At 38.7% G+C, this 55,584-nt stretch overlaps 9 protein-coding genes and 1 long non-coding RNA gene across 11 annotated transcripts; 4 read left to right on the top strand and 6 right to left on the bottom strand.

Moving 5' to 3' along the window:
- Nucleotides 1-408: 408 nt before the first annotated feature.
- LOC131324490 (xyloglucan 6-xylosyltransferase 2-like) lies at nucleotides 409-2,524 on the bottom strand. The gene has a single exon (XM_058356469.1). It carries the CDS (start codon nucleotides 1,979-1,981, stop codon nucleotides 641-643), a length of 1,341 nt encoding a protein of 446 aa, XP_058212452.1. The 5' UTR covers nucleotides 1,982-2,524; the 3' UTR covers nucleotides 409-640.
- A 917-nt stretch (nucleotides 2,525-3,441) lies between these two features.
- LOC131324489 (xyloglucan 6-xylosyltransferase 2-like) lies at nucleotides 3,442-5,612 on the bottom strand. Its single transcript, XM_058356468.1, has one exon. The coding sequence runs from the start codon at nucleotides 5,100-5,102 to the stop codon at nucleotides 3,717-3,719; it is 1,386 nt and encodes a 461-aa protein (XP_058212451.1). The 5' UTR covers nucleotides 5,103-5,612; the 3' UTR covers nucleotides 3,442-3,716.
- A 6,390-nt stretch (nucleotides 5,613-12,002) lies between these two features.
- Nucleotides 12,003-12,802, bottom strand: LOC131324497 (translocator protein homolog). Its single transcript, XM_058356475.1, has one exon. It carries the CDS (start codon nucleotides 12,603-12,605, stop codon nucleotides 12,135-12,137), a length of 471 nt encoding a protein of 156 aa, XP_058212458.1. The 5' UTR covers nucleotides 12,606-12,802; the 3' UTR covers nucleotides 12,003-12,134.
- A 1,955-nt stretch (nucleotides 12,803-14,757) lies between these two features.
- Nucleotides 14,758-18,805, top strand: LOC131324495 (heat shock factor-binding protein-like). Its single transcript, XM_058356473.1, has 5 exons — nucleotides 14,758-14,861; nucleotides 16,983-17,036; nucleotides 17,757-17,780; nucleotides 17,873-17,915; nucleotides 18,462-18,805. Exons 1-5 carry the CDS (start codon nucleotides 14,859-14,861, stop codon nucleotides 18,602-18,604), a joined length of 267 nt encoding a protein of 88 aa, XP_058212456.1. The 5' UTR covers nucleotides 14,758-14,858; the 3' UTR covers nucleotides 18,605-18,805.
- Nucleotides 18,806-20,052: 1,247 nt separating this feature from the next.
- On the top strand, nucleotides 20,053-23,189 carry LOC131324496 (small ribosomal subunit protein eS21-like). Its single transcript, XM_058356474.1, has 4 exons — nucleotides 20,053-20,134; nucleotides 20,951-21,025; nucleotides 21,128-21,260; nucleotides 22,870-23,189. Exons 2-4 carry the CDS (start codon nucleotides 20,976-20,978, stop codon nucleotides 22,933-22,935), a joined length of 249 nt encoding a protein of 82 aa, XP_058212457.1. The 5' UTR covers nucleotides 20,053-20,134; nucleotides 20,951-20,975; the 3' UTR covers nucleotides 22,936-23,189.
- A 2,991-nt stretch (nucleotides 23,190-26,180) lies between these two features.
- LOC131324498 (uncharacterized) lies at nucleotides 26,181-27,667 on the bottom strand. 2 transcript variants are annotated; one of them, XR_009199370.1, is made up of 2 exons: nucleotides 27,558-27,667; nucleotides 26,181-26,387 (listed from the first exon to the last, which is right to left on the bottom strand). It is a non-coding gene; the product is annotated as an uncharacterized LOC131324498 (long non-coding RNA). The 2 variants fall into 2 exon arrangements; XR_009199369.1 differs by having other exon boundaries at nucleotides 26,181-26,379; nucleotides 27,558-27,664.
- LOC131324488 (probable protein phosphatase 2C 40) lies at nucleotides 26,254-30,435 on the top strand. The gene is made up of 4 exons (XM_058356467.1): nucleotides 26,254-26,401; nucleotides 27,560-28,722; nucleotides 29,351-29,615; nucleotides 30,137-30,435. The coding sequence occupies exons 2-4, from the start codon at nucleotides 27,562-27,564 to the stop codon at nucleotides 30,262-30,264; spliced, it is 1,554 nt and encodes a 517-aa protein (XP_058212450.1). The 5' UTR covers nucleotides 26,254-26,401; nucleotides 27,560-27,561; the 3' UTR covers nucleotides 30,265-30,435.
- A 2,712-nt stretch (nucleotides 30,436-33,147) lies between these two features.
- On the bottom strand, nucleotides 33,148-35,900 carry LOC131324491 (heavy metal-associated isoprenylated plant protein 35-like). The gene is made up of 3 exons (XM_058356470.1): nucleotides 35,418-35,900; nucleotides 35,226-35,301; nucleotides 33,148-34,316 (listed from the first exon to the last, which is right to left on the bottom strand). Exons 1-3 carry the CDS (start codon nucleotides 35,466-35,468, stop codon nucleotides 33,577-33,579), a joined length of 867 nt encoding a protein of 288 aa, XP_058212453.1. The 5' UTR covers nucleotides 35,469-35,900; the 3' UTR covers nucleotides 33,148-33,576.
- Nucleotides 35,901-38,347: 2,447 nt separating this feature from the next.
- On the bottom strand, nucleotides 38,348-41,778 carry LOC131324493 (uncharacterized). Its single transcript, XM_058356472.1, has 7 exons — nucleotides 41,388-41,778; nucleotides 40,787-40,825; nucleotides 40,634-40,687; nucleotides 40,455-40,508; nucleotides 39,014-39,067; nucleotides 38,858-38,929; nucleotides 38,348-38,755 (listed from the first exon to the last, which is right to left on the bottom strand). Exons 1-7 carry the CDS (start codon nucleotides 41,439-41,441, stop codon nucleotides 38,639-38,641), a joined length of 444 nt encoding a protein of 147 aa, XP_058212455.1. The 5' UTR covers nucleotides 41,442-41,778; the 3' UTR covers nucleotides 38,348-38,638.
- A 2,843-nt stretch (nucleotides 41,779-44,621) lies between these two features.
- On the top strand, nucleotides 44,622-50,309 carry LOC131324492 (vesicle-associated membrane protein 724). The gene is made up of 5 exons (XM_058356471.1): nucleotides 44,622-45,032; nucleotides 47,804-47,945; nucleotides 48,056-48,176; nucleotides 49,676-49,738; nucleotides 49,835-50,309. Exons 1-5 carry the CDS (start codon nucleotides 44,843-44,845, stop codon nucleotides 49,982-49,984), a joined length of 666 nt encoding a protein of 221 aa, XP_058212454.1. The 5' UTR covers nucleotides 44,622-44,842; the 3' UTR covers nucleotides 49,985-50,309.
- Nucleotides 50,310-55,584: the final 5,275 nt, after the last annotated feature.

The following is a 55,584-nucleotide window of genomic DNA, read 5'->3' as shown; positions in this document are numbered from 1 at the left end:
TAAATTGTAGATATGATCTTTTATGCGCTGTTAATTCTCGTCGTTTGACCCAAACTGAGAATTTTGTTACCTTCCCAAATTCAACATGAACATTCTAAACTCATTTAAAGTTCTTCCTTCTTTGTCACACTGAGCACATTCAAACTCATTTAAGCAAGCTGACAGTTTGCTAATTAAAGGATCAAGGAATTAAAGCATCCTTCAAACCATGGAGCTTCATTTGTCACACAAGCAATGGAGCATTTGGTCTAGTTATGAACAAGACTGTTAAGTTTACACCAAGACAATCGCCCACAAAAGAAAGCTACCTGAGTCACGACCATGATAAAAAGAAAGGCTAATATGAGTATGAAGGACTTTGCCATAGAAAACTGTATCACTAGTCAATAAGGTGCACTTTGGAGAACATAGCACAAATTAGACTTTGCTTTCTATTCAAAATCAATGTAATTTAAAGACTGGTAAGTAGCAACACCATAGGGATCGAGATAAACGAGTAATACAGCAACCAGACGTACCACAAGTTTCAAATATCACCAAAATACAAAAGAAAATGCATACAACTCAGAAAGCGAACAAAGAATCGTAATAGTGTAAAGGCACCTCCATCTTGATTTAGACATACCACCTCCATTTGCCCTCAAGAGGACGCAACTTTAACAGCTTTAAATGCAGGGTGAAGCAAACCAAGCTCATCCTTAACCTCAAGAGGGTTGCTCGTCTCATTTCTGGTTCTCTTCACCCTCCTACTAGCAAGCGACTTGTGCGTAAACCCATACATTTGCAAAATCTGATTGTCCCCAAAGTTGAAAGCACGATCCATCTGCTTCAAACACCTCTCCACCGGATAATCACCAAACTTCCCACACGGCTTGCACCCGACAAAGTGAGTCACAAGCGGCCACCTATGATCCCCAAGACCTGGATGGTAAGTCTCAATCATCTCTTCGTACCTATCGACCAAAATACCCCAATAACCGTGCAAATAATAAGCACTCTCAAGATAAACCTTTTTCCCCCACATTTCCCTCTGGGTTGCGAGTATATAAACCATAGCAGACTGATCATCAGCTTCAAAAACCGGCCTATCTTTAAGTTCCTTAGTGAGTAACTTTCCAGCCTCTTCTCTAACTTTCCCTTTGGGACCCATCGGAGCCCAAACATCAAGAATGTCCAAAGACCACTGACAATTCCTCAGCAAGAAGCTACCCGTGTTCAACCCGATCCAATTCTTCTGATCGTAAACCATCTCATTCCACCCGTGCAACACAAAATTGTGATCCTTGTACCTCTGCCACGGGACCTCAAACGCCATATCGGTGAACATGGCGTCACTATCCATCCACCACAAAAACTCGACCTCCGGGTGAGACAACAAGAGCTTCCGGATCAATGGGAGCTTAGCCCAAAACCCAGCCATCTCCGCATCGAACAAAGCGAAGTTATAAAACACCTCAATCCCATGTACCCTACAGTAATCAATCTTGTTCTTAATCGACTTCAACAGGTAATGATCGCCAACCGGGTTTTCACACGGTTTCGGCGACGACCCGGTAACTAGCAAAACCCTAGGCTTATTGGGCCCCACGAAGTTAGGGAAACTAGGGTTTTTCGCGAGCCATTCAGCTCTTTGCTCGTCCCAATCAGATATCTTGGGACCCAAGCTATAAGGCTTGTTTGGATCACGTTTCTTTTCGTCCTCACCTTCGTCGACCAAGATCTTGGCCATGTCGAACGTGGCGTAGTTGTTCTCCGTCACGGCTTCCTCGAGGACGCGGCGGGGTTCGGAGCGGCGGCCGCCGGAGTAGAAGTGCTGGCGGATCTCGATGAGGTCCTGCTGAGGCGTGCCGAATTTTCCGGCGCCGAGGTTGCCGCGGATGACGATCACCGTCAGGACCAGGCAGAGGAGCGTTAACTTCCCGTTACGGAGGAGTCGCTTGATCTTCCACAGCTTGCGCGAGCCTAAGCACCGGTCTAGCATTTTGGGAGCTGAATCAAAGGTGTTGAGCTCGTAAACGGAAAAAAAATATCGAAACTCGGACTAGGGTTTGGGTTCAATTGCGTCAGATTGATGATACCCAGCTGAAAATCGAAGCAATTGGGGATAGGGAGTTAGGGTTTGGGGTGGGAAATTGGTGGGAAATTGGCATTGGGGAATAGGGAAACAGCTGGGAGACGGGAATTTGGAATATTGGTTTCTAAAAATTGATCAATGATTTGGGGGAAAGTCTACGCTTTGCCAGTTTGCTGTGGAGAATTTTTTTGTGTCAGTTGGGAATTCTCTCTCATGAGCGTCGGTGGAGAGAGAGAGAGTGATGGGTGTATTTGTTCCGACACGAAATTATTTTATTTATTTTCTTATTGAAAATACACGAGTAATAGTATAATCTCCAGTGTCCCTCTCGATAATTCTGGACTAAATAATCAATCAAAAAATTGGTTAAGGGGTTATTATCAATAGGCTTTGAAAAAATGGATGGCACTTTAGGCCAGCAGTAATCAAAAAGAATGTGACAACCATGATGAAATAAAACATCGTATATGAGAGGCATGACATCATAGCAAAAAACAAAAACTTGGTTAATGACAACTTTGCCCATTTGTATTGGTGGCAGTGGGTTAAAAAGAGAAGTGAATCATTTTCGGTCTATGTTTTGGATTGGAGAAGATAGTCATAATTTGAGCGGTCCAATATTGCAACCAATGGTTCGGATCTAGTCAAAGACTCTTCGCTGCAGGAAGAATTGAATTTTTCATGCAAAGAGTTTTTAGCAGATTTAAACTATTGATTTTTCTAATTGATGATATAGATTTGGATTGTTTCCTCCGGTCCAAGTCCAAAATATGGACCGGAAATGATTTGAATCCAAAAAGGATTATTCACACACACATATATAGATATATATAGATACGTGTGTGTCAATGGGAGTCTATGACACACACGTAAAATTGAATATGTACATGCATTTTGCATATTTTGAATAACTTTGAATTCATGATATTCGAAAGTTTAAGAACATATCTTTAAAACACAACTCCGGACATAATCGTATCGGCAACCGTTAGATGCATGTTAATCTTCGTACATCTAACGGTTTTCGACACGATTGTGTTCGGATTTATGTTTTAAATGTGCGTTCTATGTGCACAAACGGTCACTCGTATGTTATTTCTCAGTAGTTCATAGTAATAAAATTTTAATGAAGTTTAGCACCCACATCATGGACTTGGTTTATGATTATTTTCTATGTGCACCACCTGTTAGAATATTACTATCGTAGTAACGAACACATATCAATGAGCATGAGCAGTACCACGTGTGTAAAGCCATGAATCCATGTCGATGGTATAATCAAAATAGAAAGATGAAATCTGAGCCGTTCATTGTCGAAATGGACGGTCTAGATATCAGAGTTCAAAAAAAGAGCAGCAATAAGGACATCAAAAATTGAAAGAACAACTTGATTTCCGAAATCTATCCATATCGAATGCTCTAATTTTAACGATTTCTAAACATTAGAATTTGCTTTCCATTCAAAATCAAAGTAAATTTTAAAGACTGATCAAAGGGAATGATATAAACGAGTAATACAAATAGTACCAAAGTACTACAAAAGAACATGCATACAACTCAAAAAACTGAGAACAAAGAATTGGGATATAGTGTAAAGGCACCTCTATGTTGATTTCGATGTAGCAATACCTCCATTTTTCCTTCAAGGAGTCGACACCCTAGTAGCTTTGAATTCCGAGTGAAGCAAACCAAGCTCATCCTTGATCTCGAGAGGGTTGGTTGTCTCGTTTCTGGTTCTCTTCACCCTCCTACTCGCGAGCGTCTTGTGCGTAAACCCGTACATCTGCAGGATCTGATTGTCCCCAAAGTTGAAAGCGCGGTCCATCTGCTTCAAACACCTCTCCACCGAATACTCCCCGAACTTTCCGCACGGCTTGCACCCGACAAAGTGAGTCACAAGCGGCCACCTATCGTCTCCGAGACCAGGGTGGTAAGTGTCGATCATCTCTTCGTACCTGTCGACCAGAACGCCCCAGTAGCCGTGCAAATGGTACTCGCTTTCGATATACACCTTGTCACCCCACTTCTCCTTCTGCGTCGCGAGTATATAAACCATGGCGGACTGATCATCGGCTTCGAAAACTGGCCGATCTTTAAGCTCCCGCGTGAGCAACCTCCCGGCCTCTTCCCGAACCGCCTTGGGACCCATGGGAGCCCAAACGTCGAGAATGTCCAACGACCACTGACAGTTCCTCAGCAAAAAACTACCCGTGTTCAACCCGACCCAGCTATGCCAGTCGTACACCATCACCTCCCATCCGTGCAACACGAAGTTGTGATCCTCGTACCTCTCCCACGGGATCTCGAACGCCATATCGGTAAACATGGCATCGCTATCCATCCACCACAGGAACTCTACCTCCGGGTGAGCCAGCAAGAGCTTCCGGATCAACGGGAGCTTAGCCCAAAACCCCGTCATTTCCGCGTCGAACAAAGCGAAGTTGTAGAACACCTCGATCCCGTGAACCCTGGCGTAATCCATCTTGTTCTTGATCGACTTCACCAGGTAATGATCGCCGATCGGGTTTTCGCACGGTTTCGGGGACGACCCGGTAACCAACAAGACCCGAGGCTTGTTGGGTCCCACGAAGTTGGGAAAATCAGGATTTTTTTCCAGCCACTCGGCTCTCTGATCGTCCCAGTCAAGTATCTGGGGTCCCAGGGTGTAAGCCTCGCTGTAACTCTTGGGTTTTTCGTCCTCGCCTTCGTCCGCCCAAATCTTCGTCATGTCGGCGTTGGCGTAGCTGTACTCAGACGCCGCATCGGTGGCGTTGGCGGTGTCGGCGGCAGCGGCAGCAGCGGCATTGCTTGTTGTTGCGGCCTCCTCGAGGACGCGGCGGCTGGAGGAGTGGAAGAAGTGCTCGCGGAACTCTTCGAGGTCTTGCTCCGGGGTCCCGAACCTCCCGGCACCGATGTTGGCGCGGATGACGAGGATCGTTAGCACCAGGCAGATGAGCGTTACTTTCCCGTTACGGAGGACTCGCTTGATGTGCCATAGCTGCCGAGGCCCGAAGCACCGCTCTAGCATTTTCGGGTCTATGTAGCTAGGTTGATAAATCCCGACCCAGAGCTGTAGCTCACGCGGCCGCGAGCGAGCACTTTACTTCTCAGGGCGTCGAGCTTCAGGTTCAAGTTGATGAAACAACGTTGTTGGTCTGCTGTAATTATCTAACTCTCTGACTCTCTGCTGGAGCGTATTCTATCGTCTTGCCGAGCTGAATCGGAAATGGTGGGAGTTTAGAGGGAAAATGAAAATGGGGAAGAGAGCAACAGGCTGTTGCTCGAAGATGCGGATCGAAACCATGTGTTTCGAATTGATTATATATCTTGGATTTCGAAACAAGTGAAAGTCTACGCTTCTCTCTCTCTCTCTCTCTCTCTCTCTCCACATTGGATACGGGGAAGGTTGATTTGAATATGGGGAGAGTTGAGAAAGAGAGGGCATACGGGGGAGGTTGACTGACTGAGTGCATGAAAATTTATTTCTTTAATTTTCACACTGCTAAGTTTTCGGGAGTTTCTTCGCTGCGCTGTCGGTCATCCCGCAGATCAGATCGAGGTTCCGAATACTGTACCGGTTGTTGAGATATCGTAGACCATTTTCGGGTTAAAGTGTTCTTTTTCTACATTAGAAAATTGAGCATGGAATTGAACATAGATCTATTTCTTAGAAGGAAATTTAGATTAACAATAGATATATTTATCGAAAGTTTATTTATTAGTCATTAGTAACCGGAATTTGAGGCGAAATGAAATAATTACTTCTTTAGAGTATCGGATTCGATTAAAATGGTACATACCGGCCGATACGATACGAAGATTCCGAATTCCAAATTGTATAAACTTTGATATAAATAATCCAAATTATCTGAGTGAACTTTTTTGCTAGTTTACAAAAATTTAAAATTTCATTTGTCATACTATATGAACTAGAAGTCTAGAATGAGATGTTGTTATCATCATGAATATGTTGCACTCATAAAATATATAACTAATAAATTTACAAATAAGATTTAATAACTACGAAACGTTTTCCTTTCTCAGTATCTATTTATAAACCTAAAACATCCTCACATTTTCTACACAGAACATTTTTTTTTTTTTGCCCAACTATTTTTGAAAACATCCAAGATAAACCCCAAAAAGGTTGAATAATGACAAAACGAAAAAAGTCCAAAAATCCCTTAGCGGTAATTGGAATTGGTCCAATCAAAGTTACGACGCAGTTGCAATTTAATTAGATCTCATGATTTGGTATAGAATTACAGCCTAATGTTAGAACACGTGATGGAGTTTAGTAGAGTTTGTAGGGTTTGAAATCCTGTAATTTTGAAGCATCCTTGAATCTGCTACCTGCATGGCTGCATGTTAATTAGGTACTTTTCAATGGTTTCTTATGAAAAAATCCCAGAAATCATGGGATTCCTTTTGGCCAGTAGAATTTTATTGGCTCTAGTAACCAAGATTTAAGTATGTGGTTAGGTTAGTCACTAATATAGTTTTTGAAAATACTTTAAAAATTCAAGGATTTTTAGTTGATGAAACGTGTTTAAGATCATTAAGGTCATTAAGGAGATCCTCATGAAAAGAACCCCTACGTACAACACGATATAGCATAGATATAGATTTTAAACCGAGCTTAAACATGTTTAAGATCATTAAGGTTTCAGACCCCGTTCGGCTTTATTAAAAGTCATTTCAAATCAAATAAACAAGCTAATCTTTAACCTATTTTTGAAACTTGACAAGTTTTGAAACCAAACTTCAACACTCAACTGGTTAGCCTGGTTATCAAACCTATATACTTTGGCAAACAGAATTTGAAAATGATGGATACAAATCGGATTAGCTCTCCCTCATCTTTCCACTCTCCTCCAATTTACCATTTTGTGAGTCTTATCTCGGGCTCACAATAAGAACTCTTATCACTCATCTCGTTGCTCTCGTACGTAGTTAAGAACATCGCCGATACAAAAAAATCGAACATTGTCTGTAATAAAATCATACTACTAGTATTTTCTTCCATAAAATGAACAGTAAAAACATAGGGGGGTCAGAATGGAAAATGGAAGTGGGAAATGGGAATTGGGATGATTAAAAATTTAAAACAGGTCCAAGATGGGGGATCGGAATATGGGTTTAGATTTTATTAATTAATCGGGATTTGGAATATTTTGCAAAGATGGGAAAGTCTACGATTTGCTTTGGGAGTGGAAAATTTATTTAGTACACCCATGTGCCCCAGACCCATTCTTTCACCCTATATTGTTCACTCCAGAGGCACCGTACGGCAATGACCGAAGGCATTGGATAATCTCTCGTCTATCTCTCTCTCTCTCTCTCTCTCTCTCTCTCTCTGTGTTAGTGATTCTCCCTTATCAACGTCGATGGAGAGAGAGGGGGGTATTCGGACACCCAGTAGTGCAAGAGTATACTAAAGAAGTGTAGTGTGCGATCGAGTCGTCCATTTTAATTTACAAATCGTGTGCTACATGCATCTCTATAGTGCACCCCTCATTACAGGTGTAGGTTGAGGTTCCGCGAAAGTGTGTTTACGTGTGAGCTGGAGAGGTGCGATTGGTTGATGATTCGTGGGGAGAAATGAGGAGCAATCTTGTGGGGTGAGAGAAGGAGCAAGAGGTACAAAAGAGACAAAGGCACCGTGTCCTTTGTTTCTTCCACGGAGGCAGTAATTGGCTTTTTCTAGATTAACCGGATGAGATCACATTTTCTTTGGGGAAGAATGTTCTCATTCCTTAAATTCAGTGCTCACCACTTTCGCTCCATGAAAAGTCAGCTATAGCAAATCAGGGGGAATGACAGGGGTATTTATAGGGCACCTGGACCTAGGTCAGGCCCATGATGGCGTTCCTATAAAATCCCGACACGTGTCCCTTATGTACCTCTAGGTCTTGGGGAAAAACACTATCTCTCCCGGGTTCTTCCCGTGGGAGAGCCTAATCCCCACGACGCATCCTCCTTCCCAAGCCACCAAGCCACAAGAATCTCCCCCATTCCTGCTGGAGCAAGATCACGACCTGCTGCGATCGTTCTCTTGTCGCGGAGCCCTTTCGGACCCTGCCTTATGGCCCGAATGAAACTCCAAAGATTCTTTAGCTAAGTTCTCTCTTATAATTCTGAAATCGCAGCGACTCGCGGGACTTTATCCACAGTCTTTTGCTGCGTTGGCCGCCCTAGTAACGGGGCCTCGTCTTCCTTCCGCGAGCTTTGGCGAATTTCCACGGTTTAAGATTCTGTCCCGCGAAGGCTGCTCCCCGCGAACATCTTCCTCGGATACTTCTCCAAACTTTGTACACGTGTGCTTTCGTAATTGGATGATCAACCGTTTTTTCTAAGTCAAGATTTGACCAAAGTCTCTTTATCGCGCGGGCCTTGTTGCCACGTTCCCCAAGCCAATTAACGAGTCAAAAGGTCTTCTTAAATCAAAAGTTTGACAATTTTAACCGCACCTACCTACAACAGACTACCCGATTACGATACTGGTATACATGATGGTGAGAAAACAGAGGAAGGGAAAATTTTACTACTCCCATTTTTTTTTTTTATGGGCGTCATTGTTCATGTCGTGGAGTAATTTTTATTGTTCGCTTTGATTACTACTCACTATGTACTATATAGGTGCTCTAGGACATTTATATAGGACGTCGTAAACTAATAATAACGATTTGCTGTCTTCTGCAGCATGATGCAAGGAAATTGACCGCAAAGACATGCGGGTTTACGCCGAACTTGTCATTTTTTATAAGTGTAAGAATAATAATAATTTTATCGATCCCCCCACTCACTCACACCCGGCCAAAATTAAAAAACGACAAAACGTACTGCGGATCCGCGTTACGCGTTAAGTACATTTCAAAATCACAAATATTTTTTATTTTTATTTTTGATCATATTCAAAATCACAATTTGGGATGTGGAATATCTCGCGTTAGGAGAGCCGCCTGGATTTATTCAAAATGCTGGGATGAACCCGCAACCTCAAAAAGTGACCGGGACAAAAAAACAAAAACCCTACACTAATGGTAGGATTCCAATATTAGTCCCTCAAAAAGTGACCGGGACAAAAAAACAAAAACCCTACACTAATGGTAGGATTCCAATATTAGTCCCTTGTTGGAGCTAAATATATTCACAATTCTATTCGCACCTGGTGGAATTGGCTTCGGTTCCGACGTAGATGCGATGAATCTCCTATCGATAGTGCTATTTTATGACAGGGTAATATTACCTGACGAAGCTGACGGGGTACCATACTTGCACTTTTCATGATATACAACAAAAACTAAAGGGGATAACTGATTCGGTTTTGGGTTTTGAGGGAGGTTTTGAAGTGTAATGAGTGGAGAGAGATAAAGAAAATTTATTGAAGACCGTGCATTGGAGTTTTGTGTATCCCAAACGAACAAGAGTGAGTGATCCTTTTTTTAAATCCTTCTGTTAAAAACCTAGGGGCAACTCCAAATATTTTTCTAGTGAATTGTATAGATGTTTCATAAGTTACAATGAAAATCAAGGCAGCCTGTATTGGTAATCATGTAACAAATTAATAAGGAAGCTCGGTATCTTTAGGTAATATTCTTCATTTATATATCTCAATTCTCAACCCTTTGTTTCGATATGTATCTAACGATTAAGGGTGTATTTTACTAATTAAAATAAATATTTATTTTTAAACAAAGTACTTATTTTTTGAATTAAAAATTATATATTATGAAAGAATGATTTATCTTATAAAATAAAAATAAGTACTTAAAAAATAAATAAGAACCCTAAAATCTCAAAAAAAATCATACAGCTGCATAGCCTGCATGTTTCTCTTTCCACATCCAGAAAAGGACTCCTAGATTGAAAAGGAAGGTCGGTCGTTATCCCACCAACAGAGCAATCTCTCTCTCTCTCTCTCTCTCTCTCTCTCTCTCTCTCTCTCTCTCTCTCTCTCTCTCTCTCTCTCTCTCTCTCTCATTTTCTTTGAATTCATTTGTTGAAATTGGTTAGATGGACCGCAAAGTGTGAAGTCTCTCTCTCTCTCTCATTTTCTTTGAATTCATTTGTTGAAATTGGTTAGATGGACCGCAAAGTGTGAAGTCTACTCGAATAAAATAAATTCTTAGGGTGCGTTGTTGTAAACTTGTAAGTCTAAAATTTATTTTGGTATTTTTTATTTTTTGTACCTTTTGTTTAGTTTTTCGTATTTAATTGCTTATCTTGACGAGACGAATCAAAAAAATATAAAAATATAGACTAATGTTGAAAAAATTCATATAATACTACACTTTAAAAAAATAAGACTACTATTTGATACTTTTTTTCGTCTTTAGTAAACTTTTTTTCCTACTTTTGATCATAATTTTTTTCTTTTTAAACTTCTCTTGTCGATACGGATGATTAATCCAAAAACTATTACACAAATTTAACAAAAAAATCATAAAAGACAAACAAGAAAAATGAGTTTGCAAGAATGGAGCCTGAGATAGTAGAGTTTGTTTGTGAGAATGAATAGTTTTCAAGGGCGTCGGATAATAATTTTTCAGTAGGAGAATCATTCTTTGCTGTTGGGCCCCAAGCCCCTTCTTCATCACACATTACGGTGAGATTCACACACTTTGTCTTGAGGCACAACGAGATTCGGGGATCCTGTACGGCGGCCGATCCAACCATCCATTTCGGCAATAGAGAATTCGAGCGGTCATAGTCAAAATGAACGGTTGGATCGGCCGCCCTACAGCCCCTATAGTGCGGTCGTAATGCAGACTGCACTACAGCACTACAGGATTTCCAAATTCAGAACAACGTGTGAAAGAGAAGGGACATGATGCACCATGTGACATTTTAATGAGTTTTCAGTAGCGAGGTGCAATTTAGGATTCTCTGAGTCTTCTGCGTGTTCATACTGGTAATAGCAAAATTAGGTGGAATGTACAATTTCATATTTATTGGGACATCATAATCGATCTCTTAATTAAAAGTATTTAGCTCTAGTTGTGCTGTCAAAACTTGGAAAACAACACACTCAACAGCACTAAACTCGTATTTAGTTGTTTTCTTTAGAAGAAAACATCCGTTTAATGTGTACTCCTAGGGGAAAAAAAAAGAAAGAAAATTGGAGCCAGTTAACCAAACAGCTTTACCAAAAATGTAAATGTTTATTTTCGGACGGATGGTGTAAGAAAATTGGTCAAAACGAGAGCAAGTAAGGCCTTAGAGCATCTCCAATCCATGCTCTATTCCTCCATTTGAGAGTATGAAACTCTTCCAATCCATCCTCTCAAGCCTCCTCTATTTGAGAAGATGAGATTTTGATCCTTCATATTTAGAGGATGAGAGAAAATATAGAGGATCTCCTCTAAAATTACTTTATGAATAAATAGAGGGTTTGTGGTTGGAGAAAATAGGAATAGTGATTTCCTCTAAAATCACTTTATGAATAAAATAGAGTATTTTAATACTCTCAAATAGAGTATTGGATTGGAGATGCTCTTACACGCCGATCTATGCTTGTAACTTCGGTCAACACAGCTATCAAAAACTTTGAGACTATTAAAGATTTGTCCGGTCATTGATTTCTAAACCTCAAGATGGGCGTAGTTTGTTACTTTGTTCCACTCAATTATCACACATGTAAAATAAAATTAAGAAAGGTACTAAGGGCTATTTTGGAGAAATATTATAATCTTTTTTTTTATTTAAATTTTTTCGCATTTGTAAATTTTGCAACTATTTTCTGTGAATTATTGCTTCGTCGTGACGAGAGAAATCTAAAAAATAAAAAATTACAATCGAATAATGACTTATTAAAAAAAATATCAATTTCGATGATAATTTTTTATTTTTTAGATTCCTCTCGTCATGATGAAACAATAACCCAATAAAAAAACACAAAAATTAACAAATGCGAAAAAAATATAAATAAAAACAAAAAAAATAATTCATTTGAATTATTTCGCCAAAATAGCCCCTAAGCACACGTCAAAAGAGAATCCTATAACAATCTAGTGATCAACAAACAATGCGACCACTGGCCTCCCAAAAACTGATAATCTCAAATCAAAACAAGCTTGAAATTAACAAAGGTAAGGAATGCCACCCATGCCAAACAAAGCGTGACGAGAGCTCCGGCGACCAGATTCGCTCGCCGGAATCTCTCGTAACACCCCACCGTCGTACCAAAAAACAAGAGACAGAAAACCAACCCCAGATAAGCCGCTCCGATCCTAAGCACGAGCGGGTGGAAAACCAGGCTCAAGGAGACTTGAGCAATGTACAGGGGCAGTGCGTCGGATGGGCCGCGGAATCCGCCCTCGGCCCACGCGAGCCAGGCCGAGAAGCCCATAAGGAAACTCGAGCCCATTGAGCCCAGGTGGATGGCTCGCAGCGGCGGGAGCCCAACAGTCTGGGCCAAGGCCCTGTATTTCTGACCCGACCCGAAAAGGAAAATCGTGGCCGTGGTGAGGGATAGGGGTACGAGGAGTAGAAATAGTAATGACCGGAGAGCCTGATTGGCTGCTGCCATTGCGTTTTCTTTTTTGTTGGGTTTCGACGGCGGCGGACGGCGGGGGTGTGGTGGGTTTGGGATGTTGGGAATTCTGAGAGATTTGACAGGAGGGAGGAGAGAGAGGCCAGAAGAGAGAGAGAGATGAATGAGGCAGAAAATGAGGATTTGGGGGTGTGAGATTTTGCATGGATCTTGTGTAGGATTCTCTGGCCTTTGGAGTCAAGGCGTTACCTTTTTTGTTTGTGACTATAGCCATTCCATATGTGGCAGAACTTCCAAAAATTTCAATGGAAATCAAGAAAAGGGATTCTCTCCATTTTGAATCTTTGATCAATTTTGTTCACCCACCACCTAAAATGTGGGTGAACAATTCTCACTTTTTTTGTTGGTCACTCCTAATCTTCTATTATTTACCGCTTTTAAAGGAAGAAAAAAGGAAAAAAAGTTGACCGCACTTTTAACTTCTATCGAAAGCCTCCATAGAGAAAAATTAGGAGAGTTAATCGTAACTCGTTGGAGTTGTAATTACACACGAATGCATATATCCGTATTTAATCATTCACACGTCGGTATATATATATACACACTTTCGTATGCCGAAATCAATTTTTTCCTTCTCATTTCAAAATGATGGATTTTTTGGTCTTTCGGTACTCCATGTGTGTGTTAATTATACCTTTCCTGATCATGGTATGTCTACTTGCTTTCTTCCATCTTTCCTTGACCAAATAGGTTACTCTCTTTCCTTTTATAGAGTTTTGGTTAACAGTGGTTAAAAACTAATGGAAAGGTGTATTGCGGTGGCCCGAACCTATAAGTAGGTAGGTTATTTTCGAGTGATTATTCAGTAATCTGGGAGAACTGTCACCTGGTACTTTGGACTACTTCAGAACCATACATTTATGTGGGGTTCATACACTTAATTGTGGATATCATGTGATTGTGAGGTTGTAAAGTGGTCCGAAGTACCGCACAGCGGTACTCCCAAACTATTGTATCGTTTCACATATTTTTTCATGTGAGTGAACGAAATTTGCACCCGGTGAATTGGAGTCACCTTGGCCCAATTTGGACAATGGCTGTGATGCCCTCAAGCGGTTTTGGGAGCATGATGCTCCAAATTGTTCCGACCGGATTGGCGAGAACACTCTCCAATTTCGGCTCGGAAAAAACTTTTTCAATCACACTTCAATGATCAGGACCATTCATAATTTTCAATTCCCTAAGAGCATCAAGCATATCAAAAATCAGTTTGATAAATTATTGTTTGATATGATTTCGAAACAGATTTATAATTTTATATTGCAAAAAATTTAGAAAGAGATTTTGTTCGACCGTTGCAATATTATATTTTGAAAGATAATGTGTTCCAAAATCATATCCAAAGATGTCCAATAAACTTGATTTTTAGCATACTTCATGTTCTCAACGAGCAAAATAAAATGAACTATTTCGATCATTGACGTAAAATCGTAAGAAATTTTTACGGGCTAGAATTGGAGGGGGGTCAGACTTGATACTGTCACTCCACTTTTTGATAAACTCTATTATTTACTACTATCTTTTAATGTTCAAAATACACATAACACACAAATACTAAAAGATAAATATTGAAGTGTGATTATGAAAATATGGAGTGTCAAAATAAATTTTCCTACTAAAAATAAGCTAGTTGAAAATTTACATGAAGTGAATCCAAGCTTGTCAAGTTCGTCGTTTCATTTTTTCTCCACAGTGGTAGCCTGAGTGTGAGTGCCGTGCCACGGGAAGCAGGTTTGATGTACACTATATGAAATCAGAAATGATTCGTGCACATACTGCTGTGCACAGCAGCCTTTTTTTTCTGCCTCGGGTCGCACAAAGATGATCGGAGCCGCTCATTTTGTTCAAAATATATCGTTTAAGGTCTCTGTAAAAAATGAGCTTCGTTCGATATCGTTTGAGGCGTTAACAAAACACCCAAAATCACTTCAGAATTTAAGCCATTTTGAACAAAATGAGCGGCTCCGATCATCTTTGTGCGACCCGAGGCGGAAAAAAAAGGCTGCTGTGCACAGCAGTCTGTGCACGTAGCACAGCCCATATGAAATAAAAGAAAAAGAAAATTTATATGAGAAGAGGTGGGTGTACCGAGAAGAACTCGCGTGCCTATAGGACCTCCCCCCGTTTCCATCGTCTTTTTAGCATCGGCTCTCTGTATTTAGCTCACGCTCGCATCTCTCCTTTTTTAGAATTCGAATTTCAAAGGCCATTACCACCAGAAACTCGAACATGGTAATCTCTCTCTCTCTCTCTAGAATGTCTGATCACGCAAATTTCTAACACGCATGAACTGATCGATCGACCTCAATCCATCCGATTTCCGTTAGCGCTTTGTAATTTGTTTGCATTTCGCTAGGGCATAAAGTGAAATTGCTCAAACTCTATTCTAAGATTCTAATCAATCTAATCCACTGATCTGAGATTCCACGTTACGTACGCGAATTCCACTATTTTCTGTTCCGTTTGTTTGCCGAGAAAACTTAGGAAAAACTAACACGCTAGATCTCGAGACCGTATTGTTCAATAAACTCGGACTGTTCGTGTTCGTTGATTTTTTGTTTTTTAAATTGGTGCTAGCCGAGGAACTTGGTGTAGAATTGATGTGGAAAAATATGTTTTTTTGTTTTTCGTAACTAATGTGGAAAAATATGTTGTTTCACTGTATATGGTTTTTTTCCGATGGAGTTGCGGTTTAAAATGTTTACCGTGATGTACGGGCCACAGGGGTTGGCCTAGTGGTCAAGACTTGGAACTTAGGGATTTGCTTCCTCCTAAGGTCTTGGATTGAAACCTCTTAGGTGTTGTTAACCTCTTTGGGGACGATCTGTACAGAGTAAAGCTTTGCTCTTGCTTTAATTGGGACCCACGCAAGTAGGCAGTGGGATTGGTCCTGGATAATTGGAGGTGCGCGAAAGGTGACCCGGACACCTGAGTTATCAAAAATTAAAACAACTTAAATGGTAGATAGTAAAATATAGGATTGTTTCTTGTATAACATTAGTTGCTTTAAATGGAGGGGGAGAAACTAAGGAAGTGGTTTCAGTATTTCCTCTTGTCGTTCACTTGTCCATATAGTATGTGTTCCTAATGTCGGTTCGGCAGGTATGTGCGGTGGAACGTTTTCTGTTGTGCATTTACTTGATCAAGGACCTTTTTTGGATGTGAATCTAAAGTTATTTCTCGTAGTCTATCGATATTATTTGCTTTGCTTTAGATGAACATGGAGAAACGAAGGAAGTGGTATTGTTTTACTTTTATCTAGTCTATGTTCACTGTCCATTTGGGGTACATGATGTTGGTTATGTATGTATTGTCATGTTTTCTGTTTTGTGTTTAGTTGATCAGCGAGGATATTTTTCAAAAATGTGCTGGGAATAGAGAGGTTCTAAAATAGCTTAGACTTTGAAAAACCTAGTTTGCCTGACAGCCTTGGGATCAAAATGAAACCTAAGGATGATGGGATGTTAGGAGCAAAATGAAACCTTTCGTAGCTGTAATTGGATGATAGGATGTTAGGAGCAAAATGCAATGAAAAGCCAGTTATGGGTATCACATGAGATTTTCGGCCCCTCGTAAGATTGATTCCATGGCGAGAATGATGACGATGTTGTGACATGTGATAAGGATGGTATGATTCGCTTGTAGTTTGGTGATGAGGTTGAGGTGAGATTGTCACCTCTTAGCTTGTTTGGTCATTGTTGAGGCTCAAGAAGAAAATAGAGTCAAGTTTCTCCATTTTCCCGATTGCGGTGCGAGCTCAAGTTGTAAGAAACTTGCCTTGGATTCCCTTGCGGATCTTTTTAGGAGGTATGGGGAAGATTGACTTGCCAAAGGCCATGCCTAAAGACTTTGATTCTGCTCGCCTAGTTGTAGGAGTATGTGACTGATTCGCTAAATTTTTTTGTGCATACCCATGTTGAAGTGGTTAGTATAGCAGTCTTTTAACTTCCAAAATGAACTATGTACAGCTTTTCCTTTCTCATGGATATGATGGTCCAAAAAATGTGCTGTTCCTATTGGAATGGGTTACAAAGCCACTTTGCCCGCCACTGTTCTTAAATCAATAAATCACCATTCTAGACTCTTCATTTGCTGCTCTAGTGTTGGGTTGGACAGTGTGTCTCTTTGTAGTTGCTTGATGCTGAGTGGGTGGAGCAAGGTGCATACAAGTAGTTCTACTTTTATCTGATTTATGTCTTCCAGTATCAATCATAGGTTTTCCAATTGAGCATTAATGGATGCCCTTGTTATTGTTTAGTTTTATGTGATGTATATGAGTATCGTGTGCTTTACTGTTTGGTGCATTGCTAATGTTAACATTTTTGCTGAGTACTGACTCACTTTTGTTGGCAGGATGGGCGAGATACAGATGATCAGAAACAGAGCCCTGCTGATATGACAGTATTTGTAAGCTCCACAACTATGACGAATGGCTAAGTTTATGTTTATTGTCATCTTTTCCTCACAATAAGGAAAAGAGTTCTTGAGTGCCTCACAATGGCTATAAGAATGGTGTAGTGATGCCATTGCTCCTTGATGTCCGTCCTAGACCAGTTACTGGATAATGAGCCAGGGTTGGTTATATTTTGGGAGAACTATATTTTCTTTCCACTTTTATGATAGTCATGTATTTTAAGCTTCAACCTTATTTCCAAAGAACAACAGAAAAAGAGTAGCTTCCACCTTCTTTGAAATTGTTTGCCTGGCATCTCCAATCCACCTCCATTCCTCCAAAATAGAGGATGGATGTGACACATTGAGGGAAAATTTTGTAATTTATTCTTTTTTTTCTTCACTTTTTGTACTTTTGGGGAGAATCTTTAAGGGATCCACCGTCCTTTTTAGAGTTTGGTCCTCTAAAAGTAAATTTTGTACTCTAAGAATAGAGGACCAAAAGTAAATTTGGAGCACAAAATCCCTCCAAACTCTAAAAAGGACGATTGGTCCCTCAAAAATTCTCCCAAAAAGTATAAAAAAGTGGAGAAAAAAGAGAATAAATTACAAAATCTTCCCTCAATGTGTCACATTCATCCTCTATTTTGGAGAAATAGAGGTGAATTGGAGATGCCTATGAATGAAATAAATTAGCCTTTTCACTTACTGAAATTTTGTACTACTTTTTTTCAGGTGCAGAATCTTCTACAGCAAATGGTGAGTCTATTCTCAAGTTTTAGGCTTTTGCATCTGGAAATGCTTTTGTTTTGGGAACTGAGTTTGTTTGTTGATAATCTTGAGTTTTGCAGCAATCTAGGTTCCAGACGATGTCAGACTCCATCATTTCAAAGAATATCCTTCCATTTATCTCACTGTTAATTGCATTATAGCACTGAAATTTGCTCAGTCCTTTTGTGTTTCTATGCATTCAATACAGATTATGTTCCTTCGTAGATTTTAACTCAATTGCTTTAGTAGATTCGTAAGATCATTCCCTCTCGTTTTCCAGTTTCTGTGGGCAACTTAGGGATACCTCAGTAGGCATGACTCCAGTTTTATCCAAAGTAAATGGATGACTATTTTTCTTGCAATAAAGTGTCTTTTTTGTTGGTATCCATAGCAGTATAGGAACATCAGTGCGATGTCGTTTACCTGAGAAGTCTTGCCTGTGCTCTCTCTCTCTCTCTCTCTGAGGGGGAGGGTATCTTTTTTTTTTTTTTTTTTTAATCTCTAGACAATGGGTTTATGCTGGCAAATTCTACAGAAAGCTATCTCTATCTTTCCAATGAGATTTTTCACTGTTCATGCCAAATTGCCCATTTTTGCCCTTTTTCGGTGCTCAATTGTCACTGCTGATTTGGGTGGAGTTTTTTGTTTGTTTCTTTAACTACAATGCACTTGATGAGATGGGGAGCCGGATAGACGAGTTGGAGCAGAGCATCAATGAACTGAGGACCGAGATGGGGCAAGAGGGGTCTCCTTCTCCTTCTGCTGCTCTGAAGCCGAAAGAAGAACCAAGGACAGCTGATGATTCGGCCTAAGACCATTCGCCATTTGATTTTTTAATGCGTATGATTTGTCTTGCCGATTGTGTTTTTTTGTCTGGGATTTCAAACCAGTTGTTCTAGTCTGAGATCATATTGATGTGTAACTGAGGCATCTTTTGGTGCCTCATTTCATTGGTAACTTCTTGTAGGTGTGGGCCGTGACTGCCACGAAAATACAATCCATTCTTTACAGAACTGAGATGCGGAAGGCGTGACATTTAGCCTTGGTCTTTTTTCGACGTAGAATGGTTGTTTTTTGTTAATTTTTTTCTGCTTTAGTTTTTTGGTTGGACAAATGCACAGAAAAATGTTTTGCGTCCATAAGGGGAGAATGATTTATGATTGAAAAGTCGGTTTTTTTTTTTTTTTGGGGTAAGTTAAAAAAAAAAAGTCGGTAAATTGTTCTTGGCATTTGAACATTTGTTCATTCAAGGCGCATCTCAAGTCACAATCAAATCTTTGACAAAACCATAGGAAAAAAATTGTTTTATTCAATAGCCACAACATTAACATAATGTTATGGCTCAGAGATCAAGTCCAATGCACGTGGTTATTAGAGTTTTTTTAGGTTCCGTTTCTCTAAGGTTTTTATTTTTTACTAAGTACTTATTTTTCGCTTTGTGAGATATGTTATTCTCTCACAATATATCACCTTTTAATTTAAATAATGGATACTTATTTTCTTTAGAAAAACGGGACTTGCACTTTTACTCTAAAGTGAAAATGCTAGTAATATGTGGCCCAATGATAATCCCATTGTCTCACTACAAATCTCTCCCTCAACTTTATTCGAATGATTATTCGTCATTGATAACGTCTGGTATCTTGGGTTAGCTAGCTCGTGCCAAATTATGTCCGGATTCCCCAAACGTTTGGAATGCTCTTTTTGGGAGTTCTTGAGTGGCAAAGAGTTTTAGCTCGCGATGAGAGTTGAAAGCCCAAAATGGTGAGTCATTTAGGCCCGTTTCGCTAAGGTTTTTATTTTTTAAATATTTATTTTCCGCTTTACGAGACATGCTGTTCTCTCACAATACATTACCTTTAATTCGACAAATAAGTACTTATTTCCTTTAGCGGAATGAGGCCTATCAATGTGGTTTTTAATGAATATTTTATGGCATCATAATAGGAATCCATTCTAATTAATTTTACTTTTTTACTCCTAATATTAGATTACAATAAAACATGAATTTTTGAAATGAAATTGAGAAATATACTAGAAAAATAAAGAAGAAAACACTACGAAAAATTTACAAACCTAGAATCTGAATTTACCTATGCCCAACCAAGCCCAAGATGGCTCAAATATGGGCCGCAGTTGAACCATGGGCCAGCCCAACAACTCAAATATGTTGATGTCTCATCAGCCGTAATCTGTTAGCGTTGGCCCTTCCAACCAACGGTCGAGATTGAAATCTCATATGGGCCAGGAATTAGGGTTTTGAACCTTTAAAAAGGGACCTCTGCATCCTCCTCGATTCTCACCGCAATCTCTCTCTCCACGAGCTCCGAGGGGCGCTTCCGGTATACCCTTCTCTCTCTCTCTCTCTCTCTCTCTCTCTCTCTCCATATATTCCATGTATAGCTGCCTATATAACTCTATTGTGTAATTTTGGTTGAGTTTATTCCATGTATGGGTCCTTTCATGTTTGTTTTATTTTCGAAGAAAACGATAACCTAGAACACCTATCTCGTCTGCACAGTTGAATTCAGTTGTAGGGTCTAATATAATTTGGCCTTGCTAAAGTTGGTTAGCAATCAATTTTCTATGTGATATGCTGTTTATTTTTATTTTTGAGGAATAGAAAAAATTTCGAGGAATAGAAATCTACATCATATGATATTTGTTAGTAGTGGGGTTAGGAGAGTTGCTCGTAAGACTTGATGAACTTGGAACAAACACGCAGTGGCGGACGCAGGATTCTTGATGTGAGGGACCAAATCACATGTATTCTTTTGTTGACAACAAAATAATAATAACACAATTTTTAGGGGAGACCTTTCTTCACAAATTTTCTAAACAAAACCTAAAATATGGTAGAATAATTGGGGGGTGTGCCAGGCCCGGGCCCCCTTGGTCGACCTCTGTGAACACTCATCCACTCGGGCCATCTTGCAAGATCGATATGCATTTGATTTGACATTGCTTGTCATTTTATTTAGAGGACCTCATAAGGTAGATTTGCATGACTGTTACTTCTATAGTTCCATTTAGTGCTTTCTGTTTACGATGTTAGAGTATGCATAGTTATTGTTTCTTTGCTGTTATCACACTGTAAACTGCATGAGAAGATACATCATATTCACTGTTGGATTTTGTGGATTTTGCAAACTTCCTAGTAAAAACATCCACCAAGGATTCAAGATGCAGAATGAAGAGGGTCAGAACATGGATCTTTATATTCCCAGAAAATGGTATTCTTTCGTTTCATTTCCATTCATGAAGTAGTTTTTTTGGTGGGGTTTGTGAGTTTTGGTTGTTTTTGTTGTTTACTGAACTATGTTGTTTGATTACAGTTCCGCAACAAATAGGCTAATTACTGCCAAGGACCATGCCTCGGTCCAGGTTAACCTTGGGCATTTGGATGAGAGGGGTATTTTTACCGGCACCTTCTCTACTTTTGCTCTTTGCGGTTACATCCGTGCTCAGGTTGTCTTTCTGCTACCTTTCACGCGACCTTAAGCATTTGTGGTGGAATTTTTGGACACTAGTTTTCAGTTTGTCGGATAGTAATTGAACTCCTGTGTTTGGTTTCTTAGACCTGTTGGAATTGGCGTAGAAGTTGGTTGGGATTTTGTTTAACCTTGGGGTTTGTTTTTCTGTTAGAATGGTCGTGTATGTTTATTATTTAGGGACGTGTGGTTGGGTGTGGGAAGGAGGAAAACAAACTTTAGTAGCTGCTTGATGTGTATGCCTCGCTTGTCTTGAATCTGGAAGGAGGAAGTTGCCTAAGGGAGCATGTAATGTAGTTTCTTTGGATTGCCTTCGAGAGAACTGAGCGTGCTTACTACTCCATGCTGCTTGTGTTCCGTTGCGGGCATAAATTAAATTAGACCCCTTCCATCTCAGTGAATGGGATTTCTCTCTAATCTCTTTCACACAAGAGGGGTCAACAGGTTTCAGGGTCGTGGGGAAAAAGGTAGGTAGATGGGTGGTCGGGTGTTGGAAGGAGGAAAACAAACTTTAGTAGTTGTTTGATTTGTATGCCGCACATGTCTTGAATCTGGAAAGAGGAAGTTGCCTAAGAGAGCATGTAATGTCAATAATGTAGGTTCTTTGGATTGCCTTTGAGAGAACTGAGCATGCTTACTACTCCTTGCTGCTTGTGTTCCGTTGCGGGCACATAGTAAATTAGACACCTTTCATCTGTGTGAATGGGATGTCTTTGTAACCTCTTTCAAGCAAGAGGGGTCTAACATTCTACTATTCCATTTCTCTTTTCCTTTCTTTTACTCATCTGAAAGAGTGGCAGTTGAGTTATTTTTTCTTTCTTATTTGCTAATTTTTACTGCAAATAATGCTGTTACTTTTTTGAGGCAGTTGAGTTATTTTTTCTTTCTTATTTGCTAATTTCTACTGCAAATGCTGTTACTTTTTTGAGGCCGATCCAAATGAGTTCTGAAATACAAATGGTGTGGCAACTCAATTTCACCCGGCCTAGATGAAATTCGTGGGGCAGTCTCAAGTGTTTTACATGTTCTCTCATGTTTAAATTAAGGAACTGTCCCACATACATTTTTGTGCTCATCTATTTGATATGTGAAAATGATGTATATATTCCCGATAATGTTGTGGGTATTACCGTATTATTGATAGAACTTTCAAAAGCGTGAAAAGATGTGGCTGTTGATAGTCAATACCACACCCCTGAAAGTATGCGACTGACTATCATAGTCCGAGTGGTTCAAGGCGTAACTGCTTTTATGACACAAATTCAGCTGATTCCTAGTTTGGTCAATTTCCTTCGGTTTTTATTACAAAGGTCCTTGCTTTTATAACTTTGCATTGAATAATTTTCCTCCAAATTTGGTTCTCGGTAATGCCTATACGATATCTGTTGTGATGGTTCTCAGTGAAGCCTATACGATATCTGTTGGGATGGTTCTCGGTGAACCCTATTCTAATTTGCTTGCGAATCTGGTCCTTGCTTCCTCTGTTTATTTTGGCAGAATAATATTGTTCCCTTTCTCGTTTGATGTGCCAAAGTGTTTCCATTTGTTTTTTTACCCCATCTCAGATATGTTTTCATCTTTTTCAGGGAGATGCGGACAGTGCTCTAGATCGGTTGTGGCAGAAGAAGAAAGTTGAAGTCCGACAGCAGTAGATAGAGATTCTGGGTTTTCTCTGGATTTCAAGTATTGCCTGAGGTGTATCGATGTTGCAGTAATGGTGTTATGAAACCCCTTTGGCCTTTCTCTATCAGCAGCCGTGAATCCATCGTAGTTGGCAATTAGACAGTATTCGGAGAATTTTGACATGAATCCATCGTATCATGAGATGATCTCACCATACTGAGCATTGTTTGATATCAAGATTTTGGGTTGAGTATGAGCTAATTGTGGGTTGACTTCGAGCTAAGTGTGTATTCCAAATCTGTCTGTGTGTGTGTGTGTGTGTGTGGGTGGGTATGTCGGAAATTTGTATATTTACTTGACCAATTAAAAGTTCTTGCTCTCCCAAAAAAGAAAAAAAAGAGAAAAGATTGACCTAATTTCCTGACTGCATACTTGACAAACCAATTGGAGATAATTTCACCCTACCGAGCATTGTTTGGCAAATTTATCAGTTATCACCATCTCACCATACCAACAGCGGCAGAAAACGGCAACGTTTTGTTGGCAAATTAGGCCAGCCTCACTTGCACATTTGTGCTCTCTTTCTTAGTTGCAAAGGTTTTGTGGGGCCTACTTTGGAGCCTCATACAAATAATCGGAGTTGTTCAATAATTTAAAATAATCTTTCAAGCGGTTTCGTAAAAATTGGCCTAATAAGAAAATTGTGTATGGTTGATTCAATCTTTTAATTTTTAATTCATGATTTAGGATTTTGAATAGTGAATGAATTTTGAAAGAAAGTCAAACAATTATGTGTTTGGTATCTCATTGATCTGAACCACATATATTGTAGAACTTGTTGAGAAGAGCATTTATCAAAAAAAATATTATGTTCAGATATTGATAGGTATCAAAACGCAAAAATTATTTTACAACTATAAACTGTTTCGATATCTATTGATGTCTAATGAAGATAATTTTTTTAGTAAGCGCTCTTCTCAACAAGCCTTACGATAATTTTTTTAGTAAGCGGTTTCTCAACAAGCCTTACAATACATGTAGTTCAGATCAAGGAGACATCGAACACATAGTTGTACAACTTTTCTTCAAAATTCATTAAGTATTCAAAATCCTAAATTATGAATTAAAAATTAAATGATTGGATCAACCACATACAATTGTCTAATTGAACTGATTTTTTTACCAAACCACTCAAAAAATCATTTTTAAATTATTAAATGACTCTGATTATTTGTGTGAGGCTCCAAAATAGGCTCCACATGATATCTGTAATTAAAGAGAAAAGGAGAGGATAAAAGTGCAAATGGGAGTGCCTTACTTGCCGACACGTTTTCTGGCTACAGGGACTCCAGGTCTCTCTCTCTCTCTCTCTCTCTCTTTGCAAATGGATGGTCACAAATGTGGTGCAAGTTTGGTTGGCATCTACTTATTACTACAAATAGATGCAGTAAAGTACATCCACAAAGAACATACATGGCCCATAACGGGAGGCAGAGAGCTAATATGGGGCTTGAATACACTTGACCATCTCGGTCTTGTGTCACATCAAATCTATCATCTAAGAATGTCTTCCCCCTCTAACCGAATGTTTAGATTAGTTTGAGCATAGTCAACTGAATTCAGAGCCCTAGAATTAGTAACTGGACAAACTCTCTTATGGCTTTAAGGTTTGAAATATTTGATACCGGTGAGATTCCCAACATTCAACCTCGTGGTCGACAAACGCTAATTTGCATTCTCATGCCACCTTTCGCCAAAAATATATTGCGGACCGTGTGCAGGGATTTTAATGCTCCCAAACGAACAAGCTCATAGTGTTCTACCTATACTTCATTGGTTATGACTTGGTATCCAGCCCAATAGATTGCTCAGTTCAAAAAATCAATCTTATTGTTTATTGACACGTACTCTACTAAATCGAGAAAAAACTTCATATAGACTGATCCGCTTATGCTTTGTTCATCGAATGGCAAGTCCACCCCCTTCTTTAGAGTAGAATTGATGTGAATTTGACTGGAAAGAAAAAGTAATAATGCTTAGATATTTTTTCTGGCAAATGAATAATGGTTACATGTATTTTGTCCAAAAATGGGAAAATATTCTTGCTTAACTTCACAAACATTCTCTAGTTAATATCCAAAATAACTCCATATATACCCACACCTAAATTTCCAAAAATGTTCTTCTTCCTTTTTTATTTATTTATTCGTGGTCTGTTTTATTGGTTGTCATTTTCCGAAATAGACTAGTGCTCCAAATCATTGCTGAAAATAACACTCCTTAGAAACATATGAAGTATGATGTTGAACTATTAAAAATTGGTTACAAGCGACGAATGAAAATGACATAAAAATTTCCTTGTTTGGTTGTCAGGCTTGAGATAAAAATAATTTATAGGTTTGTGTATTTTTTCTTCTTTAATAAAATTTTTTAACATTTAAAACAAAATTTTTGACTTTTCGAATAGAAATGCGTTGTAATAAAAATCACTAGAAATACAAATTTTGAAGAGAATAATTCTGATGACGAAATAATTAAAAAAATTTGAGAGAATATTTTTGAAATGGAAAGTGAACATATAAAAGTTTTCTTTGTTTACGAAAGAAATCTCCTATTTCAAAGCTCGTTTAACGACCTCAAAACTGATTAGCAACAATTGCCGAACTTCGGGTTGGTGTTGTGCAGTGAAGTAAAACAATGCTGCACACTTTCAAGCCGTCGGATCGTGAATCCAATGACTCGGATCTCATCTCAGCAACCAACGATCGAGAGCCATTCAGTGCCAAGATGAGATCTGAACCGTCGGATGCACGATCTGATGGCTCGGAGGTGCATAACACGATGGTGCACACACCACTGCACAACACCATACCCAATTCAACAACTGCCCCTTCAGTTCCATAATTTTCAAAAAGAATATGAGTACGTACATAAAATGTACATACGAATTTTGGACCCGTCTCAAATTTTCACAAAAATAATCCGAACCACTCATTTTGTTCAAAATACTTTGTTTTAGGATCTCTTGTAAGAAATTAACTCAAACACATATCGATAAAGGCGTAACCGAAAGACAGCAATTTGGGCAACTTTTTTTTCCCGAAAATTCAGAGTGGAAAAAGAAAAAAAGCAGAGTGAAAGGAGGAGAAAAAATCGCATCTGATTATTTTTTCAGAGACTTTAAAAACAAATGCATCTCTCTCTCTCTCTCTCTCTCTCTCTCTCCCTCCCCTCTTCCTAACCAGTCGATTTTATTCCGAATCAGATCCCGCGCCCCTCTCTCTCTCTCTCTCTCTCGACTGAGCTTGTGCTTTAACTAACCTATACATACACGCATTCAAGTAACGACTGTTCTTCTTGCGTACATGCATTTATTCATCTCTACTTTCGATTCTGTGCAAACAAAATTCAGATTACGGACTCTTCGTCGGTGACCTCAATTTCTCTCTCTCTACCTCTCTTTCTCTCTCTCTCTCTCTCTCTGAAACCGAAGAGGTCAGTTTTAAGTGTCAGATTCCTATATAGGCATTTCTATTCCCTTGTGTATATTTATGTATGTATTCCATCCGGAGAATTGTTTTCTATTTGGTTTTCGTTTATATTATGATTATCTGCAGTTATAATGGGTCCTATTTCGCTTGCTCGTTTATTCTTCTAGCGGTAGACGCCCAGCCGCACGTGATGTGCTTGCAAATCGTTTTATGCAAAAGAAGGAAGAAAATTCGGTGTCAGTTTTTTTTTTCCTTTCTTCTTAGGCAGTTTGAACGGGTATTTTTGGAAAATTGGAAGTATCAGCCGGCTTCGTAATCGCTGCTTTATTATAGTCGCCGCTTTATTATAGTAATAATAATAGATTATAGATTACAGTGATAGTATTTTCTCAATCTCTTTGTATGTCACTTGTATAGTAGAGACTTTGTTTGGTTGCTCTTTCAGAATTAGTTTTCCAGATTATTTGCTGTGAACGAATTTATTGGGTTGACGGATTAACATCAAAACTCAAGTCTGTTTTTTTTTTTGGAGAAAAGAGTCAAAAAAATTTGATAAGATCATATGACGTGTCTATAGGAATTGGCTCTATATCAATGTCAATGGAATCTTTTTAATACAACTCAATGTGTCCAGGTCAGCTTACGCTCATCTCGACTGTTTACTAAGGAGTAAGCACCATCACCGTGCACTAGTGGAGGCTCAATTAAAGCCGAGGGCTAGCCCCATTTCCTTATATGTTTCTTAAAGAATTAGAATTTGATTCATCAATAACTATTCTTGTTACTTATAATATGAAGCATAACTTAAGTCCGAGTTGTTTAGATTGAAGGACCAAACTCTACCATTCCTAACAGTACAGCAATTGAGAGTCATAGAATTATCATCTCTGCATGAGTTAACCTACCTCTTAAATTCTGATGTCAATTGTCTCTTATCAGTGTCTGTTTTTTTGGAGCCTGTGATCCGATGATTCTGATCCTTTACAGTGGAATCTATGTTTATTGAATGCTTTTTGTGCTATTCATATTTTGCAATGAGCCACTCGAATTGAAAACATTTGTTGATCCTTTTGGACAAAAATTTGTACTACTTGTAATAGCTTGTGTTCTATCTAATATTTCCTCTGCCGGGTAAATCGTTGATGGAGATATATTGAAACAGAAATGATGCTTGGAGAGGCAACAAATGATCGTGGTGGGGAAATTAAAGTAAGTTTTGGTTACCAATGCAATGGACAGCTCGATAATTCCAGTGACATGCACAAAGGAATTGAAATTTCAACCCGGATAAAACTCCGGAGAGCCAACAGTTCCTTTTCTTGCCTATCTGGGGCTGCCTTAAGTGCTAATGCCACACTGGCCAACACTAATATGTGCAATGGGTTAATTGGGGCAGAAATACTTCCAACTTTGGACTCCCCGAAGTCATTTCGAAGGATACCTTCTTCACCCTCTATTTCAAAGTTGGACATGTTATCATCTTCTCTCCAAAGTAGCATGTCAAACTTAAGTTGTCCTTCCACTCCCAGTGGAACACCTGAATACGATTCCTTTTTGCTAAAACCCATGAGTGCTCCTTCCAGAAGTGAAGGTTTCCTTAATGCCACGGAAGTACAAGTTGCAGGTGGTGCAGCTGGCGAAGACAGAGTTCAAGCAGTTTGTTCTGAAGAAAATGGGTGGCTTTTTTGTGCAATATATGATGGCTTTAATGGTAGAGATGCAGCTGATTTTCTGGCTGGAACATTGTATGAAACCATTGGGTTCTACCTTAACTTGCTAGACTGGGAACTGAAGCAAGATTTGGTTGGAGATTCTGATGAGCAGTCCCTCCAGTATTTTATGGATGATAATGATATTAACTGCAGAATTGCAAGAACCGGTGATGAGGATTCATCAATGAACTGTTTTGCCAAGGGACCTGAACAACCATCTTATTCATTCAACCAGAAAGTGCTTGATAGCCTCCAACGTGCTCTTAGTCAGGCTGAGAATGATTTCTTGTACATGGTTGAACAGGAAATGGAGGACCGACCGGATTTAGTATCTATTGGCTCTTGTGTCTTGGTTGTACTTCTGCATGGGAAAGACTTGTATACCCTCAATTTAGGTGATAGTCGAGCTTTAGTTGCAACTCATGTTGAAGGTGGTAGGAATGACAAGAAGCTGCAAGCTATCCAACTCACTGACAGTCATACAGCGGACAATGAAGTGGAACGAGATCAACTTAAACGTGACCATCCAGATGACCCTGCAACAATTGTGGCTGGAAAAGTGAAGGGAAAGTTGAAGGTGACTCGGGCATTTGGCGTTGGATACCTAAAAAGGGTAGGAGTTAGTTGCGTTTATTTCTTTTTACTGCATAAATTTCCATCCTATTGTTGGGATTTTAACCAGTATAAGCTCTCAAAACATGTGCGGTTTCTTTTCTTCTCCTCCTTTTATTTATTAAATTTCCGAATGGAATCCAATGTTCCATTTGATTGTGTCACCGACAAAAGTTATACGGGTGCAGGTATTGGTGTTACGTGTTAATATCCGTCCCATTGTCGTATTTCGTATTTCTTAGATGCCCATGCTAGAAGCATTTCTAGTTGGGAATCAAATGCATGGAGCAGGCTCTTGCGCTTGTTATAACAAGTTTAGCAAAAACGACTTCCTGATCCAAGAGTTCCAAGCTCTTTCCATTCAATCTAATTTGCCAAAATTGAACCCGCGGCATTGTTAGTCTATCCTTGGAGCTAGTGTAAGTTTTTTTTTAGCAGCAATAGGTGAGGAAGAACTTGTGCAACTGATGCTACATCAGCAAGGATAAAAAATGATCCAGTTTGGCATAGTAACACCCCTAGACGTAATTGGAGGTACTTAGATAGTAAGAGTCCTATTATGTGGCTGCCCTTTTATAAGATTTAATCCTTACCCAAAAACAAAAACTAATTCTACTTTCCTCTTGCAGAAAAATTTGAATGATGCTTTGATGGGCATTCTTCGAGTTCGTAACCTTACGAGTCCTCCTTATGTCTCCATTCAACCGTCACTAAATGTCCACAGAATCTCAAGTTCCGATCACTTTGTTATACTGGGGAGTGATGGTTTGTTTGACTTCTTCAGCAATGATGAGGCGGTAAATCTTGTACATTCATATATCTTAAGCAACCCTTCTGGTGATCCAGCAAAGTTTCTTTTGGAGCAGCTTGTGATTAGAGCAGCTGATTCTGCAGGTACAATCACTGTAATTGTGCACTAACCTAAAACTTGTTAATTTCCTTATTTGATGATGAATTTGGTTTTAACTATCGGCATGTCACGCTACTGTTATATTCTGTTATTTTGAGGTCCTAGTGAACCATGAGCAAGCCAAAGTTTGATTTTCAGAATGTGGTTTGTTACAAAATACAAAAAATGTGCCAGGGAATTTTTATTGAACCACCATTTGGCCAATTACCAATTTATGACGGTGTACTACTTTCTACCGAGCTTGAGCCAGTGTTTCCAAAGGGATGACGCTCCTGGGAAGGAACGAAGACTTTTGCATATTACAGCAATACCTATATTACAAAGATTGATGCTTCATAATGTATAGCGTACATAACTATAGAATAAAGTTCAAAAATCTTACACATCAGAAGGTTAAGTAGAGAATGACAACGTAATGATAGAGGTATAGATATATCATAAAATAGTTACCTCGAACTCCTGAGTTCAAAGGACCTATATATTGACATTATTTTCTTTACTGCAGGTTTCAGTACAGAAGAATTGATGAGTATACCAGATGGTAGGAGAAGGAAATACCATGATGATGTAACTGTAATTGTAATCATACTCGGCACAAATAAGCGCACTTTGAAGGCATCAACTTGCTTGTAAGTTATTTTGCATCAAGTCCTGAGTCGTGACCAACAATTTTTTAATTTCATTTTGTGCGTCCGTTTCCTTTTGCCAAGATTACCAATATTTCCGACTTTTTAATAAAGGATTGTGTTGTATATATGTCACAGCTGATATCCAATTGATAGTGTTCATCTTTATTTGTTCAAATATTTGGTCTAGTCTCTATTTTTCAGAGTTTCTATTCCCACAAATTGTTTGCCAGAACTCGTATCTATTTGACTATTTGTAGGGTTTGCCACTGGCGAAAGCTATACATATGCATTCTTAGTTGTTTTAGGAAATAAAAATTAGGGCTATACTTGAACTTCCACTAATAGTCTTTAGAGCTTTAGTTCTTCACCTCTTCAAATTGATGCCTTGTTGCTAAGCTAATGGTATTATTACTGTGGAATATTAAATACTATCTTTGCAGTAAGGACCTTTTTGCTAACTATGAAATACAAGCATTACCAGAGTTGGTTCAGTGATGGAAATTGAGGACCGGTTGGACAAGGCCCAGATTTGAGTCCCCCATTGCCCCTCATTGGGGTTAAACATACTCCTAACACTACCAATTCGTGATGGGACCTTAGCTTTGGCCCTTATGTAAGTGCGGTGGAGTCCCCTACAGATAGTGGTGTGGTGTGGTGTGACGGGGCAATACTCCTGATGGAGATGACAGGACACCATAACTGCACCTCCATTTCTTGTACCAAAAAGTTACAAGTATTATCTTTTTGACAAGGCAAGAATTGACCTGGAATTATTGACCTTAAAAAGTCTCAAAGCAATTCAGAGGACAAGCATTATTCTGAGTTCTCTTTTGACCTTGCCCCAGAATGTCTATGGGTCATCCAGTGATAGGAGAGAATAAAGAATCCCACGAAAGTAATCAATTTTTCTTCAAATCAGAGGCCAAGTGGAGAAGGAAAATTTGGGTGTAGGTCTAAAAATTGTATCAAGAACAATAAAAGAATTATTCTGTTTGTGTTTTTGTGGAGAATAGCAGGTGTGGGTATATTGGTAGGTCAAATTATGCTGTTCAAGTTTTTAAGAAGAGAATCTGTACCCAAGAAAGGTGAGTTAAAGCAAGCTATCCTCAAATACAACTGCAAATGTCAAATCAGCAACCAATCGATTGGATTCTATTGTCTCATGACTGGGGTCTGCTTGGTTTCTTCCTTTTCGCATTTTCAGCTTCTCCTTTTTGTGTTTTGGCTGTTTGGTCATCTAATTGTCGAACTCATTCACTGTTTTTAACGTGAGAGGCAAGAAGTGAAAAAGAGGTCCTGAGCTCCTTTTCCCATTTTCGGGGTTTCCCATTTTTTTGTTCAATTACCAAAATACCCGACCTAAAGTTAAGTTGGAGTACCAATTTTACCCTTACTTCAGGCTTATCTTGTACGCACACCCAAAAACAAATTTGTATAACTATTAATTTAAATAAATGAATAAACATTAGGGATTTGAATTATATATACACTCCGTTTTTTGATATCCATGCTCCCTTTTTGGATTTTAGTGTTGAAAGTGTTGTAATTTTTTGCTAAAAAAAAAAAATAGAGTATAGATATTAAAAAAGGAAGTGTAGAAATCAATTCTTTAAACATTATTCATACATTTTTTAACACAATAATAAAGGCCAAAGGCTAAAAGAAATAAATATTTGTACACCTTTTAAAACAATAATAAAGGCCAAGGGCAACTTGGTAAAAAGCCAATCCATAATTCATTTTCATCATTCATCTATCAAACACTACTACTGTTCCAAAATATATTCTACACATATCTCTCAAACACTCATTCATTCTCCAAAACACATTTTAACCATAATCTAAAAAACCAAAAAGCTGAAAATAAAAAGCTAAAAAGTAGGCTCTCAAATACTCTGTGAATATGTGCTAATGTATTGAAATTGTTAATTGTGCAATATCACGGGGTTACCTTTCCACATCAATGCTAGAGCCACACACAAATGCACACACACTCGCATTTACCGCAGGCCGTCCCTTTTCTTCTTTTTTTTTTTTTTAAATGGCAGAAACTTCCGAGAGCCGCCCCTTGGTTTGGGACATGTTACCTACTCACATTTTACGTGGCAGTGACTGCTCTAGCCTGCTTTCTGAATTTCCCAAATGCCCATATGAAATGCAGCCTAGAATAAAAGCTAATCCATCTTGATTGTAATCTGTAGTTGGCAAATGTGGACGCACCGAGACCTAATTTGGCAAATGTGGTTGTAATCTATCGAGCCGGTTGTCATTCCAACCATAATCCAAGTTCGGATAGAAAATGGTTTGGCACTTAGATACACAACTAGGTTTGAAATCCAAATCGGAAGTAGGGCCGTAAATAAGCTGAGCAGCTCGCGAGTTCGGCTCGGTAAAGGCTCGTTCGGTTCGGTTCGAAGGATAAACGAGCCGAGCTCAAACCTAGCAGGGCTCGGCTCGAACAGGTTCGTCTCGGCTCGAAATATATAGGTTCGGCTCGGCTCTGCTCGAACATGCCAATATATAGGTTCGCGAACAGGTTTGTCTCTGCTTGAAATATATAGGTTCTGCTCGGCTTGGCTCGAATATGTCAATATTCGGTTCGACTCGGCTCGTTTAGCCAGTTTTTAATATCAAGACCAAAAAGTTGACGAATTCAAGCCGAGCCGGCTCGTTTATTCCAGACCGAATACTAACGAGCCGAGCTCGAGCTTTGTACATGTTTGTCGAGCCGAGCTCGAGCCAGACGAATTCTGATCGAGTCGAACTCGAACATGTCGATATTCGGTTCGATTTGGCTCGTTTACACCCCTAATCGGAAGTATTTCATTATTTCTCTTAATAAGATCCAACTGGAACAACCAAAGAATTGAAAGTTGGAACTCAAACATGCACAACATTTTTCATCCATTGCCCTTTGCATTCAAGTTTCATGATAATTTTCAGAGCCAAAACACCCTATCCAAAACATATTTGATTAAAGCAAACGAAAGCTATGTTGTGCACAATCTGAGCCGTCTGTTCGGTCATCCGACGGTCCAGATCTAATCTTGACAATGATCAGCTCTTGATCGTTTATTGCCGAGATGAAATCTGAATCGTCGGATGGCCGAACGAACGGCCGAGATGGTGCACAATACATAGGATCCCCCAATTAACTCGGCACACACACAAATATATATGCACAAATGATAATCCGTATTTGACTTATCAAAAAAAAAAATTGATGATCCTTCACACACTAAGGCTGCTGGATGCCCCATTTAGCCACCTTCATCATGATCAAAACAATAACCACCGTTTGATCCCAGCACAGTCATCACATGATATGGCATCCGTTAGGATTCTCATCACTGAAAATCCGGAAAGTATCCAACGGTGGCATCGCCTGCACCGGATAAACCCCCGGTTTCGTAGATGCATACGTGTACGGTAATGCAGAGACATAGTAAGTGGGACCACCACTTTTGCTAGGATTGGCCGCACTGTAACTAACCACCGGATCAGGTACATAGTAGGCTGGGTTGTGAACCTCTGGATGCTGACGTGTATGGCCCAGATCAATCTGATCCATTCCGTGATCTGGCCCCACTTTTCGATTTTGTGATCCGGTGCTTGCCAGAGTACCAGCCGAAGATGAACCGGCGTTGCTGGAATTACCCTTTCGCCCTCTCTTCTTCTTCTTTTTACCGCCATGCCCTCCACCCATTTTCCCAGTAACTCCATCGTTTCCGTTTCCCCTGTGATCTACCGCCGGAGAAATACCGCAGGCGGGAACCCCTTCTGGCGGCTTCCCTTCGCTGTTTTCAGGTTTCACTTCAGAATCCTCAATTGGGTTCTCAATTTCCTCACCAGAACTTTTTTCATTTTCTTTCGGGTCGTTTCCTTTCTCACCATTCCCTGCTTTGCCGGACCTTTTCTCTTTTCCGGCGACTTTTTCCGGCCAAAGCTCTGCGTGTTTTCCAGTTTTGACTAGTTCCTTGATCAGGGTCTCTGCCTTCACATTTCCAGTAACTGTGGCTTTGTGTTGTTGTGAGTCAATAGTTGTGGTATAAACACCTGGAGATGCACAACGGAAAACACACCGGATATTATGGACAATCCAAACTACCCATGATTCAGCTATATATTCAGGTCAGTTTATGCGCACGTCGACCAATTCTAGGGACCAATTTTACCGTCCATTTATGGGGTCCAATTAGAGCCAAAGCTTAACTCTATATACCGGCTCCAAGAGAGTTGATAGCATGTGAGGAGTTTTCATGAGATCTTAGGAGGGAGCAGACCCCTAAGTCTCAGGTCGTGACAATGTTCTTTTTATAATAAAGCTTAACCCTTTATTATTTTCAGAATCAATTTTACGAAACACTTTTAAAAGCACTATCCAAAAATTAGTTGTTTTTTATCTTCTTTAGTGACAATGTTCTTTTTGATGTTCCATACTCCAAAGTTATACAGAGGTATACACATTTGGTAATCCGGAACCGATTCCACCAATCATAACATAAGGTCACATGGCACTGTAACTTGGAGCCCCTTTCGACAGTTATTTTGACTTCCGAGAGAGGGTGATCGAAAGAATTTTGCTTTCAGTGGAACTCGAACTAGATACTTGTGTTCGTAAGGCACATATCCTGCGTCCCAAGTATGCAAATTTTTTCCCCTAAACTTCTATAGGAAGCGAGTTTGAAAACCGTAACCTAGGCAATTTCTGTGTTTCATGAGAAATATGGGCAGGAAGCAAAATTTGAAAACTGAAACCAAACAGATGTGGCCAAGAAAACTGGGAGAAAGCAAAAGAAAATGAGGTTATTTCACACCTTATTTGTTTTTTGTTTTTGTTTTTTTTTGTTTTTTTGTGAAATGGCACACCTTATTTGTTTACTACTAAGTTTTTGTGCTAAAAAATGTGTACTTGATTAATTGCGAGTCACAGTGAAGTATTGTGGTGGAGAGGTATTTACTTACCATCTATGCTTTGCAGAACTTTCTTGACTTTTCTCTTGCATCCTTCACAGTGGATGGAAACTTTCAATACCCATGTCTGAAATCAAATGCTAGATTGTTAGTTTAGGAAAAACCAAATTAAACAACAACATCAAAAACAAAAAGCAAGCAATAGATGTGAACATGTGCAGAGATCAACATGCATGGACACACCTGATATTTCAGTGGCTGCAAAGGATCTCCAGCAGCAGATGTTGTGGCCATGAGAGAGAGAGAGAGAGAGAGAGAGAGAGAGAGAAAGAGAGAGAGATGAGTGGTTCGAAGGGAATTGAAGAGGTTCGAAGTGTTTAGAAATGAATGCAAGATTGAGACATGGGAGAGGGTAGGAACTAGGAAGTACTAATAGCCTAATAGTGTGCAGGTCCACTTGTGTGATTCTATTTTACACACACTACATTTTCTTTTGTAGTGATTCACCCAAAATTTTGAAGAGCAGCCCTGCACGCGGTAAGCACATTTGACGACCATATCTAGGATATCATGTGAGTTTTTCGTTTCTGCATTGTAAAGCACGTGACAAGTGGAGGTCATTTCACCAATGTATCCAAAGCATGGTAATCGAATGTGCTTATCATTGTATTGTTGGTTACCAGGATGAACCAGGAACCGAGAGCCAAGAGAAATCAGGAGAAGCAATATCCTGATTCCTATTTCGACTCTTTTTCATTGCTTATGTTTCCATCAGTTTACAGTTTTCTGTTTGCATTCAGTTCGGTAATATGTTTTGTTCTAAAACTTTAATTTTGTTATGTGCAACACTTTTGTTTCTTTCTTTTTTCCGTAAAGAAATCTCAAGCAATTTGTACCTCGAAAAGGCATCACCATGTGCCATAGGACAGAAAATGATGTTAAAGCTAAGTTTGAAATGATAAGAAAGTGGTCCTAGTCTTGGGCTCAGAATCAGCCACCATGCCCTAGTGTTAAAGGTCAAAATATCATCGATCACATTATGTATACCCTTATATTTGAAGAAAATAAAACCTCCTAGTTCTTGTTCATTTAAATTCATTTGATTATTGGCAAGATTCATGCATTTTGGTAAAAATAACTACCATGTGATCCTAATTACTCAATGTTCATGAGGCAAGGAAAATAGGAGGGACAAAAACTGATTCAATTTTGCATTTTTCGGACACTTTCCGGGTCCACTTCAATAATCAGGATCTTTTAGTTTATACAGTTCAGTAGTTCAACTGGGTAAAAAAACTCAACTTTTCATGATATTGATGCATTTCAAATTTGGCTATGATCAAATTTACGAGGAGTTTTACAACAATGAATAATTTTTCTAATACCCCAAGTTTGGGGTAGGTGGGTTCTTAGTCCCACATTGGTTGGGAGCTAACGGCTTACTCCGTACATATATTTTGGTTGGCACTCTCTTGTTATACTTAACACTCACATAAGACTACATGTCACTTTTTTAGGTATATCTTTTAAGGCCAATCGTTCTGCTGAAATAGAAATATTTATGGTTAGTTGGGTCGGGTCATTACCATTTGATCATTAAAATCAGTCTGAAAAGGACCGGAAAAAGGCAAAAGTGGGTGGATGGTCCCGTAGGAAATACTGAAATTTGAAAAGTCGTTTTTTCTTACCTCATCCTATTCCAATTTAACTCACAGTGGTAAAAATCTCTCTGGAAGAAGAGATGAGACCCTCAAAGGTGTCTTTCACTGGCACAGAGAGAGAGAGAGAGAGAGAGAGAGAGAGAGAGAGAGAGATGGCTGTCAAGGTGTCTTTCAGAATTGAAGAGTCTGAAAGAGAGAGCAGTGATGTACTTGAGGGATAGTAAATGAATTTATCAACAAGCTTCAGACTCCGTTTCGGAATCGAAATAAATTTTTATTTTTTAAAAAGGCAATTTCAAGCTCAAAAATTATGAGCTAATTGAAATCTAAAAACATGCAATATGAATCTTGTTTAAAAGATCTCGATGAGATCTTTTATACGATGCAAAAAGAAATTGAAAAATTATTTTTCATTTATTTTATTTTTGATTTTGAAAATGTGAAATAAGCTGCTTATTTTTTTAAAAAGATTTCTGAAACGGGGCATGTGGGATCACAGACAATACAGTACATGAACCATCTCAGCAACTTTAGAGAGAAAGAGACATTGAAAGTTGGATCATTTATCATGAAAGAAACCCATCAAGAGTTCTTGAAAAATTCATTGCCATTTAGGTGAAAAGCTACAGACTCCATCCCATTTTCTTTGGAATTTTTTGATATTCGTGTCATTCTTAAAACTCTTTTATTTTCTTGTGTGAATCTAAAAAAATATACAATATGGATCTTGTTTGATAATTTTTAATTAAATTTATAATACAAAGTTTTCAAAATTATAAAAAGTATTATAAATTGGGATATATAAGAGTTTAAAAAATGGTGCGAATATCGAAAAAGACCAAAGAAAATGGGACGGAAAGAGTATAATTTGGCAATTTATTTTAGAAAAATTCAAGTTCACCCATTGTCATTTGTTGTTATTGTTGATGCCGAAAAATGTCAATGACATCTTTTGATTAGCATTGAAATATGAAATGAGTTTAATCCGATTGTCTTGATTTGAGATTGTACCAAAATGGCATCAAATTGGTATAACAACATTGCTAGTTTTTAGCTTTTGGACACTATAGCTAGCTGAAAAATGTTTGTCGATTTGGACAAAGTCATTTTGGCACCAAAGAGTTGACTTGCTCTTACTAGTTAATTCAGCAAGTCAATTACAAGGATACCTCAAATGCCATAAAACTGGTTTTAAGCAACCATACTAGTTGCGATATTTGGCAAAATTGCCATTGCTCAAAAATGACAAAAGAAATAGCAAATGGGTGTTGCTAATGCCGAAGCTACTTTTGTTTGTACAATATGGGTGTGAAGTGCAGCAGAGTTTTAGACATACTTGTGCTTCATAGCCTAAAAATCACACAAAAAAAAAGTGATCTGTGGTGAATTTGGCACCCAAGAAAACAATTGGCAAGTACTGAACCAAATGCCCAAATACAATTATGGAAGAATGCTTAGTTTTTTTTTTTTTTTTTGATCGGCAAAAAGAACGCTTTGTTAAGAAGGAAGAAATGAATACCAATCTCATAATATCATTGATCTCATATCAATCATACACAATGAAGTGCATAATGAGAGATAACTAAGGTAATACACAACATTGAGCAAAATGAAGTTTCGAGCAAAATCAAGTGCCTTTCCATACAAATTCCTCCAGATGAAAGATCTGTCTTGAGCTAGAAAACAATGCTCTACCTCTTTTAACTTAACAAACACAATACAGTAATACACAACATTGAGCAAAATGATGTTTTGGGCTATGATGAGCTCGAAAATGGAAGAACAAATGGGATGAAAATAGACCTATTGTTCAGTGTCTCTGGGATTATCCTCCTTGGGCAGATCTTCATCAACTTTCTCATCATTACTCTCAACCTTGGCACCTTCAGGCTCTTTTACTTCCCCCGAAACGTCTTGTAACTACAAGAAGTCCAAAATAGTAAGTCAAGAGATGGCTTTTGAAAGTATAGAATATTATAAGTAAATCATCACTCAATGAATAACAGAACTCAAATAGCTTACCCCCAGGTTTTTTAAGCTAGCCGTAACATCCTCTTGCTGCTGGTGGAGAGTTGTCCTCAATTCTTGAAATTCCTAGTACACAAATGAAATTATTACATTCCATGATGTATCTATAATAACAAAGTAGGACTTATAAAAATATCGAGGGTTGCTCACTGATCGAAGTTGCTCCACTTCAACATTGAGTGATTTCTTGAGTTCTGAAAGCTCCTGCGTTAAGAGATAGAAAAACAAGTCATGACAGCATAAGCAGGATGATGAGTCTATAACAGATGCCGACAAGTATGCCCCCTCGTGACATCGTCTGGCAAAAACAAAGTAGGCAAAAATCTAATTTGCAAAAACCAGAAAAGGCATGACCACATGATTAAAAGAAACTTAAGGTCATTACAAAGATCATATTTTAACGGAGGGCCTAAAGCACACACCGGCACACCGCACACCCAAGCGGATCTCTACTTCTCTGGTAAAGAAGTCACTACTATTAAACTTACCAAAAAAAAAAAAGCAATCAGTATTACTTATTCCTTACTCCCACTCAAGCAACCAAAGCTGTTGGTCTATATGTAGTTTTTAGTACAAAAACTACATATAGAAATCAACATCCCGCTCGTTTTTCTTGGTCTGTACAGATAGATTGTTGGGTGGCCAGTTTTATCCATTAAAATTTAACACCAAGGAACAAATATGGCAATTTTTAAGTGAGAAAATTTGCTCACAACTCCTTCCATATAAACAGTAAGCTGCAGTGCAGATACTTTGATTTGGTTGTGGGCCTTGTGGCACAATGATTGAAAGAAAAACCATTACGTTTAATCTCAAAGGTTTTAGGCTGCTTGTGTTGGTACATGGGCTGTTCCATTATATTCAGGGATTATTTGTATGGCATCTAATTGTCTTCTTTGTTTGTTTTTTGTCATATCCATTTGGTACATTGTATTATATGCATATTTTGTGTCTATATTCAATGTCAATATTCATAAGACAATCCGATGCAATAACCAATAAGGGCCCTGTCTAATAATTTTCTCAATAGGAGGTTGACTAATCAATTATTGACATCATCAGTCCGTGGTTGGTCATTTGGTGCATATAAGATCATGCAAGGCGCTAACACTTGGCAGTTAAGTGAATTGTAGATGTATGGTAGCTCATCATAAGAGAGGGGTCAATTAAAGCATAAGGAAGAGACGGAGAGGGTGAAAGGGCATGCCCACTTCTTATGCTAAGTTGAGGCTAATTTCAAAGCTGTTTCTGGGACTGATTTAAATGTAATACTGAAGGGATTTTGTTCTTATTCTCCAAACATATATTTAGTAAAGGCTTTCTCTTTTTATAGAAATGTGAACGCACAATATACAAGATCCAAAAAAGCAAGATGATAGCATGATAAAGACAATAGAAGTACCCAAGTCTTGCACCAAACAGGCAGAGGACTAAAGGAAAGTTCATGACATCGCAAGTCATATTTCAGTTCACGTAAAAGGCCAACAAGAGTACAATCAAAGCACATTCTTCCATGAATGAAAAACTACATGTTGCAAAATTGAGGAAAGAAACCAGAGCATTATCAACAGATTGAAGTGCTGAGACTTACATCACGATAGGTCTTAACTTGAGTGTCTAACTTCGATCTCCAACTTTGTAGGTCCTAAAATCAAACAAACATCTGTTCATAGCCCAAACTAAATGTTGAACAAACCAGACATTTACAAAAATAAATGGTCACATAGATACACAAGAATATATTGGAAGCAAGGTGTTAATTGAAATCACCTGTTTGAGCCCTTGAATCCTACTAAGAAGTTCTAGCCTTGACTCGCTCAATTCCTGGGATACAAACACGAATAACGTCACTTACCAAATATCTTATTAGGCAAGGAAAACTAAACATTCAACACGAGAAACCCTAGAAACATTTCAAATTACCGCGATTTTTGAATTCATCGGCACTATGTTCTCCTTCTTCTGCAAAACCGGCGAAACAAACAACACAAATTGTACAAATCAGCAGCAAACAATCACAGATTCAATTTGAACCTAAAACCTAAATGTCAAAACACAAATATCTACACACACACACATGTATATATATCAATACACATAAATACATAATTGTGTGTTCAAATCAGCTGCAAACAATCACGGATTCAATCTCAATCTGAAACCCAAATTTCGAAACCTAAATATCTACACACACACACACACACACACTCATATACATATACAACTTGATTGACGGCACAGCAAATATCAGGTTTGGTGAGATGGGCTAGGTTAATTAAGCTTTTGTCCGATTCCATTGTTACATATCAATTTTTTATATAATTAAGCTTCTGTCCGATTCCATCGTTACATATAAGAAATGTATATAATCATGCGTTCAAATCAGCTGCAAACAATCACGGATTCAAGCTCAATCTAAAACCTAAATTTCAAAACACAAATATCCACGTACATACATAGATATGTGCGTGTGTGCACGTTATCATCTGTGAAAACAGTAAATGTAGTGAGAGAGAAGACTTACGGAGGAGAGAGGAGCGACGGGGGGGATGGAAGGAGTGGAATCTGAGTTTGCCATTTAGAGAGAGCGAGAGACAGAGACAGAGAGATGAAATGGAGTTCTAGGGTTTTTATCCGGCGATGTTTCTGGAGCAGATCTTTGTTTCGATACGAGACAAAGTTGAATCTCTCTCTCTCTCCTTTCAACTTGGGAAGTGAGATTCAAATTTTAACGGGTGTTTGGGCGGGGGGACCGAAATGATAGGGAAAAACTTTTTGAAGTTGGGGTTTTTCCCCACTGCGGTAGGAGGGGAGGGCTTTGTCCGTATGTTTTCTTCCTCCGGAGGGAATGGTTTTGTCTTTGATGGGTGTTTTCTTCCTCCGAAGTGATGATTTTCCCGATTCCAATAATATCCCTCATGAGAGTTTTCTCATTTGATCTCAAATTTTGAAAGTTTACTCGTGTTATTCATTCTTTTCATTTATCTTCCGTCTATTCAGGTGCCAATCTATATTTTAACGGTGGTGGTTTTGATGGTTATCTCACGAATGGACGTCGGCATCGCTGTAACACTTGTTTGGATTTTTAATCAGTGTATGAATTTTTCTTTTGTGCTAATGAGATGCCTTATTCTATAGCTAGTAGAGTTACTAGTGGTTTGGGTGCTTGTACCTACGAAAGCTACTCTCTTTCGTGGCTTTTTTAACTCTCTGATTAAGGACGAATACTACTTCTATGTATTTTTTGGAAAAAGTTATTACTATTTTGAAAAAGAAAAGGAGAGTACTTGTTGAAAACCGACAAGGAGTGAGTGGTTCTTAAATCCCAAGTGAACAAAGCTAGTTAAGTTTTCGATATATTGTTGTTTCTTTTTGGGGGCCAATATTGTATACATTAGTGAGGTTAGCAGGAGAGTTAGTGAGTTAGTCCACAAGAGGTTCAAAAACTGTCTGTAACTTTGACCCGCAAACGCCTCTATCAAGGTTCGAACTCTCTCTTGTAGGAGAACCAGAAGATAACCGCTGGTCCGCTGGGCTAGCCCTCTGGTTGATGTATGTGCTTGTTTATAAAGCCCAAATTGCGACAAACGAATCCCGTGTTATGGCTTTGCATCATGGGTATTGGGCTCGTGAGTTGGCCCGTTACGTTACTGCCCGATTGGGTCTAACCAGGCCTGCCTTCTCTTCTGGGCCCTGACACAGGCCGAAACCAGCACTTCTTTTTCTCATGGAGCCCCGACCCACGTGTAATCTCATACATGCATCCGACCCGTAGGGATAATAAACGAGTTGAGCCAGTGAATTGTTCAAGTATAGCTTGAAAATTTAACGAGCTTTACAAATAGCACTTTCAAGCTTGACTTGTGTTGTTTCGATCTCAGCTTCTCAACCTCCACCACCCGTTCTTCAAACCACCTTCATTATTATGAGCTCCCAACTATCACCTACTTTTCTTTACGAAAAAAGGTCGAAGAAAGCTCCATATATATGCCATGCTCAAGCTGGGTTGAGAGAACAGAGAGTAGTATGATGGCTAGGAAAATCTGAGGGTGGCGAGGGTGAGAGAGAACTCGAAGGAATTCACTCCGGCTGCTAATTATAGCACTTTTATTATTAACAGATGATTTATTTTAATTTCACCACTCTCGAGTTCAAATTTTGGATCTGCTCCGGTTACTAAGCAATTAGGAGTAATTATTTTGGGCACTATGGTATGTCTAAATGGAAAAATTATTTAATGTACGTTCCTGAGGCACCGTCACATGGTGTCACAGGCCTCTCATCAATCCAAATTTCTATGAGGCTCGAGATTAAGTGTGAAGATCTCACAACAATGTGTGATGGAGAGAGATTTGAAGACCACCACGTGGTACTTAATAATCTGAGTATTACTATTTGCACCGACGGTTTCCGTAGGGAAACCGTACCGACAGAGCCGTCCAAAAAAAAAAAAAAAAAAAAAACGAGGGGGCCTAGAATATACATATATACACGAAAAAAGGGTGTTCGGATCAAGTACCTTACACAACTCGGATGCCGTTGATTCCCGCGAAGGCCCCCTCGTTTTTTTTTTTTTAAATTTTTGAACGGCTCGGATCGGCCGTCCGGTGGCCGGAGACGGTCATGCGTGGCCGTCGGTACGATTTCTCTACGGAAACCGTCGGTGCAGATATCTTTTCCGTAATAATCTCTCCTCTAAATGATGCACTACAAAGGAAAAGTAATTAAAAACTCATCATTGGAATGAGACTCTAATGATGGCACACTCCAATTAGTACATTACTAGGAGTAGTTTTTACTGTTTAAAAAATAATTAATCGCCGCTTAAAGCGAATCATTGTCTCTCCCTGCCGTTTATCCCTTTCTTCCCTTTAGGTCAATTGTCAAAGAGAGGCAGGTATATTAAAGTCAAAAGAAAATCAAAAAATAGTCATTCCACTTCCTAAGCCGTTACCAAACCTATTTAACTACTTTTTAATTTTAAACGAGCTTTAGGCTCCGTTTCAGAACACCTTCTTAAAAAATAAATACTTATTTCATATTTTTAAACTAAAAAATAATGTAAATGAAAAATATTTTTTTGATTTTTTTTGCACCGTATAAAAGATCTTGATAAAATCTATTAAATAAGATCCATATTGGTAGGAAAATTATTTGCGTAAATATATTATTTTTGAGCTTGAAATTGCCTTCTTAAAAAATAAATACTTATATTGAGTTCCGGAACGGGGCCTTAATCCTCTTGATCTCGATTCATCAGTCGAGTTCGAATAGTTCGGTTTGTAGGCGTTACATAAGTTGTCGAAACTGAGATCAAACACTTAACGAGTTTACAAAAATAAGCCAGTTCTTGAAATTTTTTTTTTTAATTTTCTTTCAAAAGAAACCAATTGAACTTTCGGTAAATCCAACAAAAGTCGAGCTCGAGTAGCTTAATTTAATAATAATAGCCCCTAAGCTCCTCCTCTCAAGTGAATTAAGCTCTCCTTTGTATGTCACTGTAAATAACAACATGACTGACTTTTTACCTTTTCCGTTTCAATAGAAAAATACAGACTCTTTACTTGTCTATCAAACCCAATCATTTATTTGCGAAGACTATCAGATGAAGACGACCAATTCCGGCCTACATAAGTCTAACCAAATAGAGTTTAGAAGAGAAAGTAAGAATGCGGCATGCAGGCATATCAATCTTACCGACTAATTGTGTAGTTGTTTTGAAGCATAACGTAACGGTGATTCGAAAGCAATGCACAATTTTTTTTCCCCCGAGTTGCATTTTTTGTCACTTTGAATGCGAAATACTAAAAGGAACAAAAAGCTAACTTCGCCGCAAAGTTAGTAAAAGAAAGAAAAAGCCAAACAAAGCCTTAAGAAAAAAGCCATCTCCATAGAAGCCAAACAGAGTTTCCTCTGTCTAGTTGGGCTCTCTCCAATTCTCTCAAGCTACGAAATCGACCCAGTGAGTCGGGGGGAGAGATGGGTCAGGAATCGTTCATATACAGCTTCGTGGCTCGGGGTACAATGGTGTTGGCCGAGTTCACCGAGTTCACCGGGAATTTTCCGGCCATCGCGACTCAGTGCCTCCAGAAACTTCCCTCGTCCAACAACAAGTTCACTTACAACTGCGACCACCACACCTTCAACTTCCTCGTCGAGGACGGTTACGGTAAATTTGTAACTTTCCTGCCCGATCTCTTTGTTTTTGCTGCATTTTATAGGGAAACAAACGTGGGTTTTAGTTCAATGCTGGTGGAAGTGGTTGGATCTGAACTTTGTTTGGTAAAGTTAGTGTCTTTACTTAGTTTGGGAGCTAAAAGCTTGGACTTGGAAAGATCGATATGAAGTAACCCCAAGAGGTTGGCCAAGTGGTCTTGGCTTGGGACTTAGGGGTTTGCTCCCTCCTAAGGTCTCAAATTTAATTTCCCTTGCCAACAACTCTTGGGGCCACCTCACGCGTAAGCGTGGGAGGGGCTGTATGGATTAGTCCAAGGTGCGCGAAATTGGGCTCGGACACCCTGCATTACCAAGAAAAAATGATATGCAGTGATGCGTGCTGTTCTTTTGTAATTACAGTTTGTGATTCTGTTTGTTTGCTGAAATACTATCGAGAAATTAACAGAATACCGGTTTTTGTTCTTATGATGAATCATTTGCTGTTTTTTGTCCTGGGAAAACCGTTAAGTTAAGTTGACTTGGGTACCGGTATCTGGTTTACCCAAGTAATTGGAGTTATGTAATTTTTATGTAGAGGTACAGGGGCGCACTGGAACATTTTGAATCTGCAGTATATAATTTATATTTTCTAGCTTGAATGGTGGTTAGTAGATGTCTACTTGTCTTAGACATTCTCGTGCATAGTATAGGAGGTCTATGCATAGCTTGTGAGAAATTGGAATTTGAAAATAGGCTTGCGGATTTGTTGTCTAACTAATCATGTTTGACACGAATGACATAATCTAAACCAAGTTTCTTGTGTCCGACACTGATAAAATTTCTTATTTTCCCGCCTGATCACTTTGTGTTTGCTCATTTGCTTCATTTTCCTCGGGAAACAAACATGGGTTTGAGTTCAATTCATAGCAGAAGTGTTTGGATCTTATCTTTTTCTTGGGGTAGAGTTGGATTCTTTACTTAGTTTGGGAGCTGAAAGCCTAGGACTAGATATGGTGTGGCATGTTGTTTTGGTTTTAGTAGAATTGATGTTTGGATTCTAAGAAAACTAGTGAGGAACAAACAAAATCTGGTGGCTCTTATACGGTAATTGTTGTTCCCATTTGGGAGAATTGAATAGCTGATATGTCAACTCAACCATCTCAATTAGTTGTATTTTATTCAGTCTTAAGCTATAAGAGCTTAAAGCCTAAGACTGGATACGGTTTGGTGTGTGCTGATTTGTTTTTGTTAGAATTGATGCTGTTTGGTTGATAAGAAAACTAGCAAGGAAGAAACAAAATCACAATGCATTACAGACGTATGATCATTACCCTTGGCTCTTACTTGTTAGTTGTTGTTACCGTTTGGGATTTGGATAATTGAACTCCCGATATGTCAACTCAACCATCTCAATTAGTTGTATTTCATTCAGTCGTAAGTTGTAAGAGCTAAAAGCTTCAGACTAGATATGGTGTGATCAGTGGTGTGTGCTGCTTTGTTCTTCATAGGGTTGATGCTGTTTGGTTGCTATGAAAACTAGTGACTAGTGAGGAAGAAACAAAGTTTGGTTTTTGGCTCTTATGTTAATTGTTGTTTCTGTGTAGGAGAATTGAATTAGCTGATAAATCTACTCAACAAACTCAATTAGTTCGCCTCAAATCCTTTGTTCCAAAATCTGTGCAATTTCCTCCCCGTATCTCTTTGTTTTCGCTGCATTTTAATTGGGTAACAAACGGGGGTTCCAGTTCAATTCTTAGTGGAAGTGGTTGGATCTGAACTTTGTTTGAATAAAGTTGGCGTCTTTACATTGTTTGGGTGCTAAAAGCCTAAGGATTGGAGAGAGTTGGTATAGTTGTTCTGTGCTGTTTATTTTACTTATGATTGACTCTGTTTGGTTGTTAGGAAATCTAGTAAAGAGGGGGTAAAAAAGAAGAGAAAGGGTTGGGCTTTGGATCTTATGGCGTTTTTTGTTGTGGCTGGTGGGAGAAGGGAGTAGCTGATTCGGTTTAGTTGTATTTTTATTGAGTCTCGGTCATATTTGGGGGTTTGTGGTTTGTATGTTGGTTTTATTTGAATGGGAACATGTTATTTATGCTGTTGTCATTGTTTTGTGGAAACTTACCTTGATTGTTCTTCAATATGACCATGTAATCATGATTATAAAGGATATACTCCACATTTACTGAATGCTACGGAACGTACTAAATTCAATGTGGTTGAGAGCAACTCCAGTGGGATGCAGCTCTTGCAAGAAACAAGCTTTAATGGCCCGCCAAAAAGGGTGCTGCTAATTAATGTGCCAAATTTGGCACGAGGCAGTGTTGAATTTGCCCAACTCACTCTATTTCTCTACCTCTCCCACACAAAGAGAATCCGCACTTGGCATTGCTTGAGAAAAGTAGAGGAAAAGGTCTGTAATGGCCTTTGGACAATTGGAGCAAGATAATCTTTGCATTTACCATTATGGCATGCTACTGTAGCATGCCAAACTTTGACTTTGGAAGTGACCCTTAGGTAACGCTCATCTGGATAATACATTGTGTGGTTATGGAAGCAGTTTCACCTGTCTTGTATGACGATAACCTTTATTGTCTTTATAATTGGATTACAAAATGGTAAACAGAAAGGAGAACAGAAAAACACGTTGTAGCTTTAAGCCAATAAGTGCAATATAGTTCTTTGTTGATGTTCCTACAGCGCTGTCTGTAATGTGTCACAATCAAGTGGCTTCTGTGGTAGAGTTGTGAAGTTTTCTGCTTCAATGGTGCATGTTGGGTTTTGCAGCTTATTGTGTTGTTGCCAAAGATTCTGTTGGGAAGCAGATTTCTAATGCTTTTTTGGAACGTATGAGGGCGGACTTCAAGAAAAGATATGCCGGTGGTAAAGCAGATACAGCTGTTGCTAAAAGTCTCAACAAGGAGTTTGGGTATGTTAATCATGTTCCAGATGATATATTGATTATCTGATATTCCTCTTTGCAGTAATAGTTTTTTTACTAATGAAATGAACTAAGATGAATATCATTTGAATGTACAGCCCAATTATGAAAGAGCACATGCAATACATAATTGACCATGCTGAAGAGATTGAAAAGCTATTAAAAGTGAAGGCTCAAGTCTCAGAAGTTAAAAGCATTATGTTGGAAAATATTGACAAGGTAAGACGAATCCATCAAAGAAAACAAACACCGGAGTTGTTGAGGAAATGTTCATTTGTTGCTTCTATAGAAGTGTCTTTCTTCTCACATTTGCATTCTTGTCCACTTTGAGATAATTTTGCCAGCATTGGTCGTGATCCCATCTTTTACCTCTTTTACATTGAATACATTATCTTTATTCTTTTCGGTTTGAGTTCCTAATATGAAGTTTGAATTATTTGTTCATGTACGCGGAGCCCCTGCTACACATTGGAAATCAATTTTACATTTTTTCTTCGAGTTATGAGTTTAGGGAAGAGCATCATTAGTTGTAAAACATGTAACATGGTTCCTTCTAAATGTACAAGGTACCCATTGTGGACACTCGACGTTCGGATAAGGGTATGGATCTGTGTTAGACATGTTTAGTTGGACAAAAACTTACCAAGCATATTTTGCAACTCCAATTTCTTATGAACTATGCATAGAACTATAATATGCTTGAAAAACGTCCTACGACAACTAGTAAACATCGTTTAAGCCAGAAAATATAAATTATACACTAAGGATTTTTAATATCCGGCATGTCCCTGTATGCCCAAATCATGTAAACATAGGTTCTAAATACTGAAATTGGGAACAAGAGACGCCCTTACTGGAAGATGCTCTTTCTATAGTCTATACCTCTAACCCTGACACCGAAAATAGTGAAATGAAGGTGGCAGGTCAATGGTTTTTGTATGGACGTATGTGTACCTAGATGAATGCTACCCATAGGATGGAGAATTACAACGATATCATTCCTCAACTATTCCGACTCGAGCTTTTATTGTCGTAATGTCTGGGTTTGTGTACATGCATCTTGATGCTATGTTCTCTTGAACCCTATACCTGCTTTTTTCCCCCCAAGTTTTTCCTCCACATTCCATTACTTGACTGGAAATAGACTTCAGCAGAATTTGGTTGGGAAGTCTGCTTTACTTGGTTAGCTTGAAGACCGAATTCGTTAGTATGGAAGATTCTCATTCACTATACTTGAAAATCCAATTGCTTCAACTATTTCATTGTCCCTGATCTTGGGTGCAATTTAATAGTGCCTCTTGAGCTGGAGTTGTCAATTTGATTTCACAAAACGTTACAATCTTTTGGCACGCGAGTGCATATGTTGTTTTACCACAAGGCATCAGATTATGTCGTACACCAATGGTCCATTGAGATTCGACGGCCAGTGTGACGGCAATGTCTTTCATTAGTAGACAGTCATGAAAATGGCCCGGGATAACTAATCTGTGGATTTAACTGTTAAAAAAGCACCATTCACTAAATAAGAGCTTCCTTGTCCACCGTTGTTACCACTGTACTGTGCTTGTTTATCTGTACACATCTGCGTGTTGATCTGCTCTTCTGGTTGGACCTTGTGATTAAATTGAAAGTTCCTTCCATTATAGTTCGATCACTCGTGGCAATAAATCAAGCATACAAGTTTAATCTCGTTTACTGTACCCTTGCACATTTTTCAGGCTATTGACAGGGGGGAAAACCTAACCATTCTCAACGATAAGGCACAAGATCTTCGTGAATCGGTAGGTTGAGCCACATATAAATTCTTAGCAATTATTGTTTATTTTCCTTCGCGAACAGAGAAATAAACAGCTACTAACTATTCTCAAATTTTTCAGGCCCAACAATTCAAGAATCAAGGGACAAAGATCCGGCGGAAGATGTGGTACCAAAATATGAAAATAAAGTTGGCCGTTCTCGGGATCCTATTACTTCTGGTCTTGGTAATCTGGGTATCTGTTTGCCATGGTTTTGACTGCACAAACTAGCAGTCTCTTCAGCACATATTTGGGTCTATTATGTCTGCAGCTATGCTTCTAGTATTCAAGAATTCGAGTGCGGCAGAGTTGTTTCAGGCTTATATGTTGAGGCTAGGCTCTGCAATTTGAGCTTTTATGAACCGGAGATTTTATATACCTAAGCTCCCTTTTTGTAATTTTTATTTCGATTTTCTAAATTTCATTTTTTTCCTATTAAAAAAAAAAAACAAAAAAAAAACAGAAGTGATGAGGGGGGAGTTGGAATGTAGGAACTACTGTAATAAATTGTGCTATATGGTTTGGGATGATAAGAAAATGGACCTTGGTTCTTTTATTTTTTCTCTTCTTTAGTACTTCAACCTTATGACAGTAAGGGCTCGTTTGGATGAGGTATTAGGTTTGGAGGTATTATGTATGAAGGGGGGATTGGATAGTAAGGGGTATTATGTAAGAAGGGTGTGTCCACATTGATGTGACGAGGGGATTAAATAATACTTGGTTTGGATGAGGTATAAAATGGAGGGATAAGGTTGTTTTGTAGTTGAATGAAAGAAAGAGGGGGTATTATAAGGGGGGATTACACATAGCCGGCTCTCACCCTAGCCATGTGTAAGCCCCCCTTAGGGCGTATTAGGAGGGATTATGGAGGAGGGGGTATTAAGATATCCCCCCTGTTTTTGGCTTGCCAAAGCACGCCATAGAAGAGGGCCACCCACGTATTAGAAGGGTGTATAATACAATACACCCTTCTATCGTGGCATCCAAACAGGCCCTAATGAAAAACCTTATCGATCGGTTATTTTTCGCGATCGGTTATCTTACGCCAATAGTTGTGGAATGAGGGAAAAAAAAAAGATGTGGGGAAAACCAAGTGAAAGAATTTAAACATTTTGTTTTTGTTGGTTAAATATTCTTTGCATTATCTATTTTTACTTGGTATTATTTCTTCTAATAAATTCAAGGTCCAAATGTAGTTTTAACAGTTAACAAGCAACAGAAAAAAAAAAAAAAAACACATAGGATCCTGGTAACCAAAAAATCGAGGGAATTAGGTTTATGATCGCAAGGTGGGGCACCACTACAAATGGCATAGTGTGAAGAAAATGACCTTTTTTTTTTTTTTAGTGAGAGATTAATTTCAACGTTCAGGTGTCGGGGCTAACTAAAGCTGAGCTGAAAACATGTAAGGAGTGATTCAACGTACGAATTGATAGCAAGTAGATGAGAATCGAACTTTAGACCAAAGACTTTTCGAGACTCCTAATTGTCTGGTTACAATCACTGGTGGAATATAAGGTATGTTGGATTCACACATTAATAGAGTATCATATTCCAATGAAGTACAATAACTCTTTCGTTGTTATCTCTGATAAAGGTTGTGCGCCATCCCGAGGCGTCCTACTCTATAACAACCACTGATGCCGAATTTTATTGTTGGTGTGGATAGAGCTTGAGGCTCGCTTTCAAGATTTTGACATAAGATCACCTCTTTTTTTTTTGTTTTTTGGTTATTGATTATCGTTAGTATTTGGATTTGGTTGTAGATCATTTTCTCCGTTTTTGGATGGAAATTGAAAGTGCCGGATGACTTTTTAATGAATGCAACATTTGCTAAAAATAAAAAAATACAACAAATACAACAAATAGATACAATGAATCACCTTCAAATGAAATCAAGTACAAAACAAAGGACAATTATGTTTTTTTTTATTTAAATCTCAAAGTAGGAGATAATGATATGGAGTACAAAACAAACAAAGATGATGTTAAATAAGATTGAGAAATTGTTTCCAAACAATAGTATAAGAAATTGTCTATTTGTGAAACAACTCATATTACGTACTTATTGTTTGAATTAAAAGCGATGTATTTTAAGAGAATGACCTATCTCGTAAAACGAAAAATAAGTACTTAAAAAGTAAGAACATTTGCAGGACGGGGCCTGAACACTCACCATTGAGCCTTCCACGTACAAAATAGCCTTTTAAACTGATGCTCAAAAAACAAACTGATGCTTTCCAAAACAGAACATGTTACGGAGCTTTTAGGGCCATGTTTGGTCGCCGAACAGAAAAAGAAGAACTAGTGCGGTGTTGTGTCGTGTTTGAGTTATTCAATTTGGGTTTTGTGTCAAAAATACCTGTTAACTTATACACGTGGGGACGGATGTAGACGGGAGCACGTGACTCATTTGTGTCAAAATACATGTTAACTTATGCGCTTAGGGACGTGTAGGTGGGAGCACGTGGGGTCATGTGCCCCTACGCAGAACTAAAAAAATTATTATTAATGTCATATATTTGCTATAATTATGCAAGTGTCCTACTACATTTATAGCATACACACTTAATGCCGTGTCCTCACGGTTAGTTTGTTTTTCAGGTGAACCGATATCAAACGTGCTTTAATCAGTTCAATCGCAAGAGGTTTGAATTTTGTAATCAATGTCATAAACTAAACGAGTGGGGATTAGTACCTTAACGTTCAAGCTTGGTTTGAAAGATTAATTAACGAGTTTCAAAAAAATATTGAAGCTTGGTTTAGTTATGTAACAAACCAATCTTTAACAAAACCAAGCATAAGCTGAACTTGAATAACTGGCTCATTTACCAACTCTATATCCAGTCTCAAATTTTACAACTAAATATGACATAAGAGAGAGTTGTAATTTGCGCGCCGTATCAATACGTACAAGTGATACATCCATGTATCAACCTACATCGGACAATGTAGACCAATAAATAGGTAAATACTGGTCTCGAATGCCAAAAACTCGTTACGTATCAAACATCCGTTACATAATAACGGATATTTAGGAATTTCCTGCAAATGATTACTCTCCAATGCGGATAAAAAAAAAAAACTACCCCAATTCCACTTCTTTTATCTGACAAATAAACTTGTTCTAAGTACTCTACTAACATACTAACATCCTATCGTTTAAAAAAAAAAAAAACCTTGTTCCATAGGGATACCTTTCACATTTTGGATTCTCCAAAACTCGATTCTCTTCCTCATATATATTAATTTGTTTTCCACACCCAATTTTCACCACATTCTCCAACTATCCCAAAAAGGCAACACTTTATTTTTTGCTCAGCAGAAAGATGCAGTACACTTTTAGCTTCCACTTTGAATGTCATTACAAAACTTTTTGAAAATTTCATCAATCTGACTCGGAATCTAACCGACCTTCTAAAAAAAAAACAATAAAATGGAGGGACCAAAATTTGATTAATTTTATTTTATCACTTAGAAGCATCACAAGTCATAGCTTGCCAAACACACTGAACTTTTCAATCATCTTTTTCCAAAAATACTGTTTATTTTAGTGCCACCACTTTTCATTAGAAGCAGTCCAATTTTGAGCCACATGAAATTTAGGGAAAAAAACAACAACATGAACGCAAGGTGGGCGCGGCGCCGGAAGAAGAAGAAAATATTTAGAGAGAGAGAGAGAGAGAGAGAGAGAGAGAGAGAGAGAGAGAGAGAGAGAGAGAGAGAGAGAGAGAGAGAGAGAGAGAGAGAGAGAGAGTAGCATTGATTCCACAATGGTTGAATGAAACTTGAAGAAAAGGGGAGACAATAGTAGTAATATAATTTTCTTGATGATCACTTTTATGTTGTACCTCTAACACTCACAATCATTAGCACTAATGGTGTTTGAGAATCATGCTTATTTTCAAAAAAAAGGGAACAACATGTCTCTAGCTTGGAAGGTGCTGATTATCATGAGCCCGCCGTTTGAGCGCACATACTACACGGTCAATTTTAATGATCTAAATCATTTATCCTTTAGGATCTAAGTGCGTTTATTATCCGTAAAATAGTTAGAGATCTGGCAGACAGTTGTAGACATATGAGTTGATCAAAATTTGTTTGAAAAATAATGGACGGTTCATGGCTATTGAATTTATCAATATGATTTTTTAGAAGATGAAGGATTAATTTAGATCATCAAGATTGAGATTTGCAATACACTCAAATTGGCCAATAACACGGTATAAAAAATGAATTTCCAAGCTTTGTGCGTTGTGGTTGAATCCGATTGCTGATAAACCCTTGAAATCGGGGGTGGCCAAAGAGCCAGTCTTGTCTTTCGACAGTGGACACATCCCATCACTTTTCTGCTGCGCCCCCCAAAATGCCACCCAAAACCTACCTCTCATGCCCAAAAATGAGCCCAAACCAACCTAAACGTCACCGCCCAAACATGCCAAACCCCTACTCCCCCATCACTGCCCAAACCAACCTAAACGTCGCCGCCCAAACATGCCAAACCCCTACTCCCCCATCGCCGCCCAAACATGCCAAACCCCTACTCCCCCATCGCTGCCCAAACCAACCTAAACCTCACCGCCCAAATCCCACCTCCCACAGCCCAAAACAGGCCTAACCGCCTCCTCAACGCCACCCAAAACTATATCCACTGCGTCTCCTCCCTAATAGCCGGAGAAAATCCACCTTGTCTCCTCCCTAAACGCTGCCCCAAAACCACCTTGTTGCCTCCCTATTCGCCACTCCAACCCACAGCCTAATTAAACGGCCAAAAACCCCACCTCGATCCCCAACATCGCCCAACACCCACCTAAAAGATTTGAAAGTCTTGTGAGAATTTAGGTACTCTAGCTAGCAGATTCTTAAACTAACAACTCATCCTTCAAAATCAATATATTTCTTTCTCCAAATTATGACATTTGGATAGCACACATCAAATACCAAATCATACTCCAAAAAGTGATTTAAACAGAGTATTTGAAGAGTTTGTGGAGTCTACCCTATATTTTTTGTCTTTAGACTAATGCCAAAAAATCACTTGTTTCCATTAAAAATACCAAATTAAATATACCATTTAGTTAGAGGAAATGAGTTGTCTTAGATAGTGAAACTTTCTTGGAGTAAATACTGGTTAGTCAATAGCATAAACTCACTGTAAGGTAGCAACATGCATACAAAAAGAATAAAAAAACAACAATACTCGAAGAGTTTGCTAGAGTACTGTACTAAATTTCACTCTTCAAAGAGTCCGCTACAAAGCAAGATAATGAAATATAATTTTCATAACCACTTGTTGAAGTATCTAGTGGAGATGCTCCAAGAGCACTCGATAATGTATTTTAGTTGATAAATGCATGTCCTAAAGGCACTCGTTAAAAAGATCCTAATAATAATTGTTAGCTAGCATGCATTATCAATAAGGTACAATAATTCCTTTCTGAAATTAAATTAAGACATCCAAACCCAACACCAACGATCTTCATCAAAAGGCTCAAAAAGTAGTCCCCTAAACAACAATTAATTGTCTGATTAAGATACAAATCTAAGTATGTGAGTGAAAAATACAAAAGGTTGAGTGTTCCATTTTCTTGAAACAAGAAACAACAAATTATTAATTTCTTTCACAAATGTGTCCTTCCAATGCTTTTTTGTACCCTACTGGCCTAGCCATGGTAGTACTTGTTAGCACCGAACTTATTCGATCTCTTGGCCAAACTTTTTCACGAAAGACCCAAAGAGTGACTTTTGGGGAAAGACAAGACTTTTTGGGGTCTCTGTCGTCGTCTTAAGTGAATTTTTGCCAACTTAAGCTTATATATTTATACTTTTTT

This window comes from Rhododendron vialii, chromosome 4a, assembly GCF_030253575.1.
Source record: "Rhododendron vialii isolate Sample 1 chromosome 4a, ASM3025357v1".
Taxonomy (NCBI): Eukaryota; Viridiplantae; Streptophyta; class Magnoliopsida; order Ericales; family Ericaceae; genus Rhododendron; species Rhododendron vialii.
The sequence above is the reverse complement of the archived record's forward strand: the minus strand, read 5'-3'. Positions and strand labels throughout refer to the sequence as shown.

Excerpts from the sequence above, each read along its gene's own strand:
- LOC131324490 (XM_058356469.1), bottom strand. The coding sequence starts at position 1,981 with ATGCTAGACCGGTGCTTAGGCTCGCGCAAGCTGTGGAAGATCAAGCGA.
- LOC131324489 (XM_058356468.1), bottom strand. The coding sequence starts at position 5,102 with ATGCTAGAGCGGTGCTTCGGGCCTCGGCAGCTATGGCACATCAAGCGA.
- LOC131324497 (XM_058356475.1), bottom strand. The coding sequence starts at position 12,605 with ATGGCAGCAGCCAATCAGGCTCTCCGGTCATTACTATTTCTACTCCTC.
- LOC131324495 (XM_058356473.1), top strand. Across the intron at positions 17,781-17,872 it reads AGAATCTTCTACAGCAAATG|CAATCTAGGTTCCAGACGAT; the intron begins GTGAGTCTATTC and ends TGAGTTTTGCAG. Across the intron at positions 17,916-18,461 it reads AGACTCCATCATTTCAAAGA|TTGATGAGATGGGGAGCCGG; the intron begins ATATCCTTCCAT and ends ACTACAATGCAC.
- LOC131324496 (XM_058356474.1), top strand. The coding sequence starts at position 20,976 with ATGCAGAATGAAGAGGGTCAGAACATGGATCTTTATATTCCCAGAAAA. Across the intron at positions 21,026-21,127 it reads CTTTATATTCCCAGAAAATG|TTCCGCAACAAATAGGCTAA; the intron begins GTATTCTTTCGT and ends GTTTGATTACAG. Across the intron at positions 21,261-22,869 it reads GCGGTTACATCCGTGCTCAG|GGAGATGCGGACAGTGCTCT; the intron begins GTTGTCTTTCTG and ends CATCTTTTTCAG.
- LOC131324488 (XM_058356467.1), top strand. The coding sequence starts at position 27,562 with ATGATGCTTGGAGAGGCAACAAATGATCGTGGTGGGGAAATTAAAGTA. Across the intron at positions 28,723-29,350 it reads GCGTTGGATACCTAAAAAGG|AAAAATTTGAATGATGCTTT; the intron begins GTAGGAGTTAGT and ends TTCCTCTTGCAG. Across the intron at positions 29,616-30,136 it reads TAGAGCAGCTGATTCTGCAG|GTTTCAGTACAGAAGAATTG; the intron begins GTACAATCACTG and ends TCTTTACTGCAG.
- LOC131324491 (XM_058356470.1), bottom strand. The coding sequence starts at position 35,468 with ATGGCCACAACATCTGCTGCTGGAGATCCTTTGCAGCCACTGAAATAT. Across the intron at positions 35,302-35,417 it reads TGCAGCCACTGAAATATCAG|ACATGGGTATTGAAAGTTTC; the intron begins GTGTGTCCATGC and ends ATTTGATTTCAG. Across the intron at positions 34,317-35,225 it reads AGTTCTGCAAAGCATAGATG|GTGTTTATACCACAACTATT; the intron begins GTAAGTAAATAC and ends GTGCATCTCCAG.
- LOC131324493 (XM_058356472.1), bottom strand. The coding sequence starts at position 41,441 with ATGGCAAACTCAGATTCCACTCCTTCCATCCCCCCCGTCGCTCCTCTC. Across the intron at positions 40,826-41,387 it reads CCGTCGCTCCTCTCTCCTCC|AAGAAGGAGAACATAGTGCC; the intron begins GTAAGTCTTCTC and ends CCGGTTTTGCAG. Across the intron at positions 40,509-40,633 it reads GGATTCAAGGGCTCAAACAG|GACCTACAAAGTTGGAGATC; the intron begins GTGATTTCAATT and ends GTTTGATTTTAG.
- LOC131324492 (XM_058356471.1), top strand. The coding sequence starts at position 44,843 with ATGGGTCAGGAATCGTTCATATACAGCTTCGTGGCTCGGGGTACAATG. Across the intron at positions 45,033-47,803 it reads CCTCGTCGAGGACGGTTACG|CTTATTGTGTTGTTGCCAAA; the intron begins GTAAATTTGTAA and ends TGGGTTTTGCAG. Across the intron at positions 48,177-49,675 it reads TGTTGGAAAATATTGACAAG|GCTATTGACAGGGGGGAAAA; the intron begins GTAAGACGAATC and ends CACATTTTTCAG.